Source organism: Cryptomeria japonica, chromosome 8 (genome assembly GCF_030272615.1).
Source record: "Cryptomeria japonica chromosome 8, Sugi_1.0, whole genome shotgun sequence".
Taxonomy (NCBI): domain Eukaryota; kingdom Viridiplantae; phylum Streptophyta; class Pinopsida; order Cupressales; family Cupressaceae; genus Cryptomeria; species Cryptomeria japonica.
The window spans coordinates 168,504,094-168,576,182 of record NC_081412.1 but is presented as its reverse complement, the minus strand read 5'-3'; positions in this window follow the sequence as shown (position 1 = coordinate 168,576,182).

Here is a 72,089-nt window from a genome sequence, read left to right as displayed (position 1 = left end):
TTGAAGGTATGTCATCTATCCCTAATTTTAATAACATTTCTAATATTGAGGAAACTCAAACTTTGAGAACACCTCCTAAAATTTTACATAGAAAGCCTAAGTATTTGATTGATATTGATGCTAATATTTTGCAACCAATGGTTGATAAGATTCCAAAGTGTACTTGTCAAATATATGCTAACCAAATATGGATATTGTATTTTGAGAAGTTAAATGAGACTGAAAATGTCAATTATTTATTGAAATGATGAGTAATCTGAAATTTAGGCCCATCATGAAGATTCTTGGACTAAGAGAATAGAATGATTCAAGTGAGAAATCAATTGTGAAGAATCTAATGAGTGCATATGTGATGAAGGGTACTCCCCTTATAAATCCAAACATACAACAAAAATAGAGAAATAAACAGAAAATGCGAGAGAGGAAGAGTTGTTTCTTATTATCTCAATGAAATGAAATTACAATATTCAGAAAATGTCATGCAACAACCACATGTTATTATATGTTTGTTGTTAAATAATTTTCTATCTGCCACCTCAAGTGTCCTATCCATTTCTTCTTGAGTAATAGAAACACAAACAGATAACAACTCTTGAATTTTTATGTGCTTGTCTTCTTGCATTGCTGATAGTCTCCTAGCATCTAGCATATCATATAATTCTGTTAGTATTTGGTCTTCAATTTCTATCAAGGCTTTCTTATAAATATCCAAATATAACAAAATTGCTTCCTCTATCTCTCTTTGTTCATCATCCTCTAAATTCTCATAATAAAACTGTACATTCTTTAACATGCCATCTTAGGAATCTCATTAACTAATTCTGCACAAGTTTTTGGTGGAATGATAATTACATTACTAGATTCAATTGCCAAATCAATGTTTGCCTTCTTTGTCCTTCTACCAGTATCGGATGGAACTTCTTTTGGAGCTTGTTTGTGTGCCGGTAACTTGAATGTAACTTTCATAATTGGTTTCTTTTTAGCCTCTACCTTGGTTTCTTCTGTTTTCTTCCTTATAACCCTTTTGAAAGCCAGGGGTGTGTCATCCTCAGATGTAGACTCAGTTGTAATAGACTCAATGAAAACTTTTGGTTCTTTTCTCTTCCCGCCTTTCCTTCCTACTTCTCTCTTTTCTTCCGGTTGAACTCTATTTCAACCTCTTGTGTCTTTTGCTTTGCAGTACCACAGGGCTTCTCAGCTTCATCAATAGGAGCATCAATCGACATTTTTGCATAAGCTTCTAAAATCTGTCCATCAACTTCATAGCCCATTTCCTTAATCTAGATCTTGCAGGGCTTAACCACTTCCATAAGTGTTTCATCTTTCTTCACCATGAAGCATATGTCAGTTGAGTATTTTTCAACAATATTCTTAGGAACTCTTTCTCTAGATTTCATAGTCTTCTGGAATGCCTTAAAATATCCCCATACTTTATCATCTCTCTGACCGTCTAATGTAGCAATTGATTATTTTAATTGCCTCCCTACTAGGATATCAAATGCCCATTTCCTTTTCCCAAAACTGGGAGTCTCATTCATGAAAAATAGCAATAAACAGACAATTAAGTTTCCATACCAAAAAGTTCCTTTCTTTTCTCCTTTAATCTTTCCTAGGTTTATCAATAATTCATCTAACATCCAACCACATAGATCCAATTTCTCATTTTCTCTCATCATCTTATAAGTTGTGAAAATGCAGGAGCTAGAAACAAAATTCATTTGGTTTGACTGAGTTACCTTATAACCGATGACCATGCTACCAAATCTGATGTCTGTGTTGGTAATAGTGCTTATTCTCATAGATCGCGTGTCTGATGTTGTGCTGGTGATTTTGTTTACATAATCATTAGAAACCTTCTTATCTGGATGCTTCCCAACCTGTGGTAAACCGATGAGTGCCCTGATGGCCTCCTTTGTTATCTTATAATGTTTGTCCAACCAGATAAAATCTCCATGTAATTTGCTTAAAACATACCTAACTATTTCGTCTTCAAATTCTGGAATGTCAGTAAACCCCAAGTCTTCAATGTGCTTGTATTAAGGTTTGATCTTTCTAGAATCTCTTGTCAGCTCATTCACGTGCATGCCCTTTATATCAGATGTCCCCAAATCCTTAATATGATAGTGTATGTATACCCTAACATATTTGACATACACAAATCCTTCTGAAACATGGGAAAATACTCCAACCGAGTCATCCAGGGTAGCCACATGCAGATACCACTTAAAAATTGGCCTGGGATGGTCCTTGACCTCAACAACAGTCGGGTATGCAACAAAAATAGGAACAAATGATGATCCCACTTCCATGATTAAAGATAAGTACCTGTTAATTGCTACCAGTGAAAAACCCTAAAGACTTCTTCCAATCATCGGTGAAATCGCTCAAGAAGATATCTAATAGCACTAAATTGCTCATAGTCACTCTGAATGTAAGGTGATCAATAATGAAGTGAATTCGACCTTTTAACCTCCAAGAAAAACCCTAATCTTTTATTGACATCAATGACTTTAGGTGAAAGATACCGGATCTCAAACAAGACATATCCATGTTGGATAAGCATTTCCAATATTGGGAACATCTTCCAAAACCTCTTCCCGGGGCATATGCAACATCTTCATGAATTTTTCTTGCCTTAGTTGCCGGATGAGATTCTTGTCAGTGCAGGAGCAACCTCTTCCACTGGATAAGTAACTGGTGCATTCCCATATGCAAACTATTGTTCAGTTTTTCTGACCCATTTCTGGGTATGATCTTGCTGGATTTCATTAACCTTCTCTTTCCCTTTCTCATTTGATCCTCCATTACCAACTGATGGATTTCTGCTTGTATAGAATTTACCAATATGTCCATCTTTATTACATGCATAACATGTAACATTGTTCATTTGAATTGTTTTGCTAAAACCGGTATAATTGCTTGACCTGCACTGATTAGCCATATGTCCAAATTTTCCACATGCATAGCATTTAACATTCATTCTACAATCTTTTGTCTTATGACCATACTTATTACATTTAAAACATTGACCGAGAGAAGAATTAGGGTTTTGATTTGCTCTATTTCTACATTGCCTAGCCATGTGACCAGATCTATTGCAAACAAAACATCTACCGTTAAATTTATAAGCATTGAACTACTTTACTAGTGCCTTATGGTTTTGATCTTCATTAGTAGTACTAGAACTCTGTCCTTGATCAAATCCAAGTCCACTGGAATCTCCATTTTGCCTTTGTCTCTTCAACAACTCATCTAGCTATGCTGAAGTAATCTTGAATTTTTCTTTATACTCGCAGTAGTTAGATCATTTCTTAGAATTATCATTTGTCTCTCAAGCTCTTGTTCATTAGTCTAGGATTGTACTAATTCAGTTCTCAACATATCATTCTCATGAACCAACCTACCACATTCTTCAAATTTGTTCTTCAAAGATACAACAAGATTTTTTTCCTTTTTCTTTTGGTCCTCAATCTCTTTAGACATTCTCGTGGTTATAGCTTGCATTTCATTTTTCATGACCATGTTCTTCTGACTTAGCTTCTGACACTATTCCTTAAGTGCATTTTTCTCTTCATCATCCTAATTTTGCAAAAGTTCCTTCCTCCTAGCTTGAACAAATGACAACCTCTCTTCTAGGACAAGAATGAATTCCTGAGCAGAATTTAATTCATTTTGTAACTTCAAGTTCTTTGACCTTTCAGCATCATAATCTTCAAGTGCCATCTCAAGTTGCTTTTCCAAACCCATATCCATGGATTCCAGATTCAGGATCTTCCTCAAACTGTTAAACTTCCTTCGAGACACAAGGCTCTGATACCAATTTTTGGAATCCAATAACATTGAGAGGGGGGGGTGAATCAATGTTATACTAGAATTATCGATTTTAGCCTTATTAAAACATGTATAAACCAACTAATATATCAATACATACAGAATTGAAAGAAGTAAAGAAACCAATAAGACAATGACATAAATGAACACCATAACACATATAATTTTACGTGGAAAACCTCAAAGAGGAAAAATCACGGTGAGATTTGTGACCCACAATATCAATTCACTGGCCATATGAAGAGATATTATAAAATATAATGGGCCTACACTTGCAGGAAGGCTTACAGCCTAGAGCACACTACTCAATCACAAAAGGAGCCTCACTGACTATATACAAATCCAGACTACAATCTGGAGAAGTGTTGATCTACAAAAGATAGCATCTCCTATGCCTAAATACAGTTCCGGTTAAGCTCAGTCTGTTTTGGTATGAGACCCTAATTTTTTTACCGAAATACTTGTTTACACAAATATCCTCACATACATGATTTCTTAGATATATTTCACACCTCCTTCATTATTTCCTTGCTAATACATATTCGCATCATATCACATCCACTTCTATACCATTTCGATATCAAAATGATCTAATCCAACTGACCTATATACTCTATACAACTTATCATTCCTTATGTCGGCTTACAAAGATAATTACAATATCAATATATATGTCGACTAGATAACATAAATACATGAATATCAAAAACAATTGCCGTTGCTGGATCCAAAAGATGTCGGCCTCCAATACTGATAACCTTATTCTAAACCAGGTTGGCCTGCATTGCCGGTAACCAAAGAAATCCTTCTATCCTGTTGGTGTTGGTGCCAATGTAGTGTTTGTGAAGTGCCTATCGGTACACAACTAAACCAAAACATGAAGTCGGAATAAGATACCATGTTTCCATCAATGAAAACATAGTAATACCAACCAATTGAGTGTCAATTGCCAACAGTGCAGAGATCAGGAAGTTCACTAAAGGGATTACCCTCTCGAGGTTTGCAGAGCTCAAAGTATAGAAGGATTTGTAGAAAATCCTTGTCGCAGTTGGTCCAAGCCTGAAGGATATTGATAGCTGGAAGTGGCTTTCCATAGATATTCATAGGAATCAACTTGGTCTTTGCCTTTTGGCAGTGTAAACCCATTTTCGAGAACCAACAGGGCCGGTAATCCCACGATAAAGAGCCCTTCTGATCACAACTTAAAACACGGACACCGGCAAATGTAGGTAAACTACAAAATATAACATTTCTCGAGAGAACAAAGGAAAAACCTTGAAAGGCATAAAACCCTTTTTCTAAAATTCCTAAACCCTAAGCTCCAATGCACAAGTAGGGCACAAATAAACATTTTTTAAACACTTCTAATAGTGGCTCTAGCTAGGGGACGTTTCACCACTCAGGTCAAAGCAAGGATCCAGATCTTTGGGATAACAGACCAATCAAAAAATGTAGGAATATTTACAAAATCCTAATCTAACCTATATACAGACCCTAAACCTACTATGTATGGAAAAAATCAAGAAAATAAATTCTTAGGGAACTGCCCATGCATTAGCAGTTCCTACATTTCATCATTGATATCCATGAGGAAGTATTAATGCTCACCATTCTTCTCTACAACAAAAAATGGCCCTAGCCACAAGGCTTCAAATTTGTCATGCTTGCCTTTATCCCAAGCTTTAGCATTCCAAAGCAACACCAAACCATTTATTTCAAATTTTCTCTATGATGCTTTCTTGTCAAATAAGTACTTACTTTTTTGTTGCAGCTTTAGGTTTCTTCTATGAGCATCCTCTCCGGTTTCATCCAATTCTGCTAGCATCTCCATCCCTTCCTCTAGCGGATCTGACATTTTCAGGTCATTTTCATGGATGAACTTGTATACAAGAAGCAAATTATTTATTGGCATCCTTGCTTTAGATCCATACACTAGCTCAAAAGGAGGTGTTCCTATGGCCTTCTTAATAGTGATCCTATCTGCCCATAATGCCATTTTTAACTTAGAGTCCCAAGCTCTTTTGTTTTTCTTAAGTGTTCTCTTGATGATCTTCATGATACTCTTGTTGTTGGACTTAGCTTTCCCATTTCTTTGTGGGTGGTATGGAGATGCATATGAGATGCTTATCCTGTATGATTTACAAAAAAATGTGAACTCTTCAGATCTAAAGCACATGGCATTGTCCATGATGAGTCTTACTGGTACTCCAAATCTAGTCACAACATTGTTTATTAGGAAATCAATAACCACCATACTGGTTTCTTGTCTTGTGGGGACAACTTCCACCCACTTAGTGAAATAGTCTTTAGTAACCAATATCCATTTATGTCCACCACTGGACCTCTTAGTGATCTCTCCAATAAAATTAATACCCCACTGATGAAAAGGTGCCTCTACTTGCATGCTCCTGAGAGGTAGTGCTCTAGCATATTTTATCTTACCTAAGAACTTTTGGCAGGGTTCACACCTTCTTACACAAGTGTGTGCATCCTTAAATAAAGATGGCCAAAAATAGCTTACCCTTAATACCTTGTGAGTTGTGGTATTTGTTGTGAAATACCCTCCACATACCCCATCATGCATTTCTCTTAACACAAGATGAGCCTGTTGTTAATCTAGACAAAATAATAGAAAAACATCTTTGTCTCTATATTATAGATCTCCAATAGTAAACACACACCTCTGTGATTTCATTTTTAAGGTCCTTTTTTGGCTTTCTGTGAAATCTTCTGGATATATGGAGTCTATAAGAAAAGGAATAATATCAGTGTACCACAAGGTTCTTTGTAGGCTGCAAATGATATCTTTTGAATCAGATAGAAAATTTATTTGGACAACCTCTAAGTTCTCTTCATCCATAAGCTTTTCCAAGCCCATTCCTGAGACCAAATTAGTGATTTGTATGCCAACATTAAACTATTGGATCTTGTTGATCCATGCCTATTGTCTCTATTTGAACAAAGATGTCATTCACTATAGCATTAGGCACATAAAAAATGACTTAGGCACCTACAAGGTAAGGCCTAATTTTTTTTACAGCCTTGACTAAAGCATATGCTTATTTTTCCACAATGTCATATTTGAGTTCTGCTACTTGAAGGGATTTTCTATAGAAAGTAATAGGTTGTTCATACCCCTCATTGTTATTTTATAACATAAAAACAACTACAATGTGGAATGAAGCAAAGGAAAAAACCTCGAAAGGTTTGCTAAAATATGGTGCCTTTAAAATATGAGCCTTCTTAATGGCTCCCTTGATAGCCATAAAGACTTTCAAAGCTTCATTTGTCCAATTTATCACAACCCCTTTCTTTAGCATCCTAGAAATAGGTTTTACTATCTCAACAAAGTTAGGTATGAACCTATAGACAAAGTTTATTTGGCCAAAAAAAGACTGAATGACTTTCACAATTTTGGGGATAGGTATTCAATCAATGGCAGCCACTCTTTGAGGATCTAGTCTTACTCCATCCTTGGATGCAATATGTCCTAATAGTTTACCTTCATTCACAACAAAGTGATATTTTTTAGGATTAAGAGAAATCCCATATTCCAGTGCCTTGACAAATACCTTCTCTAAGTGTAGGCAATGTTCTTCTGCCTTCCTGGAGAATTTTGTTAGATCATCTTGATAAACAACCATAATGATGTATATCAAATTTGAAAATGCTACATCCATAGCTCTTTGAAATGTTGCTCTAGCATTAGTCAGCCCAAAAGGAATCTTGACATAAACATAGGTCCCCCATGGGGTAGTGAAGGCAGTCTTGTATTGTTCAAATTCCTTGACTTTCACTTGGTTGTAACCAGAGAATCCATCCATCATGGATAGCAACTCACAACCTGTGACCTTCTGTAGTATTTCTTCCATGTTAGGAAGGGGTAGTTATCTTTTAATGATGACACATTTAAATTCCTAAAATTCACACATAATCTAATGTCATCATTTTTCTTCCTGACAGGGACAAGATTAGAAACCCATGATGAGTTCCTGATGAGTTTGATAATGCCGCTATCTCTAAGCTTCATTGACTCCTCTTGAATTTTGGGTCTAAGAACTGGGTTAATTGGCCTTTTCTTTTGTCTAAAAGGCCTAGTAGCTGGGTTCAAAGGGATTTCATATTTAAACAAGTCCTCTCTGTAAGCCTTCAAGTCATCATATGACCATGCAAAAACATGCTTATATTTTCTGAGCAAAGTGATCAACATGAATCTGATTTTTGGACTGATCTTTTTACCAATGTAAACCTTTCTAGGAGATGAATCAGTTCCTAAGTTAATATATTCAAGGTCATCTTTGTTTACTAGGGATTGCTTCATGGTTTTACTATCCTGACTATCAAATACTCTTTCCAAAGCTACCAATCCTTTTGGGATTTTGTTTGTCTTTAGCTACACTATCTCATTCCCAAAAACTATGTCCTTGTCGTCTATGGTTTCAACAAAAGTATTGAAGTCTATTTCTTGACTCTCATACTCATATATGCAATGCAATAACTTCAACAAGTCATCATCATCATAAAAACTCGCCAATTGCAGATATTATCAAGTATGGCGGGTCTAGTTTTTACCTCCGCCTTTGAAATTCTAGCCAAGGTGACATCATCACTCTTCAAACCAACATTTTCCAAGAAGTCTTCCATAATGATTTTTGATCTTTCTATCCATTTGATATTGAAGGCATCAAAAAATTCCAATGAGTCCCACACAACTGAGCTGTATTGCTTCAGTCTATCATTTTTGGAAGAATAAAGTGATCTAACCAGTGATACAATCAATTCTAAGTCCCCCATACTGACAATTGCTTTATCCCATGTTTATTGCCAAGATTTAAACCTAAAAACAATGCCTCATACTCTTCTCCATTGTTAGTGCACTCAAAAAGCAGTTGAAAAGAATACTTAAATGTTTTTCCACTAGGTGCAATAAAAACTACTCCAACACCTGACCCTTTTTTCCTACAAGCTCCATCAAAATACATATATGATAGATCCTCCTTATTGAATTTTAGTTATGACAAGGTTTGGAACTTCTGGGGATGGTTGAATAGGTTCAACTTTGAAGTTCCCCATATCAAAGTCACAAAACATTACCATGTTATTTAGGTCAACTTGCTCAGTAGTAGTATCGAAACTAGGTTCTCTTTCTAACCTAACATCTTGTCAATTGATAGGGATGGTAGCATATGACAAATCTAGTTGAACATTTCCCCCAACTATAGTTGTCTACTAACATGATAAAAGCATACCATAGTTTGGTGGGACATCTACAATTGTAATATCTACCTTGTAGGCAACCTCTGGAAAATTTGCTATCTTGACTTCTAGAATTTTTAGGATGCCTATCATAGGTATGGATCTATTATCCATGGCATAGCATTTCCCATAGTTACAGTCAACATTTAGCCCAAGTTCCCTCATGACCCCCACAGGCATGATATTAATGGCAACCCCATAAACAATCATACAATTTTTTACATGCCTACCATTAACTATCAAAGTCATATAAAAGGGATCTACTTGGGAAGGGATTTTACTAATAGTATTTCCTAGATAGACCTCAAGAACTTAGATTGTTCCAGAGTGTTCCCCTTGTGTACAATTAGTTTTATTTTCCAAAATAGTATTGTTGTGTAAAACATCTTGGGGCATACTAGGAACTCCATTTATTAAAACTAAAGCATTATTTCTATGCTCTGGGATCTTCATCATTTCTAACAAGGGAACACAAATCTTTACTTGAGCTAATGTTTGCATCATATCAAAAGAAGGTGTTGTAAAAGTATCTGGATTAACCTCCTTTTGATTTGTTGTCTTTAGTTGTTTCTCCTTCTTAGCTATTTCTATTTTTGGGGAGCTTCAGCTATGATCTCCTTTTCAGTCTTCTTGATTTTTGTACTTCCTTTTGGCACATATTGTTGGGTAGGGGTGGTCTTTTCCACCTTGTTCTTTTCTTTTGTGGATGGTGGGGGACTCTGTTGGTTAGGTTCTGGATGCTTGTCCTTCATGAATATTCCATCAGGCTTTCCTTGATTTGGCAAAGCACCCCTTGGCCTTAAATGGTACCCACTCTTAATGCAAGTAACAAAAACCACAATAATTCTTTTGATTTCTTCCTTAGAGGGTCTCCTTAGGCTGACATTCTCAGATTGGTCATTAGAAGCATTGACCCTATATTCTCCCCTGTTTTCTTCATTAGAAAACACTTCTTGATGGTGGCTACTACCCCACAGTCTTTGAATATCTACATCTATTTCTGCTTCATCTTCTTCAGAGGATGAACACTTAGAGTGATTATCAACTTGAAAGGAAATCATATTCACTATGTGGTTAGTGAATCCATCTTCCATGCTACTAGCATAGACATCCTCATCTTCTTCCATGGTTTTTGCTACTACACATTAGTTTTGTGTATTTGGCAAATTACATTCTATACACCATGGGCTTTCTTCTACAAGATGAGCACTTGACCTTTCAATGTATCAGGTGTTTCTTTGTTCGTAGGCCTTTGGTTTCCAACTAGAGGTCGTCCACCTTTCCAGTTTGTGTTATAAGACATATCATGCAACTTAGGTCTATCATGCCTTTCAAAGTTAGGTATGTCATGAGACACGCCTTTCTCATTTCTGGCCATGTTATAACTCAAGTCCTTTAAGGCACTCAAAACTTTGTCCAACTCATCCTCTTCTTTGGGCACTTTGCTATGATGTCCTTTGGGGCTCTACAAGATCCTAACATCATCTCTTCTTGATGTTTTTCCTGAGGCTTTCCTATTATTCTCTAGAGTCTGAGAAAGTTTGAAAGCAACTGCCAAAGTAGGGAGTTATTTAACCTTAACTCATACCCTATTTTAGGATCAAAAGAATCAAAATAGAATACCAAGTTCATATTATCAATTGGTTTTAGACTAAGAGGAATTTTGTTCAATATTTTAATGAACCTATTGTTAAAACATGCAACATCCTCATTCTGATTTTTTCTGATATGTGTTAGCTCATGCAAAGAAAATTTGGGGTCTAAATGGTCAACATATTGATCTCTAAACATTATTTTAAAATCTTGAAATGAACTGATGGATAAGTCAAGCAAAATTTAATATCATTCCCTAGCATCATCAGTTAAAGATTGCATAAACATTTTCATGAATGCATCTTCACTTTCTACTTCAAACTTATCCATTACATTTTGGAATGTTATAAGATGATCTTCCCCTGAGATTGCATTATTTCCTGAGAATTTAGGCAGTGCAGATCTTTTAATTCATTGCTTACTAGATTTGGGAAACTTATGATCCCAATAAAATCAATTTGTTTGTATATATTTAGTTGCATTGGTCTTTTGGAAATTTTGCATTCGTTGTTGGTGTGCATTTCCTTGATTAGGAATCTGATGTTGCTGATGGTGTTGTTGCTGTTGTGGTATCTGACACTGTTGTTGGTACTGCCCTGCCATTTGTTGTTGAAATTGTAGGAACTATAGATACTGGTGGTAAGCATTATTTCCTCCCATTTTGTTATTGTTCTGATACATTGGTGGGGGAGGATACTATGGATAAAAGGGGTAATGCGGAGGTGGTGGGTCAAACATTTGACCTGATGTATTGCACTGATTTTGTGCACCATAATGATGCTACTGAGCTCCATGTTGTTGACTAGTACTTTCCTAACTAGTGTTTCTATTCTGGACATTAGTAGGGGGTACACTTATGCTTGCAGGAACATAAGAAAAATTAGGCATTCTTGTTGTCCATGCATGTGGCATTGGCACAGTATTGGTTGCAGTCCTAGAATTATTTGCTTGGGTATCAGTTTAAGCATTAGTTATAGTATGTTTTGAGACAGTGCCTACAATAGGGATTTGTGCAGTAGTACTTTTGACAGAAGGGGCTGAGACATGAATGGTATTCACATGGGAAGACACAAATGCAAAAGTTACTAAAGAGAAGATTTTTGTACTAGGGACACTGGATGTCCAACCAGACATCCCATGGACAGGGATTTACGTAGATTGCTGAATGGCCAAATTTAACATTTCGTGCATGCCATCATGTCCCTTTCTCTTCTTACTTGTTCTAACTGTCTCTGCAACTCTTCTATTCATCCTCCAGTTGCATTTCCTGAGCTAGATCATATATTGGACTCAGTGAACTAAGTTTGAAAAACACTTTATGTTGAGGGAAAGTTCATAGACACAGGGGTAGCTATAGTATATTCTGGACCAATGTTACTTTGTGCATTATCTAACTGGTCAACATACCTAGCCTTGAACTCTCTTTGTAACCTAACTATTTCAAAATCTACATACAAGTTATCATAAGCAACCTGGTTCTGAGCAAGACCTTCATAGTAGGGATTTTGTAGGTTTTTATCCATATTAGGGAATGTGTGACTAACAATAAAATTTTCTCTTGGTAAGGATTTGTCACTGCTTGTATCCTCTATTTCATATGCAGACCTATAAGTGTCACTATGATAACCCTCTGAAATAATCTTTCCTCTTAAATCAATATGAAAGTGATCTTGTTCTTCAATTTTAACTACAAGAGTACTAAGACTAATACCAACTAATGCTTGAGAAAAAATAGTTTGAGGAATACCTTTGTCCTTGCCAATCCACCTTTTGTTGGTTGTAGACTTGCTACCTTCATTGCTTTGTTGATCAACTTCTTTATCTGAGTTGAACTCAATGTTTGATGCGTTGTGCCTTGCAATGTGTTGACTCCCCCTTGTAGCAGCATTTGTAACCCTTTTTCTTCTCATGTGAGCTTTTCAAGCTATGAACTAGATTTCTTCTTTTTAGAATCGCCACCCTAAATGGGAATACTTGTTTGTTTCTTTCACAACTCTAGTGGTTGGATAAGGACTACTAGAATAAAATACTTTTCTTGACAAAGTCTTGACTTTGCTTCCCCAGGAGAGCCGCCAATTTGATGGTTCCCAAATCAATAGATCCTAAATCCTAGAGAAATAGCCACTGACTCATAGACAGATCCAGGATTGGTTTTGGCCAATGAATAAGATTTAGCACAAAGGCTACAATCTTCTACTTTTTAGGCTCTGTAGGACATAGGTGGGTACCCCTATTGCAATTTTTTACAATATTTTAAATTTATATGAATACATTACACTGTATAGAAGATACTTTCAATGAAAATATACCAAGGAAAGTATGATTGACTACAAATTCTAGCTTGAACCTTAGCTTATATCACTTTTCTTGCATTGAAGTTTGGCTCTAATCTATTCTAATCCTAACATAGAAAAACAAAAAAAAATGAAATATAAAAGGTGAAATAAGAATGTTGAAATGATCCTAAAACTTAGAAAAGTATGACTAATGCTTGTTCAAGGGGGGATACATGTTCTTTTTTTTTTTTAAATAAGGGGTAAACACTTTTTGACCTGGAGCTATGAACTAGTGAGGCCACAAATGAGGGACCTCATCCCCACACTTCACTTGTTCAAATCCATGAGCACAATGACCCAATGAAGGCACAAGGCCTTGCAAGCACAAAGGCCCAACAAGGATTTGAAACATGGTGGCTGTTTCACCAACAAAGTGTTTTAACCGCGTCACTACATGTCCAAAGACAAGGGGGGATACATGTTGGTATTATGGATGTGTTGCATTAGTTTTATCATTGATGTCAACACTTATCCTTCTGAAGATCTTTGGTTATGTTGAACTGACACATTGTGTTCACCAGCATGTTCAGTGACTTATGCACAATCACTGGTATATTGTTCACTGGCACTAAGGATGACTTGTTATCATCTGGAGATCACTTGATTATGTCGAAAACATGGTTTGGATACTTGGTTTTGGAATTCTGGTTAATGGTCTAATCAGGTTGACATATTTGTTGTTATTGACATATTGGTCTAGGTTATGGACCGGTATGCATTATTTATTCTAGATCAGCACGACATGTTACGGAGATGATTTATTGATTGGATATTGTTGTTAATGTATTGAGCCGACATGATGCATCACATCTTGACTTTTTTGTAATTGATTTTATTGTAATATTCTTAGTGAGCTGACCTACACATTTGGTCTTAGGTTTTATATATATGTAAGATCTCAAGTGATAGGTTATGGGATATGGTATGTAAGGTTATGGTATTGCAACATGGTATGTGCAAATATTGAAGATCATATGAGCAGACAATAGAGAAGGTTCAGGGAAGGTTTGAAGGTGATTATCAGAGCTTAACTGATACTGAATCTAACATTGGAGATGCTATTTTGAGAAGTACATTATTCTAGGATTTAATCATCCTACTGTAGTCATTCTGACTCCCATTTGAGCAGTGTGCTCTGGGCGGTTGGCCTTTTCTACATGTGTAGACCCCATTTGTATACACATACTATCTACAATAGTATCATCTGATTATGGGTAAGGTTTCCCACTGTGGTTTTTCCCCTTACAGGGTTTCCACATTAAAAATTTTGTGTTATGTGTTGTGGATGTTGTTTCTCTTTCTATTTCATGCATTAAGTTTCACTAGTATTGATATTAACTATTAATCTATTAACTGACATTAAGTTTGGTTTACCGGTATTAAGTACCAAGTTTGATTAAGTTATAATTGGGTTGAAATTCATAGACTACTAATTCACCCCCCCCTCTCAGTTGCCTTCAGGGTCCTAACAATACAGAGTCAAATAACAAGCCTAAAGACAAACAACATCATAGTATTAGCATTAAAATCCAATACTAAACATTGAAGACTTGCTTAAAATGCTCAGATTGATAATGCATCCATGACTTCCTCACAATACATCTCACACAAATGCAACATTATTCAAAACAAAATTTAATTCATTTTACTTGAAATGAAACCTATCAAGATATCCTTTGATGCATTAGTGTCTTCAAGGGTCCTTACTACTGCATCCACTATTTTTTGTTGTCCACCCTATAAAACTATAGGCTTCTGGATATTTGGGGCCTTTGACCATAGAGAAAAATCCTTTAGGCCTATGCTCACTCGAGACCCAATCTTTTCGAACTCTTTCACAAAATTGGGGTGCTTCTACCGCATAATATGATGTAACGAAAATATTTTCTCAAAATCCTAGCCAGGGACAAGAAGTATGCCACTATTTCTAATTATTTCCTTTCCTTCCTCAAGGATGCATCTGAAACTGTTCTTGTCAAAATTTATGATCTCTTCATCAGATAGATTCTTCAAATTTTCCCTAAGCCAAAAAGATTTGAACTTGAGAGAGTTCACAAAATTGTCATTTTCTATGAAATTATTTGAAGAAATAATTCTTTCATCATTCACCTCTTCAACATGGATTGTGATTGAGATTATGGCTCTGTCTAAGTCATTAGGACTTCAACAACCTCATCTTCATGGAATTTTTCCCGAGGGGGAGAAGGTGGTGGCACATTTTTTTATCAAAATCCTCCTACACATCAACAAACTCAAAACATTTTTTATTTTCCTGTCTCAATCTTTCTGACTTGTTCAGTTGCTTGCCTAGAGGTGCTAGGGGATACTTCTTCAACTATTACTGTATGTCCCTTCACCTTGTACACTATAGGGACAGGATCAATAGGCCTTCCTTCAAATTTAACTCCTTTATCCTTGCCATCCATTCTCTCCATTTCAAGTTTTATTATATCATCTGCCTTTCTTATCATGAAAGACATCCTAGCAAAATCATTCTAAAAATCCCTGTAAAAACCTTTAAAATTGGGATCTTCTTGTTTCCTTTCACTCTCAAGCTTCTTCATGAGATCCCATTTCTTCTTGTTTTGATCTACCTTAGCAAGGGAAGCATTTCTAATCAGATCCTCTCTTTCATCAAAAGAGTGAAAATAGTTGTTCTCTTGAGGTTTGTGTATCCTAAAGTCATTTATACATCCCTCAGGTCAAAATTCCTAGCTTGGGCAACCTTCAATCTGTAGTTTTTTACTAATAAATCCCGCACCTTTTCCAAGGTATCAAATGGTATAGTGAATTCTTCAAAATTGATCACCCTATGGAGGAGATTCCCTTTATTATCTGTTTTAATTTGTACCCTCTCCATCCACATCAACTACCAAATTAACTCAAGGAAGGCTATCCTAGGAGAGAAACAATGTGACAAAACATGGGGTGCCTGATCACACCCATATGCCCTGATAATGATGCAGCTGCCATACAAAAAGAAGTCTCCAAAATTGTGGATGAAGGCCCCCTCTGGATATATCATTCCTTCATCTCTACAACTTTTTATCCTTAGAATTTTAGTGACCTTCTTAGGTAGCCTGGGCAACTTAACTCCAAGCCTTAACAAAACTTTCATGACAAAATGATAAAAGAAAATAGAATAACTACCAAACCTGGACCCTTTGTCCTACACCTGAGTCCATCATTGTACTAGCCATGGGAGACTTGTGTGGGGGTCATTTCTACTTATTGCTAATTCTGGACCCCAATAAGTCTTGTTCTAATAAAGAATCAGATGACACAATAAAGAATAGTCTCTAAATTCTAGCTTTTGGTTCTTATTCCTTGCTCCCATTAACCCCTCATGAAGCTTATCATGAATATTTGCTACAAAGTCATACAACTCATTTATTGAGGGGTGATGGATGTTGATGGAAATCATCATGAAATCTATGGGCATTTGAGTAAGCCCACAATCTACCCCAAGAACCTTCCCTAATGTATAGTAGGTTTTCACAAAATACGGCTCAAAGCACTCCAATCTGAAAGGATCCTTCTCGGATGGTAGGACATAATTCTATGAATTTTTGTAGATTGTTTTTTCATGAAATGAGGAACAAATTCCTTTCTAGACGTGTCTCTTTTATACTGATAATTTCTTCCTAGATTACTTCTATCGATTTCCTTGAGGGCAAATCCATCCAAACCAAAACATTCAACAATGGCCCTATGTGAGATGTCCAATAGGACATAACACTCTCCAGTTCTCACGATTTGACTTGAGGAATCATAGGCATCAACTAGCTCCCTTATCAACATTGGCTCTACAAAAAATTTTGGCACTACTAATTTTCCCAAATTCACTATCCAAGGACTTGACACTGGGACAAGTTTGTCTCTGTTGCAATAAATGGAATAAAAAATATCGCACCCTATTTCTTTTGTGAATGCATCCCTGCATCCTGCTTCCTTGTCATTGAAGGCAATTCTAATGCTATCATTCATGGGAGACCCTTCAAACAATTCTAATAGGTCATGATGAAGGCTTCTTGTTTGTCTGGTTTTCCTCTTTGTAGTTTCTTCTAATTTCATTTCAACTTCATTTTGCAGTTCTTCTGCAGTCATTTCAGGAGCTAGAGGGGCAGTAGGCACTGCTTCTAGTTGCTCTGGTTGAGTTGATGATTCTCCTTTAGATATTTTTATAGTTTGCTTGGGAGCTTTAGGAGCTAGCCTTTTTCTAGGAGTAGTTTCCTTGACTTTCTCAAGAGGCTTTTCTTTTTGTGGGGTTTTCTCTTGCAAAATTGGGGCTTCCTCAATGGGTGGGTTCTCTACAATAGGGGCACTTTATGCAGGAGGAGAGGTCTTAGTGGAAGGTGCTTCAATGGAGGCCTTTTGGGAAACCCTTCTCCTCTTCTAAACTAGTTTCCTAGCTTTAGGAGGAGGGGCAGGCTCATCTGTAGACTCACTGTTAGAGACAACAATGTCAGTCTTCCTAATTGTCTTTCTTTTCCTCTTAGTGGCCTTTTCCTTCAGAGGGGAGCTTACTTTGGCCTCCTCAGATATTTATGAAGCAGTTTGAGGGTTTGGTTCAGAAGCAAGAGCACTTTAAATCATTGGCATGGGTGTAATTACATCAAGGGGAATATCATGGGTAATCTTTAACATTTCAGAGCTAGTGCCAACTTTAGGGTCATTCTCAGCAGTGGGATTAGGAATGTATTTAATAGGGGAAGCCATTTTAATTTTAAAAGCAAAGGAGAGAATGGAAAATTTAATACAGATACAAATCCTACAGACTCTAAGGCATACACAAAGAGCTCTATGTATTCATAACTACAATAGCCTTGCAAATGCATAGGGATGGTGGAATAATTAACTTACTGGTTTCCTTTGCTTAGCTAAGTTTGCTAGAGGGCACGTTGATTTACTAAAATTTGCTCTTCTTCTCACTCTAGGATTCTCTAAATTCTCATTTGGATGCAAGGTATGGGAGAAAATCTATGAAGTTTTTTATGGTGACACCATTAATTAATCCATGCCAGACAGAGCTAGTCATTGTCACCAAATTTGAATTTCATCCCTTGATCAGGAAATAAATGACTGAGATTTCCCTTAACAACCCTTGAATGATGACATGGAATTTATTAGACTTTCTTGGCCACCTCAGACTTTTTGAATTCATATCATTCAAATTGCCTTTTATCATTTTATGACTTTTGCCATCTCTGTAGGATAAGATTTCCTTGGATTTCTCTTTATTTCCTTATCCCACACCATCTTTTGTTATATTGACCATCCCCATGGGATAAGGTTCTTATGTATTTACCTTTTCCTTTTATTCCACCACACCTAGAAGTATCCATTTCACCTTTACAGGACAAGGCCTTGCTACTATTAGACAGCTCAGATAATCGGAGGACAACTGAGAGGGAGGGGTGAATCGGTTGTCAATAGATTACAAAAATTTAAACATTCAAAACCTCATTATCGGAACACATAAAATCAATACCCGAATGCATAAGCCAAATACCAGAATAGAAGATATAGCAATTACACATAAACATAAATCACAAAATAGCTACCATCCATCCATAACACATGACACCAAGATTTGTATGTGAAAAACCTGGTAAAGGGAAAAACCAGGGTGGGAAGCCTACCCACAGTCAGATAATACTTCCACAATAAGTATGTTATAACAAAATGAGGGGACTGAACATGCAGGAAGGCCAACAACCTAGAGTGCACTACTCATCACAAAAGGAGCCTCACTGACTGCAAAAGAAATCCAAACTACAATGTAGAAAGAAGAGTGAACTGTGATAATAACATCTCCTATGTCTGAGTACAGTTCTAGTTAAGCTTAGTACCAGGGTTCTTAAACCTCTCTTACAAACCCAATTTGATCACCTATGATCGACCAAATCCTCTAAATATGATTATAGGATTATTCATAACTATTAACCATGATCTACAAAGAGATTTTACATCATATATACCAACCCTGGACCTAAACAATTAGGTTCGACCACCTAAAAGATAATACAATAAATTCATAACATAAACCTACAAACCAATGATAATCCAAGTCAGCATGGGACCAAAACAATATAAACCAATCAATAAATCCATCTGGTAATGCATTGGAATCATCCACCAACACTTTACATAAAATGGTCCATAACCTAGCAGAATAAGACCGGACCCAAAATAGGTCACCATAAACCAAATCCAATAACACAGATCAATAGGAACACAAACAAGAAAACCAATAGCATCTCGTGAGCCATTTAGAAGCTGCACCAACACCACTTATCAAGTGCATAAAAAGATCTTGAACAAGGCTCTTCTGGTAAAACCCTTATCGGTGACCAAAAGTCTTACTAGAACAAATGATAGCTTCTGAGTGATAAAATCCTGAACCAACTAATCATAATACCTATCTAAATAGCATGAATGACAGATCCAAACCAATTCCACAAACCAAAGCATACTAGAGCATACCAGATCAATATCATAATCTAACCACTCTATTGGAACCTATCGAAAACTGGTAAACAACCAAAACAGCTAGTGTTGACATCAATGACAACACATCATAATCAATTCCTCCAAATTGCCAACAACTACCTTTTCTTTATCCACACTTGTTTCTCCTTATCCTGCAACACATTTGTCAACATTTTTTCTTATTGCGGGATAAGGCTCTTTGTATGTCCTTTGAGTATCTTCTTATCCTGCATTGCTCATAATTCCCTATTGTCTCCCGCTTGAAGGCGCTCCTCCTTGTATGTTTTCTTCATTCAAGATAAGCCCCTAAAGATTATTTTCTCCTATCCTATGACCCATCTCTTATCACTAAGGGAATGCACGGGATAAGAGATCCTATTGATCTTGACATGTAACCCTTATCTCACATCCTTCTTTGAGTAGATGAAATCCCTTGCGGGATAAGGCTCCCTTGGAATCCCTCGTTACCTCTTATCTCACACCATCTTTTTGTCAGCCTAGGAACCCTGCAGAATAACTTTACCTTTTAAATCTGAGTTATTTCTTGTCCCGTATGATGATCATGGTATCCCAAAACCACTACGGGACAAGACTTTCGTCTTTGCTTCTTATCTTTTCTTTTCCCGCGTGGTCACAATGCATACCAAAAATTGCTACCACACCTATGAACATTCCTTATCCCACATGAGCCTTTTGCTACTATGAAATGACTATAGGATAAGGATCCATTTGTTACATTTGTCTTCTTTTCCCGCGGTGCTTGATTACCACTTAAAATGTGTCACAGGAAAAGATTTGTTTTACGAGCTTTTCTACTTCCTTATCCCATGGGGTCGAGACCTCCCACTGAAAAGCCTGCGGGATAACATTTCTTTGTGTTTCATTTTGACATGCCTATCCCACACAACAACGAAACTATGATGGGAACTTAAGTGGATCCTTTTTAGCACGTGAAGACTAGCCAAGGGTAAAGTGATCATGTGTGGGGACCTTTCGTAAGGGATTTTAAAAGGTTAAACCAAGGGGGTCCCGCAACACTTAGGAATATAATAAAAAAATTATAAAACCTATAGGAGTGGTAACCTTTTAACATGCAGGGCCGGTAATCCCAGGATAAAGAACCCCTTTGATCACAATTTAAAACAAGAACACTAGAAAATGCAAGTCAACTGTGAAACATAACATTGTCTAGGAGAACAATAGAAAAACCTTAAAAGGCATAAAACCCTTTTTCTAAAAAACCCCAAACCCTAAGCTCCAACACACAAGAAGGGCACAAATAAAACCATTTTGTAAAGATTTCCAACACACTATCTCTTAAGACAAATGTCCTCTTTGCAAGCATGAGTAGCTACCATGTACTTAGCTTGAGTTGTAGATAAAGAGACCATAGCTTACCACTTGGTCATCTAACTCACTACACCAACAAACATCATGAAAACATATCCACTGGTGGATATTCTACTATCTATGTCACTTGCCCAATTAGAATCCATCTATCCAAGAATACTCAAGGAATGTTGAGGTCCAATAGGATTACCATGGAAACATAGGGAATACTCAGAAGTACCCCACAAATATCTAAACACTCTCTTCACTGCATCCCAATGCACTCATCTAAGATTAGCCATAAATTGACTAAGGACTTCCACTGCTTATGCAATGTATGGCCTTGTACAAACCATAGCATACATCAAGCTACCAACAACACTAGCATAAGGAACTCTGGTCATGTCCTCCATCTCAGTAGGAGACTGGACAATCTTCCACAATAAGCTTCATCCCTTGTAGAATAGGAACAACTAACTATCTGCAATCTGTCAAGTTGAATCTCTCCACCATAGAATTCACATACTTTCTTTGGCTTATCCAAAGCTTCTATGAGCTCTATCTCTTTTTATCTTCATTCCTATAGTATTCCTTTCTGCACCTAGATATTTCATCTCAAACTGTACTGACAACTGGACTTCAAATGTGAAATCATTCTCTTCCCATTCCCAATGAACAACATATCATCCACATATAGGACCATAATGAGAATATGACCATTCTCATCTTTATAATAAACACAATGGTCATATTTAGATCTCAAAAATTCCAATGACAACACATAGGTGTTGAATTTATGGTACCACATCCTAGGAGATTACTTAAGACCATAAAGAGATTTTTCAGCTTGTATACCAGATTCTCTTTACCTTTCTCCATGAAGTGCTATGGTTAGGACATGTAAATCTCCTCCTCCAAATCACCATGAAGGAAATTTGTCTTCACATCCATCTACTCAACTTCCAAATCATGAGATGCTATGAGAGATAACAATAGTCGATTAGATTTCATCTTAGCTAAAGGAGAGAATATATCTCCATAATCACTTCCCTCCACCTAGGAATATCCTTTCGTGATCAACTATGCCTTGTACTTTTTAACACTATCATCTGGACCTAGTTTCTTCTTGAACACCCATTTACAACCAATGGGTTTACGTCCCTTGAGAAAAGGTACCAAATAACATGTTGCATTCTTCTTCAATGTAGTCATCTCTTCATTCATGGCTTCCATCGAGGAATCTGCATCTTGCATACCCATTACCTCTTTGACATTCCTGGGCTCATCAACATTAGCAATCAAAGAAAATATACAACTAGAATATGAATAACCAAACCTTTTTGGTGAATAACCGTATCTTTTAGGTTGCCACCTATCACGCATAGACCTCCTTATAGTCTAAGGTTGAGGATCTTGTTCCTCTTTTGAACTCTCTAAGCTACTAGAGCTCTTCCATTGTCAGGTCCTATAGGAATACATAGTTCAACTCTTGAGAGAGTGGGTTGAATCTTAACTACGTCCTTCTTTTTTTTCTCTTCCTTCTCTGGATACAAATCTACTATTGAAGGTTTCAGCTCATGGAAGATAACACTTTTTCTATAGAGCACCTTCTTTGCATCTAGATCCCAAAGCTTGTACCCCTTCACATAGATACCATAACCGATGAAGATACAATAACCACCTTATTCTACAATTTATATCTCTTTTAATTAGGTACATGAGCATATGCCTCATAGCCAAAGACTCTAAGATGTCTCATCAAGAGATTTTTACCAGCCCATGCTTCCATAGGAGTCTTTTTAACAAGTACCAAAGTAGGAGATCTATTAATTAGATAACATGCAGTAGCTACCACCTCATTGCAAAACTTTTATTCAAGGTGACAACCACTCATCATACTCCTCGCCCTCTCCATGAATGTTTTGTTCATCCTCTCTGCAACTCCATTTTACTAAGGTGTATATGGATTTGTCTTATGTCTTTCAATCCCATGGTTTTTACATAACCTATTGAACTCAACAGAACAAAAATCACCATTGTTATTCATCCTCAAACACTTGATTTTCCTACCTGTCTGATTTTCAACCAAGGGTTAAAATTCATTAAACTGACCAAAAAAATTTGGATTTACTTCTAAGGAAATAAACAAATGTCCTTCTAGAATAGTCATCTATGAATGAAACAAAGTACACATATCTATTTAATAAAGGCATATTAACCAGACCAAATGTATTAGAATGAACATAGTCCAAAATCCTAGAAGACTTATGAGAAATGGAGTAAAAAGAAAAATGATGTTGTTTTCCGTATATGCAATGTTCGTAAAAGTCAAACTTGAGATTACAATCTTTAAGGCCTTCAATAAGGCTCTTATTTTTTAAGGCTCGCAAGCCCTTTTCATGCATATGGCCAAGTCTTTATTGCCACAATATTGTCTTCTCAGCTAGGAGATTCATCTCCAAAGAATTACCACCCTTAGGAATCCAGAAAGCACAAACATTAGATGTTGATACAACAATTTTCTTCTATGCTTAGTCTGACGGCGAGGATGAAGAATCCAAAATCCTTTAATTGGAGTTCATAGAAGTGCTATTGCATTGAACCGTGCATGCATCCAGGGTGAACCCATAATAGTGGGTTACACTTTTTTGAATGAAGATATTCCACTCATTTGTCTAAAACATAATTTCTACCACTTTCAATTGAATGCCATGTTCGATGAGACAAAAATAATAATTTGATCGAATAGAAAATTATTAAAAAAGGTGGTTCAATCAAACCTAGGTTCGATCGAACCATATCTATCTACCATTTCATCATCCCTTGAGGTCACACAAGAGCAGTCCATGCCATCTCTATCCAATAACACAATCTCCGAAGGGCTATCCATCAAACAAATCCAATCTAATCCAAGTCATGATGCAACTCATTTCCATGCTTCAAAAATTCAAGATCCAATGCCATCATATATTTCACTTTTAGAGAGTCTACTTCAAAATCCTTTCTCATCAGGCCAAAGTGTTGAAACCTTCCAAATATCTCCCATGCAATCTCCTTCCCCGTGTCAGGAGGATAATCCAAAATCAAAAGAAATCTATCATTAAATAAATCAGCATCAAGAACAAACCCTTCCACCCTACCCAATTTTTGATCAAGATCCCACCAACCAAGAATCTTATGATTATCCCCTCATTATTTTCTATTCCACTCATAATAACACCCTTGTTTCTCAAGAGCAAGATGTTCTTTCAAGTCTCATCCAACATCCACCTCTCAAGAAAGATGAGGACATCTCATCCATCAATGAAATCACCAATCTGGATCATACTACATAGGGTAACTTGTCAATAATTGTATGTGCACCATCACTTAATGAGATCAACCGCTAGTTGGATTCATCATCCTCTTCAAGTTCATCAATAGAAATAGGCATAGCACCCGCTTATGTCACAACTTTGAAAATATAATCTATTTTCCTCATACACCCATACTTGATAGACTGGGGGCAAGAAGGTGTACCACAACTGGATTGGTTTTAAAAATAAGGAGGCTATAACAGAAACTGTACATGAAAGACTCCTATCTGAATATCCTATTGAAAAAGACAAGTTTATCCAACTCTTCAAACAAAGACCAATAAATTATCTACACAAATTTCATACCAACTAAATAACAACATGCACCTAAAAAGATATTACATCTAAGGGTGGGTTCATTTTAATTTTCAGTACTACATTTGCATATTTCTTTACTACATTACATATCTTCATTTTAGAGTACATCGTAGTTGCTTGCATATCACCATTGCACAACATATAGCTTCATATCATTATTACTTTCTTATATAGTTGCATCAATAAAAACATGATAACTGTTTGAGTCATTCACCTGTCTACACTAAAAGGAGCAAAGGTTGTCTCATTTCTTAGATATTGGTGCATACTATTTTTGGGAGTTCTCCAGTCATTCATATTCAATCTCACCTTGTGATTGAGCTTTATCCTTGGTTGGGTAGAAGTTTCACTATTGAGTCTTGATACTCAAATCTATCGATTGCTATATATATCACACATTAATCAATAGCTCTAAGTTATTATGGATACCAAGTTGGTCATGTGGCTAGTGAAAAATCCAAAATTTTGCTTCAACGTTGCTGTAATTGTCATACCCAAGAAGGTTTCATTACTTACAAGTCAAGACAGAAAATAAATAAATAAATTTAATAAAAGAAAAAGTGCTATGCCAAAATCAATATCAAAATATCATAGCAAAAAGAGCAAAGATATCTAACTGAAATATCACATATACAAGTGCGATAATAAAAGCTTTACTATGGGAACATGAGAGTAACTCCATCAGGGCTATGGACGCCAGATGGAAATGGAGCAATATTTGAGAGATTACAGTGTATAACCTCATCGGATCCCTAAAATCTTGCTGGCAATGAGGCTCTATCCAGGTTGCTTTTGAAGTTAGAATAACTTATATAGCTAGTCACATAGCATTCCAAGGGTCTTTGATGGGTATAAGAGTCAGAATAAATTCAATTGCACACACATGGGCAAAAGAAGATCAAAGTTTCAAGTATTGATGGAGAATTTTTCCGCACCTCTATTCATAAATCTTGGTTACATAGTGTGTTAGGTTGAATGTTCTAAGGTTTTCTGAGAATGGATTGAACTCATATCTCTAAAATGTTTCCTACCTTTGATTCAATTAGTGCATTTCGGAATGAAGAATGCACACAATCATCTTTGTTCAAAAAGAAAATTCATTTTCATCATGCATCTTGTAATAGTATAACTCATATCAAAAATTCATTGTCTCCATGTAGATTTCCTAGATCATCATATCATACAGGTTTGTATACTTGGGGGCATAACTAAAAAAAATCTAAAAATCATAAAAAGACTTGAAAAAACTTAAAAATCATAACATCCAAAATCCAAAAAAATCTGAAAAATGTCCTGAAAAAAGCAATCAAAATCACAAAATCAAAAACTAAAAAATCAAAGAAAGAAACCATAAACCATCCATCAAATCAAATCAATAATAAAAAAACTCTCAAAGTCTACAATCAAACTTATCACATGTCTTGTTAACTAATCTATCAATCAAACTTTATCAAACATCAACATGTCTTATACAAAGAAGGGTACACTTGAAACCAGATAGATCGGTCTTATACGGGGTACACACTCTTTGAAACCAAACATTCCTATCAATGATCACAAAAATCAAAACAATGACATAAATCAGTATGGCTACTGGATTTTGTCCAGGTTAGTCTTATCTTTATCAATTAATGGCAGGTTATGTTTCCAAAAAAAAAAACAATCCAAAAATGTTTGAAAACCATAAAATACCAAAACATTCGAAAAAAGTCCTAAAAATATTAAAAATCAAAAAACATCAAAATCACAGCAAAAACATTCAAATATGATCCTAAAAAAAGCACAAAAACATTGAAAAAATACCAAAAACTCTAAACATCAAAAAGCTCTTTGAAAACAGACTACAAAATCGAAAAACATCAAAAACTTGCAATAACATGTCTCACAAGAATCAAATATCCTAGCAGCTAGCCAATAAACACTTTGCATGAAGTTCAGAAAGGATATCGCTATCTTAAACCAAACATCTACAATCAAACTGAACAAGTCTTATCAATTGTATCAACTATCACATCAAGCAATCACACGAAGACGTAGATCAATATGGCTATTGGACTTTGTCCTAGTTAATTTTTATCTTTTATCATTTGGCGATAGATTATGTTACTATGCTACTCAAGGAAGTCCACAAGTGACTAGAGGAGCCATGATGGGCATTATTTTTTTCTTTGTTTGTTGTTTGTGGTGTGAACCAATGAAGTTCTAGGGAAATAGTTCAAGTGGGTGTCTATGATTGGTACGTTCATTTGGCAATTATCCCATGAAGGATAACTATTCTTGTGACTACCGCACATACCTCGACCCCTGTTGTTATTCCTAGAATGGATGGTTCATTCCTTGTTTGCTACATGATTGTTTCTTTGCAATGAGATATATTTACATCTTGGTTCGTCATACCCTGATGTAAAGAGCTTCATTGTTACATAATAAGGCTCAATGATGAAAATGAGTTACACTATGAACAAAGACAAGAAGACTACTCATCATCAATAATATCATTTCATTTTTCTAATCTTACCATGCTGATTATTTCAATCAAGATCATTCTCTTATCAAGCATCTTTTCTTGAATCAACCTTTTCAATTATTTCCAATCATTCTTTCATCTAACATGATCTCTCTTATCACTTAATTCCAATATTTTAATCTATAATTCTTTCATTTCCTCATATCAACTATTCTATCAATCAATCAATTATTCTTCACTTTCATCATTCATCCAGTTTTTTATCTATCTTCATCTTATACAAGATGTATCCTTCCTGAAACCAGGCATTTTTGATCTATCATTTGTCTTATACAGGATTAGTCCATCCTGAAACCACACATGATCATCTATCATTTGTCTTATACATGATGTATCCTTCCTGAAACCAAACATTTTGATCCTTTGTCTTATATAGGATGTGTCCTTCCTAAAACTAGACTTTATCTCTATCAAATCAATCCTATCAATCCTATAAACCTTATCATTCAATAAATCTACAAATCACTCGAACCATTTCTTTTCTCTAATCGAACTCATTCATGTCACTGAGTTAACAATTCTTCCATCTCTCATCTAACATCCTTCTTCCTTCGATAGATCATTCATGTCGTCAATGCACAAACAATTTCTCGAGAGGCATTATACCTTAACATCACCGGGGCATACTGGGGCAATTTTTTTTTCTTTCTTTAAAACAATGTCATCTCGACATTGTGTCAAAGAGGGGCAAATGTAGACACCTAAAAATGTCTCATTGATCGCTAGCTAATTATTTGTCCTAATTAATTAAGTAATTATTTTAATTAAGCTAATTATTCTTCTAAATTAACTCAATCATCACATTCAACATTTCTAATTATTCAATTTCTAATTCTTCATCAATTAATCATTTAACCCCCTTTCTAAATTAGTCTTTAATTAAATAATCTTTATTATTTAATTAAATCTATTTCTAATGTTTAAATAATTTCATTAAAGTATTTAAATCAATTAACTTATTCCTCCAATTGCACAAATTCAAATTTCAAATAATTTCATCTAATTTCATTTCTCTCAAATTCATATTTCCCCAAATGTGAATTTCATTTAATTTCATCTAATTCCAAATCATCAAATTCATATTTCCTCGAATCTGAATTTCATTTAATTTCAACAAATTTTATTTGCATTTCATCATTCGAAAAATCCAAATTCAACTTCAAATTGAAAATGAATGTCAAATTTAATTTCAAAATCATGAAAATCTTGATTGAGCAATCAAATTGGTTAACTAATCAATCCCCTTTTTAACTCTCAATCGCCTTTTTCTAACTGATCCATCAATCCACTTATCTCTCCAATCTATTTAGTCATCTCACTCATCTATTCAGTTCACTGATTAATCAATTGAGTCGACTACTCAGTCAATCTGAGTTAACTATTCAGTCTATTTAGTTGATGTAGTTCCCCTCCTCAACTAGACTTCTATTTCATGCTTTATGTTATGGATTACTATGAGGACTTATGACACTTTGATGGTTTAGTGAATGATGGTGTTATCATTATTGATCATGAGATTTGATGGTTATATACATTTGATGGATTTCCTTATGTGTTCATGCACTTGATGATTATATGTTCTATTTACATTGATGGAATTACATTGATTATGTGCTAGATGATATTATGGATGGTTTTGTATTGATTGTGTATTTGATGTACAAACCCTATTTCATGGAAATTTCTGATGAGATGTTTATATGTTGTGTTTGACCTATTGTTTGACTATCTTCATGGAGAGCCAATGTCACATAACTCATTGAAAGCGGGATGTGTCGTTGCATAATTATACCACTTATCTATTATATATGTATATATACATGTATCATTGTTGGTGGTTGTTGGAATCGTAGGTATTGGACATTTATTCTTCCTGGAATCCCCAGGTGTGAGCTCCCCTAGCTTCACAAGTGTGAGTGTGTCTTTATCCCAATGCTAAAATGTGGTTTCAGAGTTGACATGGGTTCCCTTCACATACTCTAAGTTTAGGTTGTCACTAGGCGCAATTCATCATGTTAGTTGTCGGCTTGGCTCTTTGAGTTTTGGGAGTATGTTAGTATTGATTGAATTTTTTGGTATGAGAATTATCTACGTTGTGGTTGATTTAATTGTCACATGGTTATATATGTGGCGTTGGATTATTTGTCTATTTGTTGAGAGATTTGATAGTTATTATTATTTATTTTTAATTATTTGATTTAAGTTATTTGAGCTTTTGATTATTTGATTTATGATTCTTAGAATTATAGTATTTATTTATTTAATAATTTTGAAAAGATTATTTAATTAATTATTGATTATTGGTTATATTCTAAATATTAATTAATATTTAATTTTGGAAGTAATAAATTATTTAATGGTTGATTTATTTAATTATGTTTTCTATTGGTGAGTATTTAATTAAAAATAACTATAGTTCATAATGTATTAAATAATAATTCCTATAAGGCTATAGTTTAAATACTAATATTTATTTGGTGCTATGGTAATTATACCTTGGGATATTAAAATATATTTATCGCACCTACATGTAATATATGTTAATATTTCCTACCTACCCTATTCTCATATTGGAGGATTTTATTTTGGGGAAACCATAGGATATGGAAAAAATATTCCAAAATGGAATTATCCTATTGGTTGGTTTTCTAGGGTTTCTTGTTTATTGTTTCCTTTTAATGGATTCCCTATGACTGTTCATGGGTTCCATTCTTTGGCTTTGGATTCTCGGTGGATTGCTTGGACTGGGTTTGGAAGAGATTTGGGTTTGGATTTGGATTGCAAAGCTTGTGGGCTCTCCTTTAGCTACCTGCCATCACACGGGTTGCAGGTTGGAGGCCATACCCTTGTTGTTTATCTTTGTTTTCATTGTCTACAAGTGTTTATGTCATGAATTTTGTGTGTGGGGAATAAGGAAATATTTCATTTCTTTCTCTCTATTCTTAATGGAAATGATTGGGGATTCCATGGGTTATGAGATCTTTATTTGGATGAAAGTTTGGAAGTTATCTTTCCTGTGGTTATCATGAATGCATGACATGGGATTTATATGTATTGAGATTTATTCTATTTATGATGTGAATGTATTTGATTATTATTTTTGTAGATATTTCTTTCATGCAGTTAAATATTTAAGAGAGTTTGTGGAGTTGAGAGGAGAGAGAGCCTCATGAGAATCCAGTCTGGCCTTGCTGTGAGGAAGACTCACAGGACTCATCTCCTTTTGAGAAATTTAATATTTCCCTTGTTTTAATATGTTTTTATGTTTGAAATAAGTTTATTGTTTCTATTTATATGTGTGTTGAGTCTATTTCATGATTTGGATTCAAGATTTGGTGTTAGATGGTTTTTTGAACTTGTTGGAGATTTTTTTCCCCCTTGAAGTCTGTATTATGTTTTCAATTAGAGTTCCTTGGGTGAATTTAATCATTTTATTTTGTTCACATATTCTTAACTTTAATTTTGTGCCAATTCCAATGAGTATAAATATGTCATACTTGGTTCATTAGTTTTCAAGCAGTTTTGATCCCGCACTTTAGCAGTTTTCTGCAAAATTTACTCTATGTTTCATATGTGCTTAAAAATCATCATATGCACTAAAAAAATCATCATATGCACTAAAATAATAGTCATATTCACTAAAATATCAGTCATATGTGCCACTTCAGAGAATGTATGTGTCATTCTGTGTATTTCTAGGGTTTGTCCAGATTGAAGTCTGTTTGATGTCAGTTGGATTTTGGGTCATACCAGAGGATTTTTGAGGGTATTTATGATGTCGTCTAATGTTGATTTATGATTTTTGAAGTATTCATGTGATTAATTTGAATTTTTTATATGTATTTTACTCCATTTAAGTTTTTTGTGCTTCCTCTCTTGTCAATGCACCAAGAGAGAGATTGAGATTCTTGTGATTATGTGCTAGCAAGTGGATAGTCCTTGCTGAGATTATTTGATGATTCATTTCAGATTTTATGGCATTTCTTATGGCCTTGGTATATTTATTTGGCCAAGAGGCTCATTGGTTTTTGGTTCTCATGTTGTTACCTTTCACATATTTCATGATCATGAGATGAGATTGTTGGTTGCATATGGATTGTTTATGATTTTAGATTTATGTATGTTCTCAGATTTAATTATGATTTTAGAGCCTCTTGTTTTTTCATGTTTGAGACCATGTTAGGGGGGAGTGGGCTTCCTTGTGATGATCGAGGTCATGATAGATAGGCTTGCATGAGGTTCCTTGTAAGGATGCATGAAGTCTAGACTGCTAGGGCACATTGGGAGTTTATCATGTTATTGTAATCAAGTGGAAACTTAATAATAAACTCATGGGATGGCTAGATAGATAATTAAATAAGATAATTAATTTTTTTTAGCCTCATGACTTAGTCCTAGGGAGGATGTTTTAGGATAAGCATGAGAAGGTCATGAAGATGGTAAGCTAATCTCCCTTAGTCTCTCATAGGTTGAAATGGCTCCACATGTCCATCAGGATAAGAGCCTTATGATATGTGTTATGTGGATGGAATGTCATGACACTCCACTCCTACATGTGTTCCCTTTGATGATCTTATGACTATACCTTGTTGATTGATAAGCCTCTAGGAGTTTCTTACTATTGTTGTTTGTGTTGGTTGTATTTTCTCCATGCTTGAGAGTGTTGTTGTAATCTTGTCTTTTGGTATTAAGTGTCAATGTAGATGTAGAGTGTGTGTTGGGAACCTGTGTCATCTCCTAGCATGGGGGTTGGTTCCTTTGGTTCCACATGGTCAGGTGGTTGGTGTTTTTTACCATTGGGTTTTTCTCCTTGTTGGTGTTCTTCATGTGTGGATGTGTATTCTCCCTCTTGATGGATTATGGATGTACCTTGTAGCAGATTTATGTAATGAATATGATGGAATGCATGTATGTAGTATCTTGTATGTGGTAGATGGAATCATGTAAAAGGAAGAGATATGTTCATGATGTATTGTTATGTAAATGTATTCATAAGTAGTTCATAAATGGTAGTTAGGGTATGCCATGATTTGTAAATGTGGTAATGAACTATATGGATATGTTCTTGTTAAATGAAAGGAATGATTTCATGTACCCAAATTTGGAAATGGAGTTGCAATTAAAATAGATGTGATTTATAATATGATCTTCTTGTATTGGTTAGAAAGGAATTTTATGGTTATTCTTTAGATTGTGATTTAATATGTGAAAGAACCCTGAGAAATGGAATAATCTTAAATGTCAATATTGAGGATGTTAGATGATATGGATAAGGTTTAGATATTGATGGCTCTATGTGTATGCTTTTGAAATTAGGAAAAGTATGCATAGAATGCAAAAGGATATGGAAGGAAAATATTAGGATTTGTGTGTTATGCATTGGGGTTATTATCAAATGAAATGATCATGTTGGGAAAGTGGTTGCATGTATAGTTGGATTAGGAAAGGAAACTATTGCTATTGGTTTTGTGGATATGGTTTTGGTACTATGTGAAAGCTACGATGTTATGAAGGAATTAGAAATGTGAATAGATCATGTTGGTAATAGGTAAATCATGATGGAGGAGACATATATGACCATGTGAGAATATGTAAAAGAAAATTGGGATTAAAAGGTATTGGGGATTTAAAATGAAGCTAATATGAAATGGATTGATTTGTATAGTAATGGAATGTATATCATGCTAGATAAATAGTAAATGACTTGTATATGATGTATGCCATGTACTTGTAATGAAAGTAATGGATTCATATTGTTATATGTTTGCAAGTCAATAAATGAACTTTATGATTGAAGGATTAGTGTGATGTTGTGCTTGCTCATTCTTAAGTAAAGAATTAAGGGAATTAGTTTATCATATGATTGAAGAATGAATTATAGTTTATACATTATAGGGAGATAATCATAATAAATGGAATGAGATCATGTTAGTATTAGAAGCGATTGAAGTATGTTTGAATGGATTATCAAAGATGGATTATACCCATGCATTAGGATTTCACTATCATGGAAAAGGAAAAGAGCATCTAGATAGGAGATGTGGGGTTAAAACACATTTGGATTTGGTGCATAAAATGAATGTAGGATTATGGATTTGTCTTGCATTTTAAAAGAAGAAATGTAATATGCTAGTAGAATGGTACAATGGTATGCATTTCATAATGGATAGATAAGCTAGTAGGTTGCATATCTCATGATTAGGAAATTAAATATGATGCATTAATTCAAGATGGAATATGATTGTCATGCGAGTAGGATGTCATTATGGAAGTTAATTAAGTAATGATGTTGAAGTACCCTAGGGAAAAGTTAATGATGTTATGTTATTTCCGCTTGTGTAAATTAGTGAAATGTGAGATGATGTATGTTCATAATGTTTAATTAATGTTGTTGGATGGAGATTTTATGTGTTACATTAGTTGTTGTTAGATGTTAGTTAAAAACAAAAATCTCAATTAGTATGATAGATGATTAGTTTTCTCTAGGGTATTTTGGCAGGCATTATAGATACATCAATCCACTTATCTCTCCAATCTATTCAGTCATCTCACTCATCTATTCAGTGCACTGACCAATCAATTGAGTCGACTGCTCAGTCAATCTGAGTTAACTATTCAATCTATTTAGTTGAAATCCCAATCAAATGAGTTAACAGGCCAATAAATTGAGCTCATTGATCAATCAAACTTAGTTATCTATCAAATAGCACTTGAGTTCTATTTCTCACCTCCTATGTGTTGGAAATCTATAAATTCAACCCCATTTCACATCAATCAATCTAGAATCATAGTATTTAGAATCACAAAATCCAAGAATCACAATCTTCAAAAAAATTGTCTAATCTATGCATGAATCTCAGTGCAATACTTGAGAGCCACCTACAAGCACAATTCAGAGAAGCATAATGGAAGCAAAGATGCAGGATGAGGGAGTCTTTATTTGAATTCATTTCTCATTTTGTATCGATTTTCATTGATTATGTTTGATATTTGTTAATTAGTCAAGAATTGGTGTTTCATTCTTATTTTCTAATTAGCTTAATACATGTGACATTCATGCATGAAAACAATGGTGAACTCGACATGGAGCAACAAATCTAACCTTCATTCTCTGATTTCTTTGATTTTGTAGGTCTGTACAAACTCATAAATTGCAGGTTCACAATTGACATTGCAGAAATTTACACTTGCAAATATCAGTTCAGAATTGATGTCATAGTATCTCATAATTGCTTTCATAATGTCTAGCAATTGCTAAAACTTCTACGCAATTTTTAGAAGGGTTCAAAATTGAATTTTGGTTTGTCATTTCTTAGTTAATTGGTTTTGCGTACCTAACCCATAAATATTTTCTAATTCTAGAAAATTCATTTTTTCTGCATGAGATATGTCTAATATGATGACAGGAAGGGTTACATTCAAGATTTCAGGTGCAAGAAGGAGGAAACAACACAAGAGGCAGCTTAAAGAATACCAGAGGATCATTAAGGCAGAAAGGCAAATTGAAGAAACCTAATGACAACAAGATACAAATTTACAATACCTGATCACACACAAAGTCTTCAAAGGGTCCAAGATTTATGATGACGTTGTAGTATAAGCTTGCATGATCAGAAACAAAGATAGAGAAAATAAAAAATCCTTATCTTCTGTCTTATATTTTTGTCTAAATTAAATTCCAAATTCTGCCTATTAACTAATTTGTAATTGACATGTCGGTAATTCACAATTACTCAGAGATCAGTTCGCACTTGATGTCATATTAATTCACAATTGCTCAGTAGGTAGTTCACATTTTCTATTAGAATAGTTTGCAATTTCTCAGTAGGTAGTTCACATTTGCATGATTAGGATAAAATATTTTTGTTCAATCTTCTTTTTGTTCTCTGTCATTAATTACCTTTGTTTCTACAAACAAAGAGGTCACAAGTTGTAACTAAAAAAGAAAAAAAAAACTAGGTTGGATAGCCCACCATGTATCAACTAATATTTTCTGATTTCTTGTAGGGGTAGCTTAGAAATACTTCAAGTTGGTGCAAATAAAATAAACCACAAACATTTTTTTTTCTTTATCACAATTGCTATGAGGGATAAAATTAGCACCATGTTTTATGGATCAACATCTCCATTTAGAGACAATTTTGCAATTGGGGTTAAACATAACATTGTTTTACGTGTTTGTGAGGTGATAGGTATATGCTCTCCCCTCTTTTGGCTGATCAAAAATCCAGACCTACCTCTTTATTCTTTATTTCATTTTCTGCATTAGGATAAAACCCTTAGAAGGCTTGCCTCCCAAGTAGCCCATAAGGCCAAGTGAGAGGGAATGACCTAAGTGGTAATGGCTAAAGACAAGTATTTTAAACCATTATAAAATAAATGTGTTTGCAATGAAAATTATAAGAAACAAGTTATACATGTTGTCATAATGATGTTATGCGTCCCTTAGTGTCTTTGGCATGTAAAAACCTGAAGAGTACAACCTCTTTAGACTGAGAGATCTCCTTAATGGAGTGTAACATATTGTTGATTATGACCACTTGAACAAAAGACTGATTAAAAACTTTAGGATTTAGAGGCCAAATCAAGTCAGTAACCAAACACTTGAATTATCACAATGCAAGGGTGGGGAAGAATCCACCCCCAAGACACTCACCATATATCTCCTAGGATAACTGGCCAATTGATGAGCAATCTTCTTTGTTCTAACTTCTGAAAAAAAGGCAAAAATAGGGTGCACCCTAGGGTGTGATAGGGTTGTTTAAGCTGATGGATTATCAAGATTTAGGTTGTGGTAATACTTGTGACCTTTTGTCTTTAGGAGAGTCTTCTTGATGTGCTATCAAATTTCCAAAACACTATCGAAAACAAAATGTGTTCTTCAAAAACATCTCAACATTCATGAGGATTTGAAAAAGTCCTTTAAACAAGTGCTCTCTTTATTTAGTTTAGATTGTTTTCTTTACTTGCTACTATCTCTTTGCAACATCAACATCAACAAGATTAAAGCCCTCAACAAAGTCAAGTTTCAACATCAACAAGATCAAAATCCCACAACAAACAAGCTTGCCAAGATTATCTGATCAAAATCAAACTTTTTCAACAATTCTAGAAATGGAGAAAACATCTTACATGTTGTGATCTTAGGTCCAAACCAATCAAGCGAACACCATGGATTGGTGTTATGTATTTTGTAGGGAAGGGGAAGAATTCATCCCTTCCATTCCTATTCCATTGCCATCCATAGAAACCTTAGCTCAACAGATCAAGACTTTTCAATAACAAATGATAGACATTACTAGTCCCAACAACCATAGGGGTTGGTTAGAAAAAATGATAAGAGAAGTGATAACCATGAGGGAATCACTATCAGGCCAACTTTCTTTTTCTTGTGAGACTATTCAAACATGCCAACCTTCATTCTTCAACAAAATCACTCCTACCTCAGTTCAACCAACATTAGAGTCATGTCAACCTTATTTCAACCCAACATATCAAACATACCAATCACATCAACCCAACAATCAAATCCCTTTTAACCAAAATCAAACCTCTGTCAACCAAAATCAAACCTCTTTTAACCAAAACCAAAACCCTTTTAACCAAAACCAAAACCTTTTCAACCAAAATCAAACCTCTTTCAACCAAAACTAAAACCCTTTCAACCAAAATCATACTCCTGTCAACCAGAATCAAATCTCTTTCAACCAAAGTCCAAACAAACCATATCTATCTACCATTTCATCATCCCTTGAAGTCACACAAGAGAAATCCATGCTATCTATATCCAATAACACAATCTCCCAAGGACTAGCAATCATACAAATCCAATCTAATCCAAGTCATGATGCTCCTCATTTCCATGCTTAAAAAATTCAAGACCCAATGCCATCATATATTTCATTTTTAGAGAGTCTGCTTCAAAATCCTTTCTCATCAGGCCAAAGTGTTGAAACCTTGCAAATATCTCCCATGCAAACTCCTTCCCCATGTCAGGAGGATAATCTAAAATCAAAAGAAATCAATCATGAAACAAATTAGGATCAAGAACAAACCCTTCCATCTTACCCAATTTTTGATAAAGATCCCACCAACCAAGAATACTATGATGATCCCCTCATCCTTTTCTATTCCACTCATACTAACACCCTTGTTTCTCAAGAGCAAGATATTCTTTCAAGTCCCATCCAATATCCACCTCTCAAGAAAGATGAGGACATCTTGTCCATCCTTCCTAACAATCCCTTTCCAAGTCAAGATCAAAGTATTCCTTCACCTTCATGTCCTAAACAAGATCCCATTATTTCTCTAGATCCTGATCAAGATCCCTCCATTCCTTCATTTGCATGTCATAATCCTGTATTCTCTCACAAGGTTCCCTCTCAAATGAATCTACCATTTCTCCTAGTCGCACTCACAATCCCTATTCCTTTACACAAGTTTTTCATGAACCCCTTATCATTGGAATCACCAATCTGGATCATACTACACAGGGCAACTTATCAATAGTTGTATGTGCACCATCACTTAATGAGATCAACCCCTAGTTAGATTCATCATCCTCTTCAAGTGCATCAATAGAAACAAGCATAGCACTCACTCATGTCACAACTATACATGAAAGAATCCTAGCTGAATATCCTATTGAAAAAGATAGGTTCATCTAGCTTTTCAAACAAAGACCAATGAATTATCTAGACAAAGTTTATACCAACTCAATAACAACATGCACCTAAAAAGATATTACATCTAAGGGTGGGTTCATTTTAATTTCAGTACTGCATTTGCATAATTCTTTATTGCATTGCATATCTTCATTTCAGAGTACATTGTAGTTGCTTGCATATCACCATCACACAACACATAGAGTCATATCATTATTGCTTTCTCATATAGTTGAATCAATAAAAACATGATAACTGTCTAAGTCATTCACTTCTCTACACTAAAAGGAGCAAAGGTTGTCTCATTTATTAGATATTGGTACATCAAGTTTTTGGGAGGTCTTCAGTCATTCATCTTCAATGTCACTTTGTCATTGAGCTTTATCCTTGGTTGGGTAGAAGTTTCACTATTGAGTCTTGTTACCTAAATATATCGATCACTATATATCTCACACATTAATCAATAGCTCTAAGTTATTATAGATAACAAGTTGGTCATGTGGCTAGTGAAAAATCCAAAATTCTTCTTCAACGCCGCTATAATCATCATACCCAAGAAGCTTTCACTACTTAAAATTCAAGGCAATAAATAAATAAATAAATAAAAGAAAAAGTGCTATGCCAAAATCAATATCAAAATATCATGGCAAAAAGAGAAAAGATATATAATTGAAATATCACGCATGCACGTGCAATATTAAAAGATTGACTATGGGAACATGCGAGTAACTCCATCAGGACTATGAATGACTGCTGACAATGAAGCAATATTTGAGACATTACAGTGCATAACCTCGTCGGAGCCCTAAAAGCTTGCTAGCAGCAAGACTCTATCCAGTTTTCTTTCAAAGTCAGAATAACCTACGTAGCTAGTCACATAGGATTCCAATGATCTTTGATGGTTATAAGAGTCAGAATAAATTCACTTGCACACACGTGGGCAAAAGAAGATCAAAGTTTCAAGAATTGATGGATAAATTTTCCGCCCCTCCATTCATAAATCTTGGTTACATAGTGTGTTAGGTTGGATGGTCTAAGGTTTTCTAAGAACAGATTGAACTCCTATTTCTGGAACATTTCCTACCTTTGATTCAATTAGTGCATTTCAGAATGAAAACACACATAATCATCTTTGTTCGAATAGGAACTTCATTTTCATCATGCATCTTGCATTAGCAATACTCATATCAAAAATTCGTTGTCTCCATGTGCATTTCCTAGATCATCATATCATACATGTTTGTATACTTGGGGGCATAACTGAAAAAAAATCTAAAAATTGTAAAAAGACTTGAAAAATCCTAAAAATGATAACATCCAAAATCCAAAAAAAATCCGAAAATGTCTTGAAAAAAGAAATCAAAATCACAAAATCAAAAACTAAAAAAATCAAAGCAAGAAACCATAGACCATCCATCAAATCAAATCAATAAAAAAAAAACTCTCAAAGTCTACAATCAAACTTATCACGTCTTGTTAACCAATCTATCAATCAAACTTTATCAAACATCAACATGTCGTATACAAGAAAGGGCACAGTCGAAACTAGATAGATCGGTGTTATACGGGGTATTGACTCTTTGAAACCAGACATTCCTATCAATGATCACACAAATCAAAACAATGACATAGATTAGTATGGCTACTAGATTTTGTCCAGGTTAGTCTTATCTTTATCAATTAATGGCAGATCATGTTTCAAAAAAAAAAAAAAACAATCAAAAACATCAACATACCAAAAACATTTGAAAACCATAAAAATACGAAAACATTCGAAAAAAGTCCTGAAAAAATTAAAAATCACAAAACATAAAAATCACATCAAAAACATTCAAATATGATCCTAAAAAAAGAACAAAAGCATTGAAAAAATACCAAAAACTCTAAACATTGAAAAGCTCTTCGAAAACAAACTAAAAAATTGAAAAACATCAAAAACTTGCAATAGCATGTCTCGCAAGAATCAAATATCCTAGCAACTATCCAATAAACACTTTGCATGAAGTTCACAAAGGATATAGCTATCTTAAACCAAACATCTGTAATCAAACTGAACAAGTCTTATCAATTGTATCAACTATCACATCAAGCAATCACACGAAGACATAGATCAATATGGCTATTGGACTTTGTCCTAGTTGATTTTTATCTTTTATCATTTGGCAACAGATTATGTTACTATGCTACTCAAGGATGTCCACAAGTGACTAGAGGAGCCATGGTGGGCATTATTTTTTTCTTTTTTGGTTGTTTGTGGTGTGAACCAATGAAGTTCTAGGGCAATAGTTCAAGTGGGTGTCTGTGATTGGTACATTCATTTGGTAAGCATCCCATGAAGGATAACTATGCTTGTGACTACCACACATACCTTGACCCCTGTTGTTATTCCTAGAATGGATGGTTCATTCCTTGTTTGCTACGTGATTGTTTCTTTGTAATGAGATATATTTACATCTTGGTTCATCATACCCTGATGTAAAGAGCTTCATTGTTACATAATAAGGCTCAATGATGAAAATGTGTTGCACTATGAATAAAGACAAGAAGACTACTCATCATCAATCATATCATTTCATTTTTCTAATATTATCATGCTGATTATTTTAACCAAGATCATTCTCTCATCAATCATCTTTTCTTGAATCAACCTTTCCAATTCTTTCCAATCATTATTTCATCTAACATGATCTCTCTCATCATTTATGTCACAACCCTCCTTTATCACTTTTTTTTGATTTAAATACAAAACTCTATTTATATTCTTTGGATGAATTATTGAATGAATATTGTAAGGGAATAAAAATAATAAACCACACACACATGGAAAATGCATATATATTTTAATTTGTTATTTAATTTCCCTCACCCAAATTAAGGCACATGTTGTAGGAGGAATAAGAAGCTTCTAGAGGCTTCTCCACCTCCTTGCATGTAACTCCTCCCACTAAGCCTAATCAATTTGCATGGAGGCCAAATTGGGAGAGAATCTCTTTTTTTTTTCCAATTAATAATTAGGTAGTGGGAATTTGAAATTTCTTTTATAAAATAGGTACAAGTTTCAAAAGAAAAGTTAGCTATTCCATAAGAAATTTCTGCAAGTTGAATTCTCCTTTGTAGTCCACTTTCATTGGCAGCTAAGATTTTTGTTGGGAGGATTTCTCTTCAATTTGGAGGATCAAGGAAGACTCTACACCATCTTCAAGCATCCAGGTTCCTTCAACTTAGTTTATGCATCTCATTTTTTATGGTAGATTAGATTGATTAGATTAATTATGAGTATGAAATTCATTTGTGTTTTGTTAAAGAATTAGTTTTAGATTTTGTAGAAAATGAGAGTCATGGTTTAAATGAGATTCATTGTTTAAATTCTTGATATGAAATTAGTTTTAGATTTTGTAAAGAATGAGATTTATGGCTTAAATGAGATTCATTGCTTGAAATTTTGATAAGGAATTAGTTTTTTTTAGATTTTGTAAAGAATGAGATTTATGAGATTCATTGTTTGAAATTTTGATAAGGAATTAGTTTTTAGATTTTGTAAAGAATGAGATTTATGGCTTAAATGAGATTCATTGTTTGAAATTTTGATAAGGAATTAGTTTTTAGATTTTGTAGAGAATGAGATTTATTGTTAAATAAGATTCATTGTTTAAATTTTTGATAAGAAATTAGTTTCAGATTTTGTAGAGAATGAAATTCATTGTTTAAATTTTTGATAAGAAATTTGTTTCAGATTTTGTAGAATGAGATTCATTGCTTGAATTCTTAGTTTCAGATTTTGTAGAAAATAATATTCATTGTTTTAATTCTGATAAGAGATTAGTTTCAGATTGAAAGAAGTAGAGTAAATGGAAATTAGATTCATTGTCTTCAGTTTATTTTGATAAAAATTAGATCTCCCTGTGTGTATAAATAAACCTCCTCTCTCTGTGAATGAATTTTCCCTGTGTAAAGAACAAAAGAAATGAATTCCTTTCTCTGTGAATGAATTTTCCCTATGTAAAGAAATGAATTCCTCTCTCTGTGAATGAATTTTCCCTGTGTAAAGAGCAAAAGAAATGAATTCCTTCCTCTGTGAATGAATTTTCCCTGTGTAGGAAACAAAAGAAATGAAGAAAAGATATAAACTCTCTTTATCTGTGAATGGATTTCCCTGTGTAGAAAACAAAGAAATGGAAAAATCCCTCTGGTTACTGCTTCATTTTATCCCTGAAATTTAATCTACAAACATTGTTAATTACCTATTATTACCCTGCTCTGAGTAATCTTCAATAATTTATTAAAAATAATTATAATACTCCTGTATAAGAAAAAAAAATGATAATAATAATATTATAACATATATGTACTTATATATATATATATACATATATAAATAAATAACCCAAAAGCAAGAAAACCTATCGTATGTTAGAAAAATCTTATTACGCCTCCGTAATGCACGGCTTTCCACGTGCATTGGTCGCTGTTTGCATGGACGGTTTCAATAAACCGTCGTAGGGGTACGGGGGGCCCACGGCATCCCCTCATCCCTGCGGACCTGCGCATGCAGGGCCGCAGGGGTGATGGGACCCGTGGTCCCCACCCCGCAACCCTCCTTATTTATCATAACAAAATGCAAGCCTTTGCCATTAAGTTTTAAAATTTGTTTTTAGTACTTCGAAAATTGAAGTTTTAAATTGTTTTTTAAAAAAAAAAAATGATAATCTAAGTTAATTACCATTTAGTTAATTTTTTTTTTAAGTTGATAATAATGACATTTAGGAAATGATGATTTTTTTTTCATAGTAAATTTAAGGATATTGACTTTCAATTAAAAATGGGATTAATGTGTAGCAAGATTGTAATTAAACTATCCTTGATAAACTTTAAAATTGTAGACTATATTCTTCAAAAAAATTGAGAATCGTTGGGACACTTGAATGGTCCTTAGAGATTAACTTACCTTATTAGAAGTACTTAGATTTAATCATTATTTTGGATTCGTTAAGTCATCTTACATCATAGATTAATTGCTTTCGTTAATGGTTCATAGCATGCGAATTATTTATAGGATAATTATATCTTTCATGCAATTACTATTATGCAAGTTTCATTTGTTATGCAAATTACACTTCAAATAGTTACTTCAATTATTTACGCTTTCATTTTCGTTATTCGTAGTTAGATAACTAAATAAAGGAAGTTGGAAAACCAAAACTAGCAGCGTTCGGTATATATGGTGCCTCTGGGTCATGCTTACGGGTAATGCCGTCGTGTTGAACTACTGCACTTAACGCCTAATAAAGCTGCATTAACGACATCTGTGGCATCGTCCCTATAAATCGTCGGGGAGTAATAAGGGACATTTGGAAGTTAAAAATCCAAGGGGCAGGTAATCCCTCTTGGATCGATAATTTAATAAGATAACTTTTAAATGAATTTCACATCCGTTGAGATAACCCATAGTAAACCCCTCTTAGGGATGGTCAAGTTAAAAGCTCTCGTGGAATTTACTTTCTTATTTATTTATTTATTCATCTCGAAGGGATATTGGTGATTTGCGATTGGGTGACGCTCATGATAAGTATTAGGATCTAGTTTTTTGTTTAGGCCACAAGCAATAGGCCATCTTGAGCCTTCGCTTAAGTGCTACCATCGTGGGTAGCAACCGCAGAGAAACTGTCTGGGACACTGACCCTAGAAAGGGTTGCGTACCCACAAATCAGTTTACATCAAACCATAGATTAGAAAATAGAACTACATACTTTACGCCTTGATCCCGTGCCGAAGCGGGTATGTAGGCAGTCTTGGGACGGAGTTGTCCCTCGTACTCAGGCATTCGTGGGTGGGGTCTAGGCTTGGTTGAGTAAGAATCCTAATTGAAAGATAAGATAATCAAACTTAATTCAATGCATACTCGGAAGGAATCCCGTATGGATTCGCTTGACTTCCCGAGGCTTTAAGCCAAATTCCGAGGCGGAATTCAAGCTTGTATTATTTTCTTATTACTCCTAAGGACGGCAACCTCGGTGCATTCTTGTTAGAAGAATGTAGTACTTAGTGAGTGGCTCAGGACCTGAATGGTCCCGATGAGTCTAAGTCTCTGGCCAGAGCATCTCCTATCCCGTTTGGATGGATGCCTACCCCGTATGGGTAGATGCCTATCCCGTATTGGATAGATGGAATTTACATCCCGTATGGACAATTGCCTAACCCGTATGGTTAGAAGCTCATCCCGAATGGATGAATGCCCAATCCTATTTGGATGGATGCCCAGAGTATGCAATTGAATAAAACATAATAAAGGAAAAAAAAAAAAATATACTCAATTTTTTGGATGAATTATGGTGGGTTATTACAATTTAATTCCAATCTTTTACTCTATAATTATTTCATTTCCTCATATCAACTATTATATCTATCAATGAATTAATCTTCACTTTCATCATTCATCCAATTTTTTTTATCTATCTTCATCTTATACAGGATGTATCCTTTTTTAAACAAGACATTTTTATCTATCATTTGTCTTATACAGGATTAGTCCATCCTGAAACCACACATGATCATGTATCATTTTTCTTATAGGACGTATCCTTCCTAAAACTAAACATTTTGATCATCTTTGTCTTATACAGGATGTGTCCTTCTTGAAACCAAACTTTATCTCTATCAAATCAATCCTATCAATCTTATCATTTAATAAATCTACAAATCGATCAAACCATTTATTTTCTCTAATCAAACTCATTTGTGTCACCAAGTTAACCATTCTTCCATCTCTCATCTAAAATCCTTCTTCTTTTGAGAGATCATTCCTGTCATCAATGCACAAACAATCTCTCGAGGGGGCATTATACCGTAACGTCATCGGGGCATACTGGGGCAATTTTTTTTCATTTTCTTTGAAACAATGTCGTCTAGACATTGTTTCAAAGAGGGGCAAATGTAGACACCTAAAAAATGTCTCATTGATCGCACACTAATTATTCATCCTAATTAATTAAGTAATTGTTTTACTTAAGCTAATAATTCTTCTAAATTAACTCAATCATCACATTCAACATTTCTAATTATTCAATTTCCACTTCTTCATCAATTAATCATTTAACTCCCTTTCTAAATATTAATTATTTAATTAATTGTGATTATTCCTTAATTAAATAATCTTTATTATTTAATTAAATCTATTTCTAATGTTTAAATAATTTCATTTAAATTATTTAAATTAATTAACTTATTCCTCCAATTCCCCAAATTCAAATTTCAAATAATTTCATCTAATTCCAAATCATCAAATTCATATTTCCCCAAATCTGAATTTCATTGAATTTCAACAAATTTGATTTGCATTTCATCATTCGAAAATCCAAATTCAAATTCAAGTTGAAAATGAATGTCAAATTCAATTTCAAAATCATGAAAATCTTGACTGAGCAATCAAATTGGTTAACTAATTAGTTACCTCGGTTAACTAATCAATCCCCCTTTTAACTCTCAATCACCTTTTTTTGACTAATCCATCAATCCACTTATCTCTCCAATCTATTTAGTCATCTCAATCATCTATTTAGTTCATTGATCAATCAATTGAGTCAACTGCTCAGTCAATCTGAGTTAACTATTCAATCTATTTAGTTGACTTCCCAATCAAATGAGTTAAGAGACCAATCAATTGAGTTCACCGATCAATCAAACTTAGTTATCTATCAATCAACACTTGAGTTCTATTTCTCACATCCTTTGTGTTGAAAATCTATAAATTCAACTCCATTTCACATCAATCAATATAGAATAATAGCATTCAGAATCACAAAATCACAAAATCCAAGAATCATAGTCTTCAAAGCAACTATCTAATCCATGCAGGAATCCTAGTGCAATACCTAAGAGCCACCTACAAGCACAATTCAGAGAAGAACAATGGAAGTAAAGATGCAGGATGAGGGATTCTTTATTTGAATTCATTTCTCATTTTGTATTGATTTTCATTGATTATGTTTTATGTTTGTTAATTAGTCAAGAATTGGTGATTCATTCTAATTTTCTAATTAGCTTAATACATATGACATTCAGGCATGAAAATAATTGTTGTGCTTCCAACAAGCATAACCAGGTGGTCCCAAGAACTAGGAAAAGAACATAATAGGAGCATGCAACATTCTTGATCATCAATTTTTACACCAACAAAGTTTAGTTAGACAAATAGCATGTTGAATGCATTCAAGTGATTTGCAACAGATCCTCCTTCCTCCATTCTCAGATAATACAACTTCTTTCTTAGAAAAAGTTTATTTACCAAGGATTTCCCATGATAAATGTCACCAAGCTTTTTCCAAAGTGTAGCTGCAGTCTTCTTCTCATGAACATTTTGGATCATAGAGTCAGCCAAACAGAGTCTTATTAGACCCTAAGCTTTCCAACAAAAACTATAACTAAAAAGGATATGCACAAAAAACCCCACAACCCACCAAGGACAAAAAAGTTGGCCAAGCTCTAATATCAATTGAAATGAAAGAAGAGGAGTGGAAACAACCTTTCTAATGCAAACCCCCATGGAGAGTGAATGCAAATTTCAGATTTTGCATAAACACGTGACACAAAAGATTTAACATAGGAAAATCCTTTCACAAAAAAAACCCACCACACCAAAGCATAGATTAATTGTATTACAGTAAAAAGATTTTACAAACAATATGCAAAGTCTATGCTCTTATAGGTGTCTTCAACTGTGATATCTAAATCCAAAATAATTCTGGCAACATAATGACATCTTTCAAAATACTTCACTCACTCTCTTTTACAACACATTGTATTTATAGAGTTTACAATGCAAAAGGAATCTGCTTCTCAAAAGCGTCCACATTCAATGTATCTACAACACATTTCTAGAAAATTCCTTTTTTCACAACTCCCATAAATAATATTTAATGCCAATGTTATTTATTTCACAAATGCAAGGTGTCCATGAAAATCATACTTTTCTGGCAAAAAACAATAACTTTCTATTTTGCTCCAAGTCTATCCATGTGGAAGATTTGGTTGAAGAACATAAATGGACACTGAAACAGGGGATGAATCAGTGTATCTTAAAATTTTTAACTATGTGCGCAATTACTAAGACAACAAATTAATTAATAACACATAAACACATAGATCAAACCAAAACAGAAGATTTATGAGGAGAACCCACAGTGGGAAAAAACCTCGGTGAGAAATGCTACTAGAGTCTACTGCTCCATTCCAACCTCACAGTGAATAAAAGATTACAAATTTTAGGGCACCAACCCCTGATTTTATGAGAACCTACTCAAAGGAGCACCTACCCCTACTCTGAGCACCCACTTAGAGATTTACAATATTTATCAAAATTTACAATCCAGTGATAAATCTTTGTTACAAATGAGTTTTGTAACACTTACAAATTTCTCATATCTTGAGAATGAAACTCTCTGCTTGCAGAAGTTCTTCCTTTGTTTCTTCTTCTTCTTCTATTTGGTTGTCTTCTTCTTTATTCTAAAGCTTCATCTTCCAATTTATTCTATTCTAGTCCTATATTTGCTTTCACCACCTTTTTATATTTCTCTATCTTCTCTCAACAACAACACCACACTTTGCTCTACGCACTAGTTGACAAGTTGAGATATCTTTATTGTCACACTATCTTTGCCTTGACAACCCTACTTCTATCAACTCACAATGATTATCCTACGCAATTAGTTTTACATAGAAGAATGTTCCTCCCTCCAAATCTGTAATTTTTAAATTATTTTATTTCTCTTTGGGATTTGGTCTATAGCAGATTGGATTTTCTTTCTTAGATCAACCATCTGCATTAAATGGCTCTTCTCTAATTTTTTGAAAGTCCTCTGTACTGAGTTGCTATATTTAGCAAGATCAATTTATCCAACCAATTTGATTCTACCTCTGTCGATCACCTTGAGCCCTTCAATCATCTACAACTCGGTCACCATAGAAAAACCCGTGTCTATCAACATGGAAAGATTTCATCAAGTCTTCTTTATTGACATCCAAGTCACTTGGTCAACCACCACATGGACTATCAATCCAATCGGACTACCTTATTTTATTTTTTTTCTATCTCGCATCATTATTTACAAGCCCTCTTTACTAATCAAGGCTGGCAAGATACACAATTATTCAATTTATCTTGCTCTGCAAGAGTTCTAACTTATGGTCTTTGACATCATAGGATAGTGGGGGACATGTCTCCCTTCACTTTAGATAGCCCACATGATTTTCAATATGACCTCTTAACCCATGTGGGATAACAGACTTTGTTGTTCTCTTTGTTCTCATTTACCCCAAGGGTCCTCTTTTCGTCCCTTTACATGTTGTGGGATAGCAGGATCCTTCTCTCACTTCACTATGTTTCCCCGCATGACTATCATCTCATCCTTCTTAGCACTACAGGATAGTGAGAAGCCTCTATCCTTCCATTACTTTCTCATCCTGCAGGACCAATTTTTTGTTGGCATGATTGGCATAACTGATGCTGATGAAGAATGATAACTGAACCGGTAAAGGACTATTTGTGATGACATTATGATGAAGAGATTGAGATTGCATGATTGGATGACTTTGATTAGTTATTTGTGTTCTCATTGATGGCAATTGATGTTTACTATGTTGTATTTTTTCATCTTAATCTTTTTGGTCTACCAGAAAGATATTATCAGTAAAGAAATAGAAAACTAGGAATTAGGACCTTAACCAGTAAACAAGGAAATGTTTTGATTGGATCTGGCAATTGGTGATGATTGAAGTGTTGCAGTTTGGAATGTGATTTTTTATCATTGTAATATGTATCTAATTGGAACCGTATCATGTTTTGTCAATCGAAAGTCATGTTTATGATTTCTGATATATTTTTGCTAGGATTTAAGAAGGGTTTAAGGACCGGTATTAAATTTGCTTAACCAGTAATGATTTTTGATTTGGCAGTGATCTACATCAAGTTCAAATGTTGGAGATGACATGGCAGAACTTGCATGGATGGTTGAATTGTTGTTTTGGCGCATTTGAAGAAGGAATTTCTTGGGAATCCGTGAAGTGCTTGGAAGAATGTTCTAAGGGTTTAACAACCTATCAGATCAAGTTGTTGTGACGACTTATGTTCAATCAACGGTTGATATTGTCTTGAAAAATATTTTAATGATCTATATGATGATCTGATATGATCTATGATGATATGTATTATAAAGTCTTGATGTATATAGGGTTTAGTTATCGACATAGTTGTAAAAGTTATTTATGTCAATAAAGTTGATGTTTGTAGTGTCGATGGTTTTGAAAAGAGTGAGAAGTTGAACTAGAGTATGAGAGATCTGCCAGAGTGTTGTAGATTTGGAGCATAATTGGATCTGATCAAGCAAGCAGTTAAGTGCAAAACCTAGATCATTCACTGTTGTTCCTTAATAGTTGCAGCAAATAAAGTCCCTTAACTGGGTAGGTCCTAACATGCCTTACATTGTAAATCCCCTAGTAGGGTGACTCAACATTTGAGTTCTAAATCCTCTTGTGAGGTTGATCCTAATAGGTCAAAGCTCCTAATAGGGTCTGCTCCTAATATGGTATCATTGTAAGCTTCTAATCAAGCTTGGCTCCTAACAAGGCACATTCCAAAAGAGTGCAAAATTTTTGTGGGTACCAATTCCCACCGTTGTTTTTACCTATTTGGGTTTCCATGTGAAAAACATGGTGTTCATATGGTGAATGTTTTTGATGTGTTGATTTCATTTACTTTCACTTTATGCATGGTTAATGAACACTTAATGAGTAGCATTGGCATATCAGTTTAAACAAATAATTATCAACATATACTGGTGTTGGTAAATAAGTTTATTGTTGATTAAAGTTTGATTTGGTGAATGTTTTATGAGTCTAAGTTTTTAATTTGAATTTTTTCTTAATACTGATTCACCCCCCCCCCCTCTCAGTATTAACTAGATCCTCTAAGATTAACAATTAGTATCAAAGCTTAACATCTTGAGGAAAAGATCCTGAAGAAAGATGATGAAGAAGGAGGGTCCCAAATTCACCAAGGACAACTACTAGATATGGAGTGATCAGATGAAGATCTACATTAAAGGAATGGGTTCTCAATATTAGAATCATCTGGTAACCAAGTATGTTTCTCCTACTACTAGCCCCTTGACACCAGATGAGCTTAAAGAATAAAAAGAAAACATCTAGGCACTTGAAGCAATTGTAATTACTTTGTCTAACTCTAAGTATATAGATGTCCATGGATTAGAGACTACAAATGAAGTATGGGAGAAATTAAAATTAATTTGTGGAGGAGATGAACATGTACAAAGGGAAAAGGAAGAAGGTTTAAGAGGCAAATTTGATGATATGAAAATGGTTGATGGTGAGAATGTTGGCCATTTGGTGGAATTGATTATGTGTTGCATTGATGTTTTGTCATTGATGTAAACACTAGCTATTTTGGATGCTTTACCAACACCCTTTTGGTCCCAATAGGATGAGTAGTTTCTGGTTGGTTTGGATCTGGTAGGGTCCAATATAGTTTGGTTATGGAATTGGCTTGTTCATGATACTCATGTTCATATTCATTAAGTTGGTTCGGGTCTAGTGATCGGATGCTATCTTGTTTGCTTAGGAATCTTGGCTTGCGCTTCCAGTGAGGGTTTCACCGACAGAGCTTTTGATGAAGATCTTTGATGATATACATAAGTGGTGTTGGTACAACTTTTTGTGGAAATTAAGGATGTTTTTGGTGATCATGTTTGAGACTTGGCAGATGGAGATCATTTCTTTAGCATATGGACCTATATTGGGTCCCGGTTGATCTAGGTTATAGACCGGTTTAATGAAACGTGTGGATTGGACCTCCTGATGTGTTTCTGGGATGTCTTATGTGTTAGATATTATTTGTTTGGTCAAAAGTTGACATGTTTTTTAATTGTGTAATTGGTTTATTGTCTGGTGGCCGACCTGATTGTTTATGGTCGAGGGTTTGTATATATAGATGTAAGATCTCATTGTAGATTAGAGAGATATAGGAATAGGTTATGGATATGTAATGTGCAAATAATGTAATATCATTCAGGCAGAGGATTTGGTCGATCATTGGAGATCAAATTGGGTTTATGTAAGATGATTTAGTCCTTTGGTATTGAGTTTAACTAGAACTATACTTAGGCATAGGAGATGCTATCCTTGCAGTTCAAATGCTTCTCTAGATTGTAGTCTATATTTCTATGTAGTCAGTGAGACTCCTTTTGTGATGAGTAGTGTGCTCTAGGCTATTAGCCTTCTTGCAAGTGTAGGCCCCTCAATTGTAATTCACATACTTATTGCAGAAGTATTATCTGACTGTTGGTAGGCTTCCCACCATGGTTTTTCCCTTTACCAGGTTTTCCACGTATAAATCTTGGTGTCATGTGAATGGTATTTATTTTGTGATTATTGTTTATGCTTAATTGATTTAACTGCTATTCTGAAATTTGGTTTAAGCATTTCGGTATTAATGTTTTGGGTTTCGGTAATCTCTAACAACTGATTCTTCCCCCCCCATAGTTATCTTCTAGTTATTTGAACTGTCTAACAATTAGTATCAGAGCTTTGGTCCTCTTTTTAGAAAGCTTAACTGCTTGAGGAAGATCCTATGGCGACTAACAGTTCAAGTTCATCTAGTTCATTTGGAGCTATCTTTCAGAGAGATATTCCTAGGCTTGATGGAACAAATTACAGAGTATGGAAGATTCAAATGGAGACTCATCTAAGATGTCTTGGAAAGGAGATTTGGGAGATCATGCAAAATGGTTTTACACCTTATAATTTGGCATCTGATAATCCTCCTCTGGCAAACCTGGATAAGGAGCTTGAGAATGATTGTAGAGCAAGAGAATCCCTCTTGTGTGTACTTTCTGATCAGCAAATAATGAGATTAACTAACAAATCAACTGGAAAGGCTATATGGGATAAGTTGGAGACTCTTAATGAAGGTGACCCTATAGTGAAGATTGCTAAACTTGATGGTTACCGAGTGAGATATGAAAAATTGAAGATGGAAGAAGATGAAAGGATTATTGCATTCATGGAAAGGGTAAATGAGATTTTTATGGGAATTCAATGTTGTGGTAGAAAGCTGAGTGAAGATGAAATTGTTTCTAAAGTTTTGAGAGCCTTGCCATTGGCTTACAAAATGAAGGCTACTACTATTAATGAGTAGAGAATAATGGCTAATACATCTGTCAACAAAGATACCTTGGTTGGGAAACTATTTTCTTTTGAGCTTGAATAAATTGGACCTTCTGGAGTTGTGAAGACTATACTTGCTTTTCATGCATCTACATCAGCAACCGGTAAGCAAGATTGAAAAGATTTATATGCAAAGGAATTGGATGATATGAAGAGAGAATATGAGGAATTTGAGAAACTTTAAGCCCTATTTGCTAGACGAGTACCTAAAGGACCGATAGGAAGTAAGTATGAAGGAAAAGAACCTTTTAAATGTTTTGCATGTAATAAGATTGGTCATTTTGCATCTAGATGTCCTGAACAGAATTCAAGATTTGAAGAAAGAGTGAGAGGATCTTTTAAACCTAACCCTGGATATCAGAACAAGTATAAGTATAGGAAAAATAGAGACAAGTCATGCTACATAGTGGATGAGGAAGACATTACTGATTTTGATGATGAACCGATAGAGGACTCTGCTAGTGGTTACGGCATTGGGAAGGAATGGATGTTCCTGGCTATCAAGGAAGATGTTCCGGCACTGGAAGTGAATGTACCTAAAGAGAAGGCACTTGCTACTAAAATTGAAGACAAGGATGAATGGGCAATTGACAGTGGTTGTTCATATCATATGACTGAAGATAAAGGGAAGTCTATCTTTGCAAGAATTTGATGGCAGTCTTGCTAGATTTGGAGATAACAAAGCATGTATGAACAAAGAAAAAGGAACTATATCATAGGATGGTAAGAACAATACTGACAATGTTTATTATGTTGAAGGTTTAAGGCATAATCTTTTGAGTGTAGGATAATTGGTGGATAAGGGATTTCAATTACAGTTCAAGGATGGAAAATAAAAAATCATTAACAGATTTGGTTTGGAGATTGCAACCGATACATAGACAAAAGGTAATATATTTCATTTGTATTCTAGTGAGAAGACAAGTTTGATTACACAGATTGATGAGAGTTGGCTATGGCATAAAAGGCTATGTCATATGAATTTTGATTGCATTGTAAAGATAAGTTCAACTAAGGTAGTTAGAGATATACCTAAGACTGTGAAGCCCTATAATTTGGTATGTAAAGAATGTCAAATGGGTAAATAGGTCAGAATTCTTTTAGGAGTATACAAGAAAAATCTAATGATGTTCTTGATCTTATTCATACTAATTTTTGTGTCCTTGCTAGAGTTAAAAGTTTTCAAGGTGATAGATATTTCATGCTAATCATTGATGATTATTCTAGAATGATATGGGTTACTTTTCTAAAAGAAAAATCTAAAGCATTTGAAAAGTTTAAAATATTTAAGGCTAAAGTGGAAACTAAGACAAGATTGAAGATTAAATGTTTGAGGTCAGATCATGGTGGAGAATTCACATCCGGTGAGTTTAATAATTTTTATGAGAAGCATGGTATTAGGAGACAATTTTTTGCTCCCTGAACACCTCAACACAATGGATTTGTGGAAAGGAAGAACAAAACTATCTTGGATGCTACTAAAACAATGATGATGGAAGCTAGTCTACCTCATATCTACTGGAGAGAAGTAGTGAGCACAATGGTTTATACATTCAACAAAGTACATATCAAAGGAGAAACTAGTAAGACACCTTATGAATTATGGTTTGGCAATACACGTACAATTAAGTATTTCAAAATCTTTGGTAGTAAATATTATATCAGGAGAGATGATATCACTGGAAAATTTGATCCTAGATGTGATGAAGGCATATTTATTGGTTATTCTAATGAAAGCAAGGCATATAGATGTTATAACAAAAGATTGTGGAGAATTGTGGAAAGCGCTAATGTCAAGGTGGACGAGCTAAATAGAGGTCAAATCAGAGTTTATGAGAAGGAACCGGTTGTGGAAATGATTATATTTGAACTGGTAGCACATTTACCAGAATAGAGTGTTGAACCAATTACTCCAACAGTATCAAAAAATTCTACAGTAACTGAAGAACCAGGAAGAGGAATAGAGAGTGAGAAGACTCCTAGGTTTGTGAGATTGAATCATTCAGAAGATTTGATCATTGGGGATGAGAACAATGGAGTAATGACAAGAAGAAGACTAGCAACTAATGAGATATGTTTAATTTCACAAGTTGAACTGGTATCATTAATTGAGGCATGTAAAGATGAATATTGGTTGAAATCTATGGAAGAAGAATTAGATCAGATTGAGAAAAAAAACACATGGACTTTGGTTCCTCGGCCTAAAAATAAGAACGTTATTGGAACTAAATGGGGTTTTAGGAATAAATTGAATGAGGATGGTCAAGTTATAAGGAATAAGGCTAGATTGGTTTATAAAGGATATTCTCAGAAGGAAGGAATTGATTATGGAGAGACTTTTGCACCTATAGCTAGGATTGAAGCTGTAAGATTATTTCTTGCCTAGGTTGCCCAAATGATACAAACATGGATTGCAGGTTAAGGAAAGCTTTATATGGATTGAAACAAGCACCTAGAGCTTGGTATGCAAGGTTGGATAAATATCTTTTGAAGCTTGGTTTTACTAAGGGCAATGCTGATAGTAATTTATATTATAAAATCACTGATGATGATATACTAATTATTGAAGTATTTGTTGATGACATTATTTTTGGAGGTGAAGATAAGTTGTGTAAGGAATTTGCTAACAATATGAAGAATGTGTTTGAGATGTCTATGATTGGAGAGATGAAATTTTTCTTAGGTTTGCAGATTACTTAGACTAACAAAGGTATTTTCATCTATCAAACTAAGTATGCTAGGGAATTTTTGAAGAAATTTGGTATGGGAGATTCTAAACAGGTAAGTACTCCTATGGTTACAAGTGAGAAATTGACAAGATTTCAAAGTGATCCTAGAGAAAATCATTAGAGTGCAGTGAAAAGTATTTTTAGATACCTACAAGGTACATCAAAATATGGTTTGTGGTACCCTAAGGATGATACTTTACTTTATGTGCATATACAGATGATGATTGGGTTGGAGATTTTGATGACTGCAAAAGTACTTCCGGTGGAGCTTTCTTTGTTGGAAATAAGTTGGTTTCATGGATTAGAAAGAAGAAATTGTGTACTTCTTTATCTACTGTTGAAGATGAGTATGTTGTTGCTGCTACTAACTGTACATAGGTTCTATGGATGAAGAAAATGTTGAAGGATATCAAAGTGCATTGCACTAGACCGGTTGTTATTCACTGTGATAACTATACTGCTATTGATTTATCAAAGAATCTGGTATTTCATTCTAAAACAAAGCACATATCTATCAAGTACAACTTTTGAAGGAAAAGGTGGAAGCAAATGAAGTTAGACTAGTTTATGTGAACACTAAAGAGAAAATTGCAAATATCTTCACTAAACCTTTGCCTAAGGAATCATTTGAATATTTCAGAGATGAATTGGGGGTTTCTGCCCCTTTGGTAGAGAACTAATTGATGTGATTTGGCATCAGTTTGGTATGCATTATCAGAGATATTTTTCATTCGGGCACTGATGTGGGGATGCTACTGCTCTAGGGGAGTAGTTAGCTTTGAGTTTCAGTGGTTTATGTTTTTTGCTTTGATATTTTTGTCATATTTCTGGCATTTATGTCAAAGGGGGAGAGATATTGATGTGGAAAAGAAAAACTCGAGTTGTATACATTTGGGGGAGAGATTTATAGCTTTATAGAGATATCATTCAAATGGGGAGTTTGGTCTTTGTTTCACTACTTCATTGCTATATCTTTATGTGGGAGATTGTTGGTTGTCTTCCATTGGGGGAGAATTGTTTGGAATTTCTTAGTACTTAGATGTTTTTCACATCTAGTGTTTCTATCAATGTCAAAGGGGGAGATTGTTGGCCATTTGGTGGAATTGATTATGTGTTGTATTGATTTTTTGTCATTGATGTCAACACTAGTTGTTTTGGATGCTTTACCGAGACCCTTCTGGTCCTGATAGGATGAGTAATTTCTAGTTGGTTTGGATCCAACATGATTTGGTAGGCTCTGGTATAGTTTGGTTATGGAATTGGCTTGTTCATGATACTCATGTTCATATTCAGTAAGTTGGTTTTGGTCTGGTGATTAGATGCTACCCTGTTTGCTTAGGAAGCCTAGCTTGCGGTTCCAGCGAGGGTTTCACCAACAAAGATTTTGATGAAGATCTTTGATGATATACATAAGTGGTGCTGGTGCAGCTTCTGGTGGAAATTCAACATGTTGTTGGTGATCATGTTCAAGACTTGGTAGATGGAGATAATTGCTTTAGCATATGGACCTATATTGTGTCTCAGTTGATCTAGGTTATGGACTGGTTTAATGAAATGTGTGGATTGGACCTCTTGATGTGTTTCTAGGATGTCTTATGTGTTGGATATTATTTGTTTGGTCTAAGGCTGACATGTTTTGTAATTATGTAATTGGTTTATTGTCTCATGGCTGACCTAATTTTTTATGGTCGGGGGTTTGTATATATAGATGTAAGATCTCATTATAGAATAGAGATATAGGAATGGGATATGGATATGTAATGTGTCAATAATGTAATATCATTCAAGCAGAGGATTTGGTCAATCATTGGAGATTGAATTGGTTTTATGTAAGAGGATTTAGTCCTCTGGTATTGAGCTTAACCGGAACTATACTTAGGCATAGGAGATGTTATCCTTGCAATTCAAATGCTTCTTCAGATTGTAGTTTGGATTTCTATGTAGTCAATGAGACTCCTTTTATGATGAGAAGTGTTCTCTAGGTTGTTGGCCTTCCTACAAATGCAAGCCCCTCAATTGTAATTCACATACTTACTAGAAAAGTTCTATCTGACTGTGGGTAGGCTTCCCACTGTGGTTTTTCCCTTTACTAGGTTTTCCATGTATAAATCTTGGTGTCATGTGAATGGTATTTATTCTATGATTATTTTTTATGCTTAATTGATTTAATTGCCATTCGGATATTTGGTTTAAGCATTCTGGTATTAATGTTTTACGTTTTGGTATTAAATTTTTAATTGCTTAAGGTTTCGATAATATGTAACAGCTAATTCACCCCGCCTCTTAGTTGTCTTCCGGTTATTTGAACTGTCTAACATAGAACATTGCACAATATGGACAAAGGATTAAGGAATTTGTAGGTGGTATTAAGAGTGTTCAAGGTAAAATTGAAGAAGATATTGTTGTTAGTAAGATGCTTAGAACTCTATTACTACAATATGCTATTAGGGTTTTTTCTATTCAAGAGTTAAGGCTAGTAAGTAGTGATAAGGTTGTATGTGGGAAAAGTGGGGCGATGAAACTTATAATGTAAAATAAACAAAGTCAAAAGAGGCTTGTCCACACACACCCACATGACTTCTTGGTGCAAGTTATGGAGTCATGAAGAATGGCAACTTCCCAAGGTTGGTTCCATGGTTCTCTATCTCACAAGGTCCCTCAACCCAATGCCTTTTCTCTCAGATCACTGAGAAAAGTGTCTTAGGGATGACGAATGCAAGAACAAGGGATGCTTATGATTGATTTAGTTATGAAAATACATCCTTTCTATGCATGATTCTACAAATGTAATAAACTAGATTTACAAGATGACAAGATTAGTAGCAATACTATCCTAACATGATATACTAGTTTATGAGTTAAGCTAATGATAAAAGAAATAGTCTAAAATGCTTATTAGATTAATTCCTATTACAAAGAGAAGCTAGATGTGTTAATAAAATTGAGCATTAATGAGATACTAAAAGCTTGCATGGATCCTTAAAATGGAGGAATGAGAGCTCTATTTATAGTTAAAATAGGGCAATGGATGGTTAGGATTGAAAGAGTTAATCAAGGGTCAAGTTTGAAAGTTGTCAATTCATGTTTTCAATTTTCACCAATGAAATGGTGATAATTGTTAACATAAGGCTGGTTGAGAGGAGAGGTAAGAAGCATTAAATGCTTGAGAAGACCTCATGGTTACCCTAAGAGATAAGGGTTAAGGTTAGGTTAGGGTTATTCAATGGAAAAAGCTTTTACCCAAGGGGTAAACTCTTGTGCAAAGGTTAAAGGAATAACCATGGTCAAAGCAATAAATGCTTGATGAGACCCTTGGGTTAGATGGAGGTTAAGTTAGTCAAAAAGTCTCTAACCATGCCACTAAGGTTTAGTTAACCATTAATGGTTTGAAGACTTTGGGGACAAATTTGTAAGAGTCCTTCCAAATTTGGGGGTATTCAACAAGTTAGCTTGTTGAATGGATAAAGGCTTTAATGCCTTTTGAAGACTTTACTCCAAATTTGAGAAGTGACCTCCTCAAATTTAGGGAAAGGGGATAATGGATGAGTTTCTACTAATTAATTAGGATTAGATGGATTCTAAAAGAAATTAGGAATAGGGTTTAGGATGAAAGTGGGAGATGTAGGAAAATGCAAGTGGGTGAGGGAAAATAGAATTAATTAAAATAAATTACTTTATTTCAATTTGGTTGCAATTTGGGAAATTGAATAAATTAGATTTTTTCAATTTGGGGTAAACTATTAATAAAATGTAAATTTAATTAAAAGGCAAGAAGAAGGGTTTTAATTAAATAAAATGATTTATTTAATTAAATGACATAAAGGGCTTAAGTGAATTTAACTAAATAAATTGAATAATTTACTTAATTAAATAGAGAAATGTAGGTGATTTAGTTAAATTAGATTTAACTAAAATAGAAGAATGAACATAAAATATTCATTTAGGAATATGGTCATTTTTATATGTCTACATTTTGCCCCTCTTTGAAGTGAGGTGTGTGCACATGTTGATTCAAATAAAATGATGTGTCGTCATGATTTAGTTATGATCAATTTTTATGTCATTTTGGAGATTTTCATGTCGTGCCCCAGATTTGATAAACGATGTTGATAATGCCCCCTTGGGAGATGAATTAAAATTTTTGAAAATTTGATTTGATTTAGAGAATTTGGATAGATTTCATTGCATTGTAAAATTTGTCTATGTTGAATGTGGTAATTTGATTCATCTCCCGATATTGCCATTTGGTAGGGTGGTAGGAGACATCGCGAGCAATTTTACGTGTCCCTCCATGTAACCCTAATTTTGATTTACCCTATAAAAGGGAAAAAGTGATTTGTTTTGTCTCATTTGTGCTTGTTGACCTTGGAGAAAGTGATTTTTGGAGAGAAGTCAACATGCTGGTTCCTTACGCTACACATCAATTTGAGCACACTCAAAGGTATCAGAGGCCTATCGCGTATGGACCACTAGTAAGTCAACCTTTTTGACCCCTTTTGGATATTTTATTTTGTTGTTTTTAATCATTTTTTCAATTTTGTCATGCGGATTTGGTGGCTTAGAGTATCAAGGTCAATAAATAGCGCATAGGATAGGTTTTGTAGCCCGTAGGATTTAATGGATAGGGTAGCGTCCGAAAAGTGTAGGGTAGCACATCAACAAGTTAGGGTAGCGCTTAGGGTTAGGTTAGCGCATTGTGAATATAGGTTAGCACAAAGGTTAAAATGGGTAGCGCATAGGAGATACCTAGCACAGAGGGTTTCTAGGAGGTCGCATGAGTATGGCTAGATAGCGCGTAGGTATGACCTAGCACATAGGGATAGGTATGTAGTGCAAGAGAAAAATAGAATAGTGCATAGGGTAGTTTAGCACGTAGGGGTAGATTAGGTGGTTCTTAGGAAGAAAAGGGTAGCACATAGGTTTTTGCTAGTGCATAGGGTAGATTTAGTAGCGCTTAGTGAGGAGTTGGTAGCATGTGATAAGCAGTTTAGCGCATAGACAAGATTGTTTAGCGCATAGGGAAAAATTTTGGTATAGTGTGATTTGTGAATGAAGAAAATTGGTAGGTTGATGCCAGTTCTGCTAGGATAGGTACAAATTGTCAGTCTGCGTATGAGTTGTCCAATATGAGTTTTGATATAACTTGATTTGATTTGCAATTTTTCAAGTTGATATAGGTTTGATGCGGATTTGATATGTTGTGGTTTTTGATATGAATGTTTTTTATTATGAATTATGGAGCTTGAGTTGTTTTACAAGCTGCATTGATTGTGGAACTTGAGTTGTTTTACAAGTTGATATGGATGTGAAACTTGAGTTGTGTTACAAGTTGATATGGATGTGAAACTTGAGTTGTGTTACAAGTTGATATGAAACTTGAGTTGTGTTACAAGTTGATATGATTGATATGATGTGGAAGTTGATTTAGATTGTCAAATTTTTCAAGTTTTTGATATGAATTTGATTTTGGTATCTATGTTTGGATGAGGAGACTGATATTGGACTTGTTTCACTTTTGACAGGAGTGTCTTGGAGTGATTCAGTCACCTGAGTGATTTCTGAGACCATGGTCATTGATACCATGATTGACACAGCCAGATAGAGACATTATTGAGAGGTGTGGCCTGACCTCTTTGTTAGATATGCCTCGGTTTATCGTGAACTGGGGTTTATTGACAGCATTGGTAGAGAGGTGGCATAGTGATACGAACACCTTCCATTTAGTGACAGGGGAGATTACAGTGACACCTAAGGATTGTTACCGGATTCTATGGATTCCTGTGGTAGGTGCATTGCTACCTTATGAGAAAACTGAGGAGGGTGGGACGAAGGCACTTCACCGGATCTTACAGGATGATACTGTTTGCGGGTATGAGATCCCTTGGCAATAGTTCTTGGATTTGAATTACACTCCTCTACCATCAGTGCTGGTAGGTTTCATAGGTGGTTTCCTATGTCCTGACCATAGGTCAAAGGCACTAGCAGTGGGGTGGGGATTGGTTATGGAGGATATGGTGACGTAGGGTCACTGATTTGCATGGGGGTCAGCTATGTTGGCCTACTTATACAAGGATTTACATCAGGTGGTATACCTAGGTTACGATAGTTTATCAGCTAGAGTGACACTGCTACAGGTATGGGTGTGAGAGCATATTCCCACAGCTAGGCCACTGGCAGACAAAGATAAGCCTATTGGGTCTTCGTATGTATACAGATACAGAGGGATAGTTGTCCAGCATAAGTTGGGAAAATTAGAGAACTGGAGGAGAGTGTTAAATGATATTGATATGGTCATTTGGCAACCATATACAGGTTATGAGGTGTGGGCCAAGGATGGGATGGAGATGCCTTACGTTTATATGACCAGATATTTGATAGGGTGAATGCCCTTTGTTATTGAGAGGTTTTGCATAGCCGGGTACTGCGGCAGTATGGTCGACAACACGGGATTCCACAGGGACCATGCCTATATGTTTGACAGAGATAGGACATTCTAGATTGGGGACCTACGATTGATAGAGTGGCGGCCATGGAGGAGTTCTTTCATTTAGCCAGCCAGATTTGGGATTATGCCCCTGAGATAGTGGATGTAGGGATGATAGACGAGTTCACAAGACTGTTCACAGCACGTGCAGTGGCCAGGATATCGGATCCAGCTGAGATGATTTCAGCCTTTGATGACGATGAGGAGGTAGATGAGGGAGGTGGTGATGGAGGAGGAGGTGATTGGGGTGGTGGTGATGGAGGAGGAGATGATGGCAGAGATGGTGGAGGAGGTGGCTGAGGTCAACGAGGAGATAGAGGGAGATTGGATCGTGGGAGGAGAGGAGATAGGGGTGGTGATGGTGGTGATAGGGGGATATGAATGAAGAGAGCTATGCGGCGGGCTGTGATGGATAGAGGGAGAGGAGGTTTGGCTATCAAAGCTAGAGGTGAGGAGAGGGTTGGGGAGGTGATAGCAACAGTTGGAAGGTATGATGACATCAAACAATCGGCCTAGAGGAGGAGGTCAAATGTGCTACCTCCACTAGCACCTAGGATAGGCAGAGGGACAGGGGGTACTTCTTCACAGGTACCCCTGCAGATGCGGATACCAATGGATCTGGAGGATGCGCAGATTAGATCACTGCAATTGTCAGTGCAATAGTTGTAGACACAGTTGTTGGTGCATCAGTATCAGATTACTCAACTGACAGCTGACCACAGAGCATGATAGTGAGATAGAGCATTGAGATCGAGCAGAGGAGCTCACAGCAAGTTTGCAGAGAGTTGCAGTAGGTGGTCCGATGAGAGACACCTTAAGAGAGCTAGCTTTGAGAGCTAAGGAGGTGGAGTATTATCGGTGTCATTATGAGGATGCGGTGCCCAGGGAGTGTCGAGTGCAGATTTTTACAGTGTCGAGATCAAGTCAATCTTGAGATACTGGGTCGAGGACAGAGAGAAAAGGTGTGACAGGGCCTCCTAGATAGGATCTACCTTTAGATCTAGGTGTTAGTACATCTGTAGCAAGACCATCTCCTTTAGGAGATAGTCATACCTAAGAGACGTTGTCTTTATTGTATTTTGATCATTTTATATTGGCACAAACATGACATATTTTGTACATTGATCATTCTTTGAGATATATACGACACTATTTTCTTTGATCCTCATGTGATGTGTTATGGATTATGCTTTCTACATGCTTTTGTTTATTCTATGATGGTGCAATGCTTGTATGCAATGTGATATGTGATGAATATGATGTGATAATGCATGATGTTGTAAGATGTATCTTGAAAATGAGATGTATGATAATGATATGTTGTGAGATGTATCTTGAAAATGAGATGTATGATAATGATATGATGTGAGATGTATGATAATGATATGCTGTGAGATGTATGATAATGATATGTTGTGAGATGTATTTTGAAAATGAGATGTATGATAATGATATGCTGTGATACTTATGCCAAATTTACAATGATATGCAACTAATTGATTTAATGATATGCAACTAATTGATTTGAGCATCCTCATTCTGGACTTGTCATGCCTGGATAGCCACATGTTGTTTGCTTTCTTTATATGTATCATCATTGAGCATTGATTGATTTTGGGATATGTTGAAAATTTATACAAGCATAATGGTATATTTGAACCATAATGACTTGAGAAAAATTTACATAATTTTTTATTTTGCAAGATAACACAAGTGTCAAGGTATAATTGAACCAAGACGACCTAAGTGTGAATTGCATAGAAACAAACAAGATTAAATCATGTGTATGCATAAAGTGGAATCATGTATTCAGTGATATGTTGTGAATCATGTCTCGAGACAAGTATTGACATAGTATAGATGATCGCCTCACAAACAAAAAACTAATAAAATATTGGAGTCCCCACGACGTTCTCTAGCTTTGAAGCATTGTTGAGAAAATTTAGAGGATCCAACAATTCAAAAAGTTCAAGTGCAAAAATAGTAAAAACTTTATGCAAGATACAACATTTGATACTTTAGAAAATTGTCCATCATATTTTGTGAATCTTGTTAAGTGATCAATGTTTTACTTTGCAATTATGCGTGTTCAATTTGCTAGATATGATGTTCTGAGTTTGCGACAAGTTTTGATGGCTTGAATGTGCTGCAAGTTTATACTGACCCTAGTCAAGTGTGCTTCTAAATGTGGATTTTACAATGATTACCAAGCCATGGTGAGATGCGGTGAAAAGATATGTGGATAAACTAGGATAGTGACTACGCTAAGGATGTCCTGGATGAATATTGTGATAAAAAATGTCGAGCGATGGCCGATAGTGCTTTACTATGGATATAATGGTGTGGATATAGATAGAGGAGCTGTCCTCTCACAATAGCACCTGTTGCTAGGTTTTCACCATTTGCTTTTATTGTATCTTTTTATTTACCTTTCTCTTGATTTTTTGATATTTTTGATTTTTTGACTTTTCTGTGCATTAGATTACTCAAGTGTAGTATTTCTTCAAATGGATGATGTTAGTTGGTTCATCGAGCACATCTCCTTCTGAAGTTGTTAGCTAATAGGTGCCTAATCCATAAGGTGATATAATGACATAGGGACCTAACCAATTAGGTTCAAATTTCCCTTTCTTTTCTCGATCCTACTGATTCCTAGGATTTTCCTTGAGTACTAGGTCACCAATCTTAAAAATTTTGGGAATGACCTTGTGGTTGTAGCTCCTACACATATATTGCTGATATGATTTGAGATGAGTGTAGGCATGTTGACATCTTTCATCTAGAAGCTCGAGCTCTTGTAGTCGGTTATCTCGATATTCTTCATCTGGAATTAGGCCTTTTAAGGAGACTCTGAGAGATGGAATTTCTACCTCTAAGGGTAAAATTGCTTCAGATCCATATACCAATGAATATTGTATAGCTCTTGTAGGTGTATAGATGCTAGTTCTATATGTCCAAAGTGCTGGATTGAGTTGTACATGCCAATCTTTGCCTACATCATTCACTGTCTTCTTTAGGATTTTTAACATTGTCTTGTTGGATGCTTCTACTTGACCATTTCCCTATGGGAAGTAAGGTGTAGAAAAATGGTGTTGGATTTTGAATTTTTCACATAGTTCTCACACATCCTAGTTTTTGAAAGGTCATCCATTATCTGTGATGATGGAACTTGGAATGCCATATCTGCAGATCAGATAATTAAGGATAAAAGAGGTAATTTGTTTCCCAGTCACTATGGTCATGGGGACTGCTTCAATCCATTTGGTAAAGTATTCCATTGTAGTTATAATGAACTTGTGTCCATTTGAAGATGAAGGATGAATTTTGCCAACCAAGTCTAGTCCCCATTGGCAAAAGGGCCAGGATGTTGTGAATGGCTACAGTTCCTATGCTGGTGCATGTATAAGATTGCCATGGATTTGGCATTTAGGATGCTTCTTTGCAAAGTGGTAAGAGTCTTTCTCCATTGTTGGCCAGTAATATCCCATTCTTAGAATCTTTTTAGCAAGAGTAGTACCACTTGAATGTGATCCACAGATACCTTCATGAAGCTTGTCTAAAACGGAGTCAGATTCATTATGATCAAGGCAATGAAGAAGAGTACCATCTAGACCTCGACGGTACAAAGTATCAGTGGCAAGAGTATAACGGGCAGCTTGCTGGATAAAATTACATTTTTGGTTTTGGGATAGGTCAATGGGTAGGATATTGTTTTTAAGATAGTTGTATATCGGTCTATATAATAGAGAGTTGGAATGGTCAAGGCATAGATAACATAGGATTTAGAATGGTCATAGGCTGGGGAGAACAGTTGCTCTACTAGAAACTCATAATGATTTTATTGCTCTGGAATTCACAGTAGTGAAGTGATAGTGGCCATTGCATCAACAACTCTATTATCCAACCTTGGTATTTGCTCGAAGGTGATGTGTACAAAATATTGTTTAAAATCATCCACCATTCACTTGTATGGTAGCAACTTGTAATCCTTTGTCTGATAGTCATTATTGATTTGATTAATGACTAGTTGTGAATCTTCTTTTAATTCTATGATCCTCCATTCTACGGCCATTTTGATGCCTATATCCAATGCCTCATATTCAAAAATGTTATTTAAGCCTATATGATATTGGTATAGTGTGTCCTTCAGGAGTGATGAACATAATGCCAAAACCTAAGCCATGTTGTGTGTAGGATCCATCAAAATATAAGGTCCATTGTTTGGTGGAGATAGCAAGAACGTCTCCATCTGGAAATTCGATGTCCATAGTTTGCTTTCCCAGTAGTGGTGCTTCTGCCAGTTGATCTACAATTTTGTGTCCTTTGATAACTCTTTGCTTTGTGTAGTGGATATCAAATTCACTGAGGATCATGACCCACTTAGCCAATCTACCTGTAAGAGTTGCTTTATTGAGTAAATATTTGAGAGGATCAATTTTTGCAACCAGCTTAATTGTGTGAGCTAGCATGTAGTGCTGGAATTTTTGAGAGGCAAATACAACTGTTAGACAAGCTTTCTCAATGAATGTATAGTTGAGTTCATATCCGTTCAATGTCCTGCTGATATAATAGATAGCTCGTTCTTTGCCCTGTTGATCTTCTTGTGCTAACAATGCCCCCAATGATATGTTTGTTGTTGAAATGTAGAGGATGAGTGGCTTCCCTTCTATTGGTGGTACTAGAACTGATGGTTTCATTAGATACTGCTTGATTTGATAAAAGGATTCAGCACATTTGGCTTCCCATTCGAACGGTACATTTCTATGTAGAAATTGATTGAATGGGAGACTTTTATCTACTAGTTGAGCGATGAATCGCCTGATTGATTGGAGTCATCCTTGTAGAGATCTAAGCTGGTTGATGTTCTTTGGTGGTGGCATCTCCATAATGGCTTGTACCTTTGCTGGATCCACTTCAATACCTTTAGCTAAAACTATGTAGCCTAGTAATTTGCCTGATGTAACCTTGAAGACACACTTCTTAGGGTTGAGCTTGACTTGGAATTTTTCCAATTTATCAAAAATCATTTCTAAGATGCTTAGATGTTTTTCTCTGGTGAAGGATTTAGCTAGTAAATTATCTACATAGTCTTCCATGAAGGTATGCATCATGTCATGAAAGATTGTTGTCATTGCTCGTTGATAAGTTGCTCCTACATTCTTTAAGCCAAAAGGCATGACATTCCAATAGTACGTTCCCCACAGGTAGGTAAACGATGTTCTATCTTGATCCTCTGGGGCTATCTTTATTTGATTATATCTTGAAAAACCATCCATTAGTGATAGCATTGCATGGCCCGCTGTGAGGTCTACAATTATGTCGATACTAGGCAAAGGAAAGTCGTCCTTTGGACAGGCTTTGTTGACATCTTTAAAATCAGTGTAGATTCTGATACTGCCATCTAGTTTTGATACAGGTACAATGTTGGAAATCCATTTAGCATAGTCAATAGGTTGAATAAATCCGATGTCTAATAGTTTCTTCAGCTCAGCTTTAACCATGAGTGCTACATGTGGATTCATCTTTCTTAGTTTTTTCTTGACTGGCTTAGCTCCTGGAGCAATGGACAAGTGATGCATGATTAATTGTGGATCAATCCTGGGCATATCTACATATGACCAAGCAAAGGTGATCTGCTTTTCTTTAAAAAAATGAATAAATTCTAATCTTTCTTCCTTTGTCAAAGATTCTGCAAGGTGTATAGTTTTGGTTGCTTCTGTAATACCAATGTTGATTGATTGAGTGGGCTCAATCAATATGGGTGATCGCTCATGATAATGCTCAGGAAGAGTGTCAAGTCTCCCATCCTTAGGTGCCTTAAAAAGGTTTTCACCCTCAAATGCGTCCTTTATTTTTACTTTTGTGTGATCTATTGCTGCCATTGACTGGTTTTTAGCAGTAGATCCTTTAGTTTGCTCATTTTTGTGACTGAGAGACTTGGCACTCTCCTGGTTGCAGACATCATTACGTTGTTCACTGGTAGAGTTTATTTCTAGGTTAACAGTGATAACTCAATGATGAGTGAATAGTACCAAACCGGTACTGAGAGGGGGGTGAATCAGTACAGACAAAAATACAGTCATAAACTGGTTTGACAGTAGACACTTCAAATGATTGGTAGATAGTGACACTGGTTTGAAATAGAGTGCAACTGGTAAAGCTAAGAATGTTTGAGACAAGCATTAACCAGTTACTCACTTATCTTTTCACTCAACTCGCGACTACACTACCATTTCACTCTTATGCATAAAATAGATAATCTATCATCAGATCATAATAACATCTAGTTTAACATGTTTTATCAATAGGCATAAAACACAGAACCATCATATGCTTAACAGACAATAGCAAAGCATCACACATGACACACATACTTTTCACGTGGAAACCCAATTGGAAAAAACCATGGTGGGGATGAATACCCACAAGCTATTTTTGAACTCTTTAGAAGTTCGCTCTGTTAGGAGCCTTGTCTCGTTAGAGACATTACAATAGGTTATGCTAGGAACCGATCCTGTTAAAGATCACCCGGTTAAGGGATGGCTAAAATACCTGGTTAAGGGTTAAACCCTGTTAAAGGTTACCTTGTTAGAGGATTTCAAGAACTCAATAGCTAAAGGATTCTGAACTTAGTAGCTTTAAATTACCCTGATAAAGGATTTTCAGCAAGCTAGTTAAGGCTACCCTGTTAAGGGATTTTCCAACTATTGAGGTGGTTAGAGATCAACAGGTATTACAATGATCTGGTAACAACACTCAATGCCAATGCAAATATGCTTAAGCTCCTCTTCACCTTCTGCACTTACACTCGACAAGTATCACTTCTCTCCTTTTGGTCTGGCAAGAATTACGTATCCCTTCTCTCAGATACACACACACACAACTTTTGCCAACAACCTCAAAAAGAGACACAACATTGACCTTATAGGAAAACAGATAGGTTAGTAGCATAAACCCTAAACCCTAAACTTGTTAGGTTAAGGAATTCAAATGGTTCAATCCGGACCGTTGAGAACACTCCATTAATTACAACAGTCTTGATCCAATCTCAAGACATTCTCCATCATCCATTTTCACTGATTTCATGGCGGCTGATAACCCATCACACGTTATCACCATTTTACAGACTTCGCACATTCCTGAGGTAGATAGGAACAATCTCCTTCATGCAAGATCCTTCATGTGGACAAGGCTGACGTGGCCACATGATCTGTTCTTCATTACAATGCTAACTCATCACACAATGTCACCGATTGAGCCATACAGGCTTGAAGCACATCAACCAAAAACCTTGAAGTTGAGACTACCAATTGATAGTTATACAACGCTTCCATGTGTCAGTTCCCATAACCATATGCTGGTTCACCTTGAACAAGCACACTGCTTCACTTTGGCACAAATAGTAGTTCACAGTGTTATACTGGTTCTCAAATATGCTAGTTCGCACCTCTTGAACATATTGACATCAATGACAACATACAATGTCATTATGTTCACATACCGGTTCGCATAATGCCAACAATCTCCCCCTTTGGCATTGATGGCAATATACACAGATATCTCTTTGCTTCACATCTTCTTCCCCAATTTCTGTAGATATCTTCTCCACTTCACATCTTCTCCCCCTTTGACAACAATGCCAAAGGGGAGGCACAAGCTTCCCTATTCCATTATGCTGCTCCCCTGAGGAGTAGCATCCTTCAACACATCAATCTTGAAGAAAACTTTGACTATGTAATACATGACTGATGTGGAGCATATTGGTGTAGGACCACTAGGCATGAAGACAACTTGGAGGACACCATGAAAGCATGAAAAGGAGGTGTATGGGTCTAATAGACTCAACTATGATGTCTTGAAGCCAATTATGGCATTTTATTGTAATGATCCTAATGTAATGATTAATTGTCCTAATTGACCTAATAAGGCCATAGGACCAAATATAAGGTTTCATGGATATAGAATTGGGAAGGGTCTCAATTGTGTTTAGACCTATTTGATAAATCATTTTGATCCTTTATAAGTCATTAGGTTGGGGTAGAAGTCCATTTCATAAGAGTTTTAAATTCAAAATTCAAAAATAGTGGCTAGTGTCATTTTGGAGGGAAAAGACAAATTTGTTAGTTTAAGAATTTGTAATGAAAAATAACTGTATGGGTTGGTTATGGGAGATATTATAAAGCATTTTGATGTCTTTTTGGTGGGTGTTGATGCATTGTATGAATCTGGTATGGACAGAACAGTAAAAGCAATAAAAAAACTAGTTTTTCTTGCATTTCCATTGGTTTTTTTATGATTTATTGATTGGGAGTGTTGTATATTCATGGTGGATGAAGTATAAATTTAGAGATTAGTGTTCAATGTTTATTTGAATTCTTTTATAGCAGGTTTTGATCAGACTTTTCATTTTAGTGCTGACTATACCTTTCATTTCTGGGTTGTGTCATTGGCATTGAAGGCCCAAAATGCAATTTGGAGCCCTTCTATGGATGTAAGGTCCTGTTTCTCATAGAGGAGGCTCTATCTAACATGTACATTATGATCCTAACCAAAAAATTCATAGGAAGTGTGTTTTAATAGGTATACACCATGAGTTTGATGAGGGAGAAGTGAGTAGGAAGCATAGCAAACTTATAGCAGCAAAAGATCTACCTCTTGGATAGGGTAGTTTGATGATTGAAGTTGGTTAATATGACCAAGGAGATGGTGTAGGGACTTTGAATGAGCCCTGGAAGTGATTGGAAAGGTCTGAATTAGAAAATCCTTGGTTTTGGAGCCTAATGGTGAGGGTTTTGTGGTTTGCACATCAAAAGAGAACATAGAACCAATTTTATTGGATATTACTTAGTTTTGAGGCATAAATAAACACTTTTGAGAGTTTCAAGATTGGGGAAGAATTATTTCTTACACTTGCTTTGTAAAACGTGGGTTTTCGGCAACCAAATTTGTCTCAGTCTTAGGACAGCAAAGGCACGGTCCAAAACAACCTACCCTCAATCTTTGATATGTTTTATTAAGTAGAAAAGGGTGTCTAAAAATATATTTTTTTGGGGGAGTGATTTGGGAAAAGTTGGAGAAAACAATTTATTTCAGCCTCAAGAGGCCTAGTTGGGGCTCTAGGGCTAGTAGAAGACATAGTGGGGTTTAATAGCATAGTGAAGACTTGAACCTTTGAAACTAGTTGAATCTTGTTGGATTGGGTTGGAATAGTCATTTAACAACCTTAGGAGTCATTGTGGAGAGTGGATTGAGATTTGCCCTTTTAAAACCATTAAGGTGCCTTGGAAACACTAGGTAAATGCAAAGAGTGTGAAGCACTTGAAAATATATTTTCTTGAAATCACCTAAAACCCCTGACCCTCTACATCACATATAACTTTAGTTCACCTCTTGAAGGGGAAATACCCCTAATTCACCTCTTAAGTACATAAATGTAGTCTTTGGGAGAGGCTTGGTGAATATGTTTGCTAACTACTCCATACTGGAAACATGTTCCAGTGCAATCTCTTTGTTCTGAACCTTTTCCCTTAAGAAATGATACTTAAGCTCAAAGTGCTTGGTTCTAGAATGTAAAACCAGATTCTTGGAGATATTAATTGCACTAGTATTGTCACAAAATATACTTACCGGTTCAGATACAGGAACTTTGAAGCCATTTAATACATGCTTCATTCAAATTGTCTGAGCGTAGTTCATGAAAGCTGCAACATACTCAGCTTCCATTATAGACTGAGAGATACAACTCTGCTTCTTACTCATCCATGAGACTACTCTACCACCGAGGAAGAATGCACCACTGGTTGTGCTCTTCCAATTATCTACATTACCAGCCCAATCAGCATCTGTGAACACTTTCAAGTTGAAATCCTTGCCGTATGGATACCAAAATCCATAGTCAACAGTTCCCTTTAGATACCTAAGAATCTGTTTGACTACAACCAAGTGGGATTCTCTTGGACTTTTCTGGAACCTTGCAGTAATGCCAACTGCATGTGCAATATCCGGTCTGCTATGCACTACATAATGCAATTTACCAATCATTAATCGGTATTCCTTTTCATCAACCAATGTTGAGTCATCCTCTTTGGATAGTTTACAACTAGTCATCATTGGTGTACCAGCCGGTTTACTATCTTCCATGCCAAAAGTTTTCAACACTTCTTTGACTTATTTGGACTGAGTGATAAAGATTCCATCCTTCATCTGTTGGATCTACAGTCCAATGAAGAACTTAATCTCCCCTATAATTGACATTTCAAAATCTTTCTTCATCTCCTCTGCAAATTCATGACTCATCTTGTCATCTCCACCAAAGATAATGTCATCAACAAATAACTCACAGATCAGGATCTGATCTCCTTTAGACTTCAAGTAGATATTGCTATCTTCACTTGTTCTTTCAAATCCAATCTTCACAAGATGGGAATGCAGAAATTCATACCATGCCCTAGGTGCCTGCTTTAGTCCATATAGGGCTTTATGTATCCTACATACCATGTCACTATCTTTAGATAGGGCAAGCCCATCTGGTTGCTCAATATACACCTCCTCTTCAAGAACACCATTTAGGAATGCAGATTTTACATCCATTTGATATACTTTGAAACCTTTAAAAGCTACATATGCAAGAAGCATACAGACCCCTTCCAATTTGGCTATAGGAGAAAAGGTTTCTCCATAGTCTTCTCCTTCTTCTTGAGCATATCCTTTGCATACCAATCTATCTTTGTTTCTAATCACTGTACCATCCTCATTCAGCTTATTTCTGAAGACCCATTTGGTACCAATGACATTTTTATGCTCCGGTCTAGGTACCAAAGACCATGTACCATTTTTCTCTATCTGGTCAAGTTCCTCCTTCATTGCCTTGATCCAGTCTTCATCTTTATGTGCCTCTTTAAATGATTTAGGCTCAAATTCAGAGATCATACATGAGTTTTCT